The sequence below is a fragment of the Vidua chalybeata genome, chromosome 10 (assembly GCF_026979565.1).
Source record: "Vidua chalybeata isolate OUT-0048 chromosome 10, bVidCha1 merged haplotype, whole genome shotgun sequence".
Classification (NCBI taxonomy): domain Eukaryota; kingdom Metazoa; phylum Chordata; class Aves; order Passeriformes; family Viduidae; genus Vidua; species Vidua chalybeata.
This window is the reverse complement of record NC_071539.1, coordinates 18,783,248-18,844,195: the sequence shown is the minus strand read 5'-3', so window position 1 is coordinate 18,844,195 and position 60,948 is coordinate 18,783,248. Positions and strand designations below refer to the sequence as shown.

Genomic DNA, 60,948 nt, shown 5'->3' with positions numbered 1-60,948 from the left:
AGTGAGCGGCAGTAGCCACCTCGCCCAGCTGCGGGACGTGGTCATGCCGCACCTCCGGGGAACTGACAGCCATCCTCTCCAACGCTGCAAGCTAAAAGCAGCGGGAAGTTGAAAACCAGCGCTGGGGCATGGGGAACGGAACTCGGGCTGGGTGCCCGCTGTTGGCCCCGGAGCCTCTCGCTGCTCTCCGCAGCTGTGGCTGTGAAAGAAGGCGACTTCAGAGGGCTGACACTTCCCGGCTCCTTGGCGGGCGAGCCGCGTATGCGGAGGGCGGCAGCGGGCGGCCCGTCCCTCCTTGGCTGCGGGACCCGTCCCGTCCCGACCCGTCCCGTCCCGTCCCGTCCCGACCCGTCCCGTCCCGTCCCGTCCCGTCCCGGCCGTGCCGCGCGGAGCTGCCCGGGCGCTGGCGGGGCGGCGGCGGCGGCCGGCAGGGGGCGCGGGCGGGCGGCGTGGCCGGGGGGGCGGCGCTAGGGTGGGCCGGGCGCTCGGCGGGCGCGGGGCCGCGGCCGTGGCGTGGCGGCTCCGGCGGCTCCAGCTCCGGGCCCGGGAGGAGGTGTCGAGCGCGGAGAGGCAGGTAAGGAGCGGCTGGGACAGCGCCTGGGGCGCGACGCCGGGGAGCGCTGTGCCTGGTGCCCCGGTACGCCGCTGCCGTGTCCGCGGTGCTCCGCTCCCCCTGTAGGGGCTCGGCGGAGCAGGCGGGCGGTCGCTGCCGACGCCCGGGGACGGCGGGGATGCGGCCCGCGCTCGGCTCCGAGAGGGGTGGCGGGAGCGCTGTGGGCGCGGGCCCCGGCCTCCGCGGGGCCTCGGGGCGGGTCAGCCCTGCAGCCCGGCCGCCGGTCGGGACCCGGGCTGTGCGAGACCCGCTGGGACCGAGCCGTGTGCGAGCCGCTGTGTGCGAGCCGCTGTGTGCGAGCCGCTGTGTGCCCGCGGCGCAGGGCAGGGGCTGGCAGGGCTCGTCCCCCTGCGAGTCCCCGCGTGCAGAGCCTGGCTCGCGTGTGCCCGCCTCGGCTGGCAGCGAGCGGGGCCGCTCCGGGTGCCGGGACCGCTCCGGGTGCCGGGGCTGCTCCGGGTGCCGGGGCCGCTCCGGGTGCCGGGGCTGCTCCGGGTGCCGGGGCTGCTCCGGGTGCCGGGACTTGCCATCCATTGTTGGCGGATTCACTGTGGCCGGAGTGGAGTAACTTCGTGAATCCACCTGTTTCCTGATGCCTCTTGTCTTTAGCGTATCCCACAGCATCCTTTTCACCGCAACTACTTAAGCTAGATATTTCAAGGGCCTTGAACAGACTTCTTCTTGTATTGCTGTGCTGCAAGTTCCAGAAAAATAACCCTGAACGTTTTGACAAGCGTGGGCTTCTCATTGGAAGTGTGTTCTGAGGTGGACATTGTCTTGGCCTTCGTGCAGAGTGTGGACCTTAAAAAAAACAAGACAAAACTCTGTGAAAGTGTGTTTTAAAATGCCAGGAAGTAAGGAGTAAACAATGCCTTTGTAAACACTGTAACCTGAATTTCTGGACTGATCACTTTACATAAAGTCTTTGAAATTACCGGGTAGGGAAAGCATGTGTAATGACTTTATAAGCCTTTTATTTTGTCTGGCATCATAGTCTCAGATGAGCATCTGAGTACAGAACTTAAATTTTCTCTTCTACAAATTTTACAAAGATATTTTTATGTGATGAAAAAGCCAGTACTGAATAAGTGGCTCTATCTTTGACTAACTGCAAAAGCTGTCACATATAATAAGTTATTGTGCCAGTATTACAATAGTAATGGGATATTAAACCAGCACATTTTGGCAGTAAGTAGCTGTAATGCTTATGCCCTGTTTTGACGTCTCTAGAAGGAGGATTAGCTCAGACAGAATTTGTAGTGGGAGGGTGTGAGTGAGATGAAAAGCAAAAGCTGCTTAATTTTAATCTTCTCAAAAAGGTAACTACAAGTAGTGCACATGGTTAAAACACATATGGTGCTCTCTGTAATGGCTTTTAATTGTAGTATCTTGATTATGTTATGTAAACTCAGTAGTGCTGAAATACTATTTTTATAAGATTTAGTCCATACTGAACAAGCTCCCTGTTCTGGGGCAAAGGAAGCATTGAGGGACAGAGGTGTCATAGGGACGGTCTGACAATAACAGATCTGTAAAATGGCTTTGGTGTAACTGAGGCTCTGTCTGTACCTGTGTGGCAGTGTGCCTCGGGTTAGGCTGCAGCCTTAACTTAAATGGTTTAATTTTCCTGATTGGGAACTTCATTTTCTCTAACAGCTTTCTTTTGCTTTTGTCTTCTGAGCCTTTTTTTTTTTTTTTTTTTTTTTTTTTTTTTTTTTTTTTTTCTGTCTAGTTTTACAGGTGGGCATCTTGGAGTGAAGAAACACAAAAAGCAATGCTTCACATTGTGAAAAATCACTGTCCCCCATGAAGTGTGCTTCCTCCAGTGGTTTTACAGGGGAGTGTGTATTTTTTACACACTTCCCATAACCTCCTTAGACAAAAGAAACCTAAAGTGTCCTGTGAGGTTTCTTATGTATTTTTTTATTTTCACAGTCTCTTTGAAACTAGACTTTAGTTGAATTTTTTGGATGCTTTTTTCTGAGGAAGTTGCAAATATTAAAAAGAAAAAAAATTCTTCTAGATATAAAGGCTTTGTATCTTAAGTGTGTCTGCATGTTATTGCCCAAGAAATGACTGGTGGAATCATGTGGTTCTAAGTGTGGCTTTTATCTGGATTTATGGTCAGTTCTAGTTGCATATTCTTGTCATCTCCCCACAATTTTATCTTTTGGCCAACAATGGCATGTTGGCAATTAATTAAGTGGAAAACCACTGTGAGATGTATGTTGCTCACAAGCATACATCATGTGAGCATAGGAATGAAATGTTAAGCCACCTACTAACATATGCTTTATGATTTAGATTTTTGGTTTATGATGGATGCTGCAGGGGGGTGGTGGTACTTTAATTGTTCAAGAGGGTGGAGTCTTCAGGCCTGCCTCTACCAAAAGGATGAAGGTGCTCTCTCAAGGAGCTTGGGAGTGTGCACAAAATACACAGCTATTGCTTTGGCTGTTAGGAGAATCATTTGGTGAAGGAGGTATGAGAAGACTAAAGAAGGAGGAGTTTGCTATAGGGAATGCAGGAAGGATTTGGGAGTTACTGGTAGATTGTTACCAAGAATGTGCAGGGAAAGAAATTGTAGCAGCCTGACAGGCACTGGGGCAGCACATACAAACAGCAGCCTCAAGGGTGAGAAAAAGCTGCTTAAAAAGAACCTCTGTGGTCCAAATGTTGGACAAAGAGTGTGGTTTGAGTCACAACTGTCCCAGCAGTGCATCACATCTGGGAAATGTTTGAACATAGCCTTTAATCTTGATTCTCTGGGAGAGGGAGGCAGTAAGTGAGCTTTGATTCACATTCAGAAGGGTATATTAAAAAAAAAAACTCTGTCTTGGGTGGTAAATTATATATATATGTAAAAAAAACACCCTTAAATTTTGCAGCAAAAAGGGAAGAAATATCAAATATTTGGGAGGAGACTTAAATGTAGATTTGATGCAAGATTTTTACTTTCATGGGTTTGAGTGTCATGGTAATTTTAATGTACTTGTATTAAAATACTGCAGTACTGATAAAATATGGTGCTTCAAAATGCACATTTTCTTATTTTCTTTGACATGCTTTTGAAAATGCTTTCCATAACAGGGAATGGAAATGCAGGTCAGTGTATGGCATAAGTTACACAGAAACAGAATTGGAAACCGTTGATTATAAAGCTGTGTAAAGGATGATGATGACTGAAGGTTTCTGGAGCAGTTTTCCAGGACAATACTAGAAATGCTGTACAGACTGTGACATGTTTCATATTCTGTTAAAATCAGGCTGCACTTTGGTGAATCCCAAAGTGAATCCCCTGAAGCAAGCATTTATCTTTGCTCACTATTTGGGGCAGAAGAATTTGGGAAATGTTATTGTCTAAAATACATGAGTCTTAAGTCAATGTAGGAGCACATGGCTTGTTTTGTGCCATTGGGTTTAGGTTAGAATTCAGAATTTATGTTCTTGTTTGTCTTGAAAATATTCGATGTTCTCTGATTACAGCTGGGTGAGGCATTTTCTTGTTCAGTGAAGAAATAGAAGAGTGGGAAGGTGTACTGTGACAAATGGCATTTACAATTCTTTTTGAAAAAACAGATAATGCCTGAATCATCAATGTAATGGTTCATCCTAAACAGCAAGAAAGAGCTTTTTTTTTTTTTTGCATTGTGCAAGCTGATAATAGAAACATTTGCCAGCAGGGCTACAAAGGTAGATGGTAAGTGTGTGATTAGGCACCAAGTGGTTCTGATGACAGGCAGAGGATTCACTGCATGATTGACAGGCTATTTCATATTGATTAGAGAAGTAAACTGGGTTTTGAAAAGCTAGGCAGCTGGCATATTTCTTAAAAGCAACTGATTTTTGGAAGCTGAAATAATTAGGCTTGTTTGTGCCACATGGTGAACACTTCCAGAACGGCTGTCTGGAAATACTTATCAGTGGCTGTTTTTCAACTGATCCATTCATAGTTTCTACAGCCACCCAGAACTTTAGCATAAACCAAGAATGAAGTCAGTTTCTCCCCAGAATTGTCACATTCGTGGTTTCCCTTGTGAAAATAAAAACATAGACACCACAGCTGTGTGCCAGTGTGTGCAATAATAAATGTCCCAGTTACTTGTGTAGTGCAAGGTGCTGTGCTGTGCCTTGCAGATGCTGGCCGTGGCTGATGGGCACCCTGCAGACAGACAGCTGGTACCCTCAGTGGTTAATCATTGTTAAAAGGACAGAGTGATGCTGGCACTGGTTCTTGCACTTTGCCCTGTGTTTCTCATGCTTTATTCTCCTTCCCTGTGTCTGTGGTTGTGGTGTTGGTTTGTCGATTGCTCCTGAGACTGAACACAGCCTTGTGTTTCTCTCTCTGGTACCTTTGGGTGCCTTCATGGGGAGCTTCTGTGGGCTGATAAAATGTAAAACCAGCTAAGCAACAAAACCAAACAACAGAACTGTAGCCAAAGGGCCTTTCCAAGGAAATGCTGGGGCATGATGTTTAATGCCAGTGCTGTTTACCTAAATCAATTTTTATTTTTCTTTTTGAAGCAGTAACTCTCCTGCCTGCACCTGTGTGTTCAGCTGTCTCTCTCTGTAAGATGATGTGTTCCTGGTGGTTAGCTTGTGCTGCTGCCATGAGGATCCAGGGAAGAGCCAGGCATGCCCTTTTGCCAGCAGCGTGGCAGTTTTCCCAGTATGTTGCCTGTGTTATTCCCCATTCAGCTCGCAAGCAGCCAGGCAAGTTGGCAGCTGTGCAGTGTTGTGGGGAGGGAAGGGCAGCAGAAAATGCTGACTGTGTGCTAATGCATCTGTGTAATCACCATTCTGGGGTTAGATTGCAGGAAGTTGACAAAACTGCTGAATAAAGTATGTTTGATCTTTTTTTTCCCTCTCCAGTATGAGTTGCAATGGGTAATAGTAGAATGTGTGGAGAAGCACAAGTTTTCCACTTGGAACAGAAGTATCTGCCCTGTAATTTTGAATCCTTGAGATTTTGTGGAAGTGGTTGGATATGGAAGTTTTGGGTGACCTGACATATAAAACCAGGATGGAACAGATCTCATGCAGGGCTATAGGCAGAAGAAAAATCTTTTGGGATGAGGGTCAAAATACAGCTTGAACACAAGGATAGGATAGAGTAGAAATGTGATGGGTAAAAATCAATGTCATCCCGTCCATCCCTCTTGCAACACTTACCAGGTTGTTGCACTGCCGTTTTTCACATCTATAATTAAGCTAATTAGGTAAAATGGTGTTTTACTACCTGGAAGGCTCTCTGTAGTGGCCAAATCACCAGATGTAAAATGGTGCATTTTAGGGTGAGCTGACAGCTGTGGGGGAATGGCTGGGGCCCTGGGTTCAAATTCTGGCAGTTTTCCAGAGGGTGAGGGATGAAGGATCAGATGAAGATGGGACACAAGACATGATGGAGAGTGGGCTGAAGAGATCAAGGCTCCCCAGATCCATTCAGTTTGGATACTGTGAGCAAATCAACCTGTGTGAGCCCCTGAGGACCAGGGGTATGTAACTTCACCCAGGAGAATATGTATGTGTGAGCTAGGGTATAAACTGACCCAGTAAAGGTCATTTGGAATTAAAAGAAGTACAGATTTGGGAACTCAGATCACATTCTGAAATCCAAATCTAACCTGAGTGGAAGAGCTGACAAGCAGTGAAAAATACTGTCCTTAATACTAATATCATCTAGAACATTACATGGGATAAATAAAGTGTGGGAAAATAAGCATTTTTCTGTGTTTATGAGCTTTCTTCACTGATCTGTTTATTCAGCTTGTCTTCCCTGGTTGATCACAACTAGCTTTGAGTGCATCCCTGCAATGTTTACTTTCAAAGTTGGTGCCAGAAGAAGGTATTTGCCTCAGGACACAACCCCTGACACTGGGGCAGAGGGAGGCAGATTCCTGCTCAGAGGAAACATTCACAGGGGAGTGTTATAGCAGGAGATTGACTTGTTCAAACAATTAAAACTGTAAAAAGTAAAACCTGAACTTAAAAACAAACCCCAGAAATCATCTAATGATTCAGGCACATTAACTGCTTTGCCTTCGTGTGCTTTTTGGAGCTGTGATGTTATCAGATCAGCCACTGCCTTTGATCTGGGGGTGATTAGGATCTATGCTTATAGTTATGAGCATATGGTATATGGTTTTAAAATTGTAAGTTTAAAATAATTACATTCTGGTGCTGTTTTTAAAGAATTATTTAATTATCTCTATGTTCTAGAATGGTTTTGCTGCCAGTTAATATTCAGTTCTGGCCTAGAGCCATCAAAATCATAAGGTTTCCTTCAAGTTTCATAATACTGTTAAAATAGAGTTGCTCAGTTTCCTTTAAGGAAGTAAAAGAACTTCCTTTGGTTTTGTTTTTACTTTCTCTGCAGTTCAGAGGCTTGTATGGCTTCTTATTGCATAGGAAAAGGAGTAGGAATATGGGGACATTCCTGAGGTGGATAATAGAGAGTTGGGCTTGTGACAGATTTTCCTGGGTATTAAAATTTGGTTCAAACAGAGCCTCCAAAGTGATGTGCTGGACTGATGGGTTGGTATTGACTTCAAGTTTTTTAAGATTTCTACACAGTAGTGTAGAACACTGATCTTGCTTCCAACCAAAAAGGGGTAATCAAAGCCAGATGAAAACACTTACTGAAAAGTTTGTCTGAACTGAAGAATCTCTTAGGCTAAGGGTTTACATGGACCAAAAGAAACCAGAGTTAAGGACAGCTACTCATGGAAATATTTCACGATCTCATACATTTGCTGTTCAAATGAGAAAACCATGTGAGACCTATAAAGTCATAGCTGGAAAACCAAAGGCCAAAGCATGGGGACTTTCAATAGTTCATAAAAGGAATATGAAAATAAGAGGAGAGGTTTTAAGCTAGCAAAGGAACTGCAGTGGTCTCTTCAATACTTAAGATTTGGGTATGCCATGAAGTCTGACTTTTTAAACAGGGGAATGGCTTGTGATCCATCGTTATTTGAACTCTGTTGGAAGCTTTGTAATTTGACAGATTTTATTATAGATTGGATTTTATTGGTAGATTGTAACACAGCAGTGAAGCTTCTCTGTGGTTTGAGGGAAGCAGTCCATGCTGTGTCTTGTTCTGTCTAAAATGCAGCTTCAGATTCAAACCCACATCCATCTTCAGGGTTTGTGCTGCACTCGGAGCCCTTAGAGCAGTGCTGGCTGTGCCAAACAGGTATCTCTGCTGAAGGAGTTCACAGGTTCCTGTGGGTGCTGTGTGGAGCTTTCCTGTGTGTTTTCCATGCTGTGGAACAGAGCTCAGGCATGGAGGTTCTTACCTAGAGTTCCCCAGAGTGAAGTGATACGCAGCATCAGTGACTAAAAGTTTGAATCAAAAGGGAGAGGATGTGTGAGCTGACAAGCATGAATTTTGCTGCTGACCACTGGTTTGTCCTCTGGTCTAAACAGATGTCTAAATCTGTGAGAAAGGAGAACAGAAAGGGGTCTGCAGACAGCTTGGAATAAACATTCCATAATTGTTTCTATGTGCAGCCCTGAAACATTCCATAATTGTTTCTATGTGCAGCCCTGAAACATTCCATAATTGTTTCTATGTGCAGCCCTGCTTTTTCCCTTTGTTTACTGTCAGAGCTGATTTAGACTTTTGTCAAGTTCCTCCAGGCAGGGGCATGTCACCCCTGTGTCCTGGCTGATGGGAGCACTGGATATTCTGTGTAAATAGGCCAGTGAAGCTGGTAGGAGCAAAAATGCCTTTGCTGTCAGGGTGCTGCCAGAGCCTGGGCACGAAGGCAGCAAGCTGTCTCCAAGCTGAGCCTCTAAAGGGAAAGTGTTCTGGGAGAAAAGGAGACTGAATTTATAGTGGTTTTATTTATTTCTTTTTAATGGAAGGATGTGCAGGATGTGGAAATAGTATTTGAATTGCAACTGTTGAGAACTTCTCTCACATATACTGACAATTCTAGGAATAGCAGAGAGTATGGAGTAGGAAAAGAGTGTTTTAGGGCAATGACTTCATCCCCAAAGAATCAGATTTATAGTGCCTTATATTTTGAAACAATGGTTTTAATCTCTAAATTAGTTCATGTATTTACTTATATTTTTCTTATTAATAGTTCTAGGAACCATTGATTATGTAGAAACTACAGTAATGACCCCATTTAGTGACTTTATGTCAGAAATTATTGTCCTTGGTCTTAAAAACCCCTGTGTTGCTATTCAAGTGTTTATGAGGGTATTTACAACTCATAATTGTGGTATATCTTCCTAAAGTACCTGCTGGAGTTTTCAGAAGCATTTGGGTTTAGAAGTGTTTCTTTGCAAGATGATTAGTGGTCAGAGTACAGGGAGGTAAGATGCCACAACTAAATGGTTTGCTGTGCAAGGGTGAAAAAAACCGATTAAAATCCAACACTTAATGATCTTTGCATGTTTTTTTAACAGTTCCCTTGTTTTTTTTTTGGTTTTTTTTTTTTTTTTTTACTGAGTTATGTTTGTTCAAGATAACGTGGGCATAATTTCATCAGAAAATTGATGTCAGTATAAGAAAATTCCAGAAACTGAGAGATTTCTGGCTGCAGAACAAGTCAACTTCCAATGCTGTGAAACTCATAAAGAATAGTTGTAGTGTTCTAATGTTACACTGCATTAATGATAATATTAATGCACAAAACTTTAACATAGGTGTCTCTGTGTGACTGTGTTTATTGGCCAGTTTCAGGAGATTCACAGACTGGTAGGTTCTAAGTTCAATAAAATAAATACATTCTAAAGGACTTAGACTGGCAAAATCAAATGCAAACCCAAACTGTGCAAACACTTGTTCTGCTCACGTCTCATTGAGAGAAGGCAGCTCCTAATGGTGACTGAGTAGGACAGAACTGGAAAGAAGGAAACAGCCTTCTGGAGGATGTAAGCTGAAGGTGGCTTTTCCAGCATTTCCAGTGTAAAACTTTACTAGAGAGTCCTGCTCAAACTTGAAAGCTGCTTAGGAAAAAAAGGTGTTTCAAATGTTCACCAGTTCATCTGCTTGTGCACCTTGAGGTTTAAAAGCTCAGATTTTGGAGTCAAGAGAACCTTGTATTTTGAGAGCAGTGGTTTATCTTTGAGGTGCGTCGAAGTTCAGCCTGGCTGGTGGTCCCTTCATCACTTCTATGTGCTCAGCACTCAGCAGGCTTACTAAATTCAGGGTAAATCTGCTGCACAGGAAAGGTGAGTGCTGTACAGAGGGGCAGAATTGTTCAAGTGAGATCTGTTTGGTCCCTTGGCTTGTGTGAAGTGGGAGCTCATGCTGCTCACTTGAAAGACTGGGCAGTACTGCTGGGCCACTGCAATAACTTTGCACTTTGCAGGACCAGCTGTGCCAGTATGGGGATTTTAGAACTGCCTAGGTAAGAAAGAAACTTGCTAACAGAAGACAATAAAAACTTGGATGTGGACATTTCAATGTGCTAAAATGAATATTAAACTTCAGCATCTTAGCTGTTTTTCTTTTAAAATCAGATACTTGTTGGCAAAATATTAAGTAATTAAAAATTTATCTTCTAAGTAACTATTAGGTTTTGCATATTAACATGTAGCCATGCTCTATTGGACAGGCACTACTTCTTGCTGTTCCCATGCTTTACTTGTGGAGTGGTACAAATTGCCTTTTTTATCAGGGCTTACTTTATCTTCACTTAGGTGTTGGAGTTTTTTTGTATGTGTGTTTTTTTGTTTGTTTTTGTTTCATGAGGCTGCTGACCTGTTTGTACTTTCAGTTGAGTTTTACATGTCCTGTGGTTACTGACTTCCAGTTTAACTCATGGGCTGGGTTAGCTAACACGAATAACACTGCTGAGCAGGTTTTACTTAACATTGTCAATGATGAGCCAGTGTTACTCTTTTTAGAAATGCATTTATTTGCACCAAGTGTTGTGACCTATTTTTCTTAAATGCTATTAAAAAAAAAAGTATGTTTCTTGTTTTCTTTTCCAATGGGAAAATGGAGAATTGTGCTGAACAGTATCACAGATGCTGTGTTACTTTGTGATGCTGTGCAAAATGCACCCTCAGTGTTGCAGGGATCATATGTCCAATTTAAATTGCTGCTGCTACAGTGACTGCAGGGGTTTTGTGAGGGTTTCCTCACCGTGACAATTACAAGCATCAGTAACCAAGCAGGTCATGCTGACCAGGGAATTGGTTCTGCTGCCTGTTCCCATTTCCACTCTGTTCTGGTTCTTGCCACGGATCATTATAGCACTGGTCCGTTTGGTCATGACCAGAAGATCCCAGCCAGTATTTTGCATTCCTGCAGGAAAAAAATGCAAATCGCTTGGAGTGCCAAAGAAAAGGTCTGACTTGTGCCATTTGCTGACACAACTATTTTTTGTAGTTGCTAATTCAAGAGTATGAGCTCACTGTCTGAAGTTGTCTGGGGGCTGGACTTGTGAGTAGATGAAAAATGTGCCTGGTAGGCTGCTGCTGCCCAGTGGCTGGGGAGTGATTGGTGGAGCATCATGAGTTAGAGTGAAAGTCAAGGCAGAACTTTTTATTTAATTGTATCAGGAGCTGTCACCTTCAGTTCAGATGCCATCAAAACAGGCTTTGTCAAAAAATAAGCCTACAGATGAAAAGCAAAAGAGATGAAAAGCAAAAGATATATAAAAAAGGAATGATAGTTAAAATCTCTTATGCAGTGTAGAGATACCAGACTAATGGGTGAGTCTCTGTTATTCTGTGACCTTTTCTAAAACTATCTATGAATGTTACTCAAAATCTACCTTATGTTGTCTGTGGGCTTTTTGTTCTCCCTCCTACACTCTGTAAGCTTGCTCCAAAATACACTTTTCTCTGTCTTTGGCACATAGTTATGTACAGACTGAGCACCACCTTCCTTTTGGGGCAAAGTCTCCATTTGTCTTTGCTGTTTTTTTCATTGTGACCACTTTTGCTCTCTTATGTTTCAGTAGACAATGTCATTTTGATGCAGCACACCAGATAAATACAGTTATTTTATTGAAGCAGACTTTGAGGAGTACTATTGATTATTTATGGAGACATGCTGTTTTAATCAAGTAAATTCATTTAAGCTGTCATGGTGAGTCAGTATAATTCTGTGCTTATGCTTCATGCTGGAGAGCAGGTTTGTATTATAGATGATGCTGGTGATTTAGAGGTTGTAACAGCATCAGTCAATTGGCACAGGAGTTTGGCAGTGCTGGTTTACTGTCTCATATAATCTCACAAGTGCTTTGAAAGCATTGATGTAAAGTTATTTTCAGGGCCTGGCTTAAACAAAAGAAGTGTAGCCAGTGAAGAATCCCTTGTCTCTGGTTTGCTGAGTCGCTGTGCTGCCGTGGGGGCGGTCTGTGTGAGCAGAATGTGGCTTAGAGCTGCCAGCTGCTCTGCTCCAGCTGCGTGCCTCGCCTGGGCTCCAGGCTGGCTGCCTCCCTCCCAGCATTTCTAGGTAGTTACTAATTTTCACTGACTCCCTGGCCTGGCCTTCAGTCATAAGGCTGTTTTTACCTTTGTGTGAGCATGCAGTAACACCTGACACCAGAACTTGTGTGAGATTAGGTAGATACCGAGGGTGCTCTAAATGCTGGGGGTCATTCTGGCATGTCTCGATGAGTTGAGATTTTGGATTGTGTTACATTTTTGGATAGGTACACTGCAGAAGGTGTCTGAGAAGTACCTTTTACTTACCTGCATTTCAATGTAGGATGCTTTATTAATGACTATCCTTATGATTTTCTAAACCGTTTAAGTGTGTTACATTTAAAATTAGTGTCACTGAAATGTTTAGAGTTGTAAAGGCCATCTTTATCAAGTACTGCATTCATAGAAACAGAATTGTGGCATTGTTTAGGGTGGAAAAGGTCAAGTCCAACAGTTTCCCCAGCACTGTCAAAGCCATGACCAAGCCCTGTCCCTGAGCACCACATCCACAGGTCTGTTAAATCCCTCCAGGATGGTGCCTCCACCGCTGCCCTGGGCAGCCTGTGAAGAAATTTTTCCTAATATCCCATCTAAACGCAGAGATGGGCACCAATCACTGCATTTTGGGCACATGTCAGAAGCTGCTGTGAGTTCCACCTCGCTGTGGTGCTCACTGCCCTCTAAAAGCAGTGAGGGCTTCCTTGGCTCCAAACCACGTTCCTGCAGCCAGCGAGGTGCTGCTGTCACCTGCTGGTGGGATTGCCCTTTGCTGTTCATGGAGTCATCCCTTCCTGGTGTGGAGATGTGGAGGCTGGGCCAGGAGCTGCACTCTGTCTGGGCAAACAGATCGAGATCAGCAGTGCCCGAATGTCAGGTTAGCAGGGGATGCTCTGCAGCGCTCCTGCTCTGTGACAGTTTGTGCTGGACACCCCAGATGTGTTCTGCTCTGTGGTTTGTTGTTTTGTTTCATCTGCATGTGAGAATAGTTCCAGGGGAAGATAAGGTTGGTTTGCCTTTATTTCTCCCCCCTCCAGGCTTTGTTTTATCTTTTTTAGCTTACCGGTGCTCACTTCAGTGAGTGCTCACAATGCTTACTGTTCTGCCAAGCGAGCCCTGCCCTGGGAGCTCCTCGTGTGCCAGCCTGGAGGAGCAGAGGCTCCAGGACTCAGTCTCATGTACCTTCACCTGCTTCCCTGCAGCTTCTTGCCAAGGAGGAGCTGGCGGCAAATTGTGTTGACAGGCTTTTAATTAACAGCTTCTCAGCAGGAGCTGTTCCGATGCCTCATAAGTCACAACAGAGCAACGTTTAATTTGCTAGCAAGCCAAAGTGTATTCAAAAGAAAAATCTTTCCACTTTGTAATTTCTTGAATGATGCCTTTCGCACTCAATGTTTTAAAGCTTCTGATTTGCAATTAAGGCTTAAAGCTCATTAAGCTTACTCACGAAAACATTTTGCTTATATGAAGTGTGTAAGATCTCCTATTTTTCAGTCTTTAAATTTTTTCTTTTTTGTGGCAGCTTTATTTTGTGCAACAACAATATTAATCTGTGTAGACTGTGCACAAGACCTCTTGTTCCTGAGAGCTTTTAAAATATTTTACCTTCTCCTTCCTGCCAAGTCTATTTTTTGCTTTTTCCTGTGGTTCCTTCTGTTGTCCCATCTGTTTGGTTGCACTGCTTTATTCTCTCCTGGTGTTTGACATATACTAATCCTTTTACCTTCTATCCTTCACAGCTTTATTGAATTGCAGTGTGTAGTTCAGTTTTGCTTCTGCCTGCCCTTCACTAGGATGTTCCAGGATGAGCTATGATTTTTTGAAATTCAGAACTGTTAAAAATTGTTCCTTCCAACTTTCCCCCTCCCTCTCTTTTTACTTTATTTTTATTACTGCTTGCACATGCCATTTATGGTGCTGTGAGCCTTTGGGAAAAATACTGTAATGACTCTGGTTTCTTGCTTCTCAGAATCTCCAGATCTTTCCATTCTTCCACAGTTTCCAAAAGCTGTAAAGGTTTTGGAAAAAAAGTTGTCCAAGTAAAATGAGATGGAAAGACCTCAGTCCTGCAAAATGTATGTGTATAATGGATTTCACTTACTGCAATCACACAACTCTTTTCAAGACCAGCCCCAGTGGATAAAATAAGTTCAATGATTCCTGAGACCTTTTCAAATACTAGTAATGAAATTAATTGGGGGGGGGGGGGGGGGGAACAGTGTAGAAAATATCCGAATTTTGAGGCTGTGGTTTTATCAGCACTCAGAGATTAAAATCTTGCGAAGGTGGTTAGTTTTTGGAGTCCAGAAGAGTTTTGGTAAGCAAATATGTGTTAGTTACATGTGTAAATAAGAACTGTCATTCTCAAAAGCAGGAAAAATAAAGAGAGGCCTCTTTCTGTGAGGAAATAAGTTTGGGGGCAAAAAGAGATGGTGGAGGGGAAAAAAGTTACTTTCTGTCAACAGGTTTGAATGTTCTGTCATAAATAGAACTCAGTTCAAAGGATCTGGGAATCTCAGAAGATTTCTTTCAAGACTAACCAATTTCCTGCAACACACTGTCAGTGCTAGGAGGAGGCATCTCTTGCACATAAGAGCAGCTGGTTGTTTAAAAAAGAAAAAAAGGCATGTAAGGTGGGAGAGCAACCCCCTCTCATCACTTATATAGAGCAGTTTTCCACAGGAGAGTGTACATCTGTGAAAACAAGGCACTTGGACAAATTCTGTACTCTTCAGAAATAAATTTTGCAAGGAAAAGTATATTTGGATGTTTTCAGGAGAGGGCTTGGGTTTTTTGTATTTTTATTTTTGCAATGAGTAACAACTGCCGAGGCTTTATTACTTTTTAGTTTACTGTGTAGTGGTATTGACAGCTTTTCTTACTCTTTATTATCTTAAGAATTGTGAATGTGAGTATTAACCCTGTGTTAGCAGGAGCAAGCTTAATTTAATGGAAAATATAAATCTTTTTCATTTACCTGAAAGTTTTGTTGTGGAAATACAGTTAATCCTATTGTTAGGGTGAAGGCAACTTCTCCATTTTGTTGTTGCCAATTTGAATTGCCTTGTGTTCTTGCCTTTATAGAATAACTGATGCTTCCACATCTGAAATATATATTTGCCACTATTTTGTTGTTTGCAGGAACCACAGATATCTGAAGATGAAACCATGAAGAGCAAGCAGAGTGAATAATAATGCTTTTCCGCAACCGTTTTCTGTTCTTGCTGGCCTTGGCAGCCTTATTAGCCTTTTTGAGCCTCAGTCTACAATTCTGTAAGTGTCCTCATGCTTTGTTTTCCACATATGGTGGTTTACAGGTGTGTTTAAAAATGGCCATAATTGCAGGTTGTTTAAGCATTCTTTCTTTATTGAAATATTTGGCGTTTATTTTGGGGGATTTTGTTTGTTTGTAAGGATTTTTGTTTGTTTGTTTTCCAAAAAGGTAAGAAACAGTTTTGTGTAGAAATCTATACAATCTAGAGAGTTCAAATCAGGCTATTTTGTTAAAAAAAAAAAAACCTGCATTTTGTAGTGCAGTTAAGTAATTGAGTGTGATTAAATCCTTCCATGAAAGTAGACAAAGGACATTGGAGTGACAACTGCTGCAATTCCTATTTTATATTGCATCAGACCAGATGGCATTTAGGTAACTGCTGTGAGAAGTTTGAGTGCTGGAACTTCTCCTGATTTGTACCCTCCCATCAGGAAAGTTCACGCAGTTGGATTGGTTCATCAGAAGTGGTTGGTTTGTTCAAGAGCAGATAAATTGTGTTGTGCTTCAGATGGGTCAGTGCAGAGGGCCCTGGCATCCTGGTGGCTGAGCAGGAGGTGGAGCTGGAGGCAGGGCAGTGCAGGTGACACATGAGCACTGTGCCCTGTGCCTGGTTCTCACCTCCTGCAGCAGAGAGAGCATTTCCTAGCTAAAGCCACATTTTGTGATAACGTGGTCTGTGCCAATGCACAGCAATGTAGTGAGGTGCTGTTAGAAGGCAAGTAAAAGCACAGTCCATAGGATAGGATAAGATTCTTTGTTGTTATTGTCCTCTTTCATTGTGTTTTGCTGAGCACAGTCCTTCTGGGCTGTGCTTTTTTCTGCGTAGTGTAAAAACCCTCAAAACCCAAAAGATTGCATTAGAACTAGAATGTGTCTTTTGCACATGACAGACAACTTAAAAAAAGGGAGGGAGAGAAAACGAAAGAAACTTTGTGGTTTTCTACTGTTATTTTAGTGTGCTTAAACTCATCTTTGTGTAGTAAAGGGATCTGTGGCTCTGAATTGCTTTTTCAGCCTCCTCTGGGCACAAGCCAGGGGTGTGATTGCAGCTTGTTTTGCCCTTTAGGCTCGTTATTGCTCTACCCTTGATGTTGGTTATGAATTGTGCATGGGGTGAAGGTCCTAGAGGAGCTGCAGCTGAAACATGAAACTGAATTGTTAACTAAATGAGTTTTATTTAGAGAGGAGGAGGCAGGCATTTAGGAGAGTGAATCACATTTCATCTAAAGATAAAATGATTTTCTGCTTAATTAGAACATAACATTTCTGCTAGAGATAAGGATGTTCGAGAAGTGCTTTAAAAAGCACGGAAGCTGCAGCAGGCAGCCAAGGTGAAGCTCAGTGCCAATAGCAGCACTGATACAGAGACCTTTACATCATGAGAACTGCAGTACAGTCCACTGGGAGCCAAGACATTCAGGTAGCCTGATACTTTAACTTCTACTAGCTTCAGGATGTAGACCAATTAGTCCAAACTTGGAGCAAAGTCCATCTCCACAGCAAAACCAAAACCCTCTTGGATCACCTTGTGCTTCTAGGTGAGCTGGTTCAGCTGGGCAGCCTGCAGCTCAGCAGCTTCAGGTGAGTTACCAGGGCTATCACTCGTTGCTTTCTTTGTCACAGCCTCATCAGTGCCTGTTTCTGTCAGGAGACACTGCTTTTTCACATCATCAGAATGCTGAACTTTGGGATAGGTGGGTCCGGCTTGTCGCAGCATTCTTCAACACCAAAATTAGCATGAACCCCTCCTTCTCCATCCAGCACTTAAAACTTCTTGGCAAAAAGGGTAAAATTTGAGCTGTGTTACCCCCACTTAGGCAGAGCATCCTGCTACAGGCCCCTCATGAAAAGACAGACTCTGAGGTCTGGAGCAGTTCCTCAGTGGAGCTGGTGCAGGGTCTGGAGCACAAGTCTGATGAGGAGTGGCTGAGGGAGCTGGGAGTGTTTAACCTGGAGAAAAGGGGGCTCAAGGGGATTTTATCACTCTCTACAACTACCCAAAAGGAGGTTGTGCAAGGTGGAGATCAGTCTCTTCTCCCAGGTAACAAGTGATAGGACAAGAGGAAATAGTCTCCAATTGTGCCAGGGGAGGTTTATATTGGGTATTCTTCACCAGAAGGGTGGTTTGGCATTGAGCAGGCTGCTCAGGGCAGTGGTGCAGCCACCATCCCTGGTGGCATTTCAAAGACATGTAGATGTGGCACTTGGGGTCATGGCTTAGTGGTGAACACGGTGTGCTGGGTTAATGGTTGGTGTTGATCTTAGAGGTCTTTTCCAACCTAAGTGATTGATAATATGGTTTATGCTCATGGTGTGAAAATGAATGTTTATACATTTAAACCCATGAAAATGCCCAAGCCACTGATTTATTTTGTTTTGTTAGAAGGGAGGTACCTTGTGAAGCATTTGGAGTGGAAATGAATGTTTTATGCTGTTGTGAGATTGTGAATCTCTGTTAGCAAGCAGTGCACAGCTTTGTGGAGGAGGGCTGGTAATTTTAAAATATGCTTCTGCTTTTCTAAGCATGAAATGTTGAAAATGTCTCTTCCTTTCTGTGATACATTTGTTTATAAAAGCAAAACAGTAACACTAAATGTATACTTATACAAGTGGTACATATCTTCTATTTTCAAACTAATGCTTTAGAGCAGAGCATAACTCCTGTAAGTGCTTGATATTTTATCCTTCTTATCCACACGTGGAACTGTGGCATTTGAAGCCAGACTTGTGAATTGTAGCTGACTCTGAAGCAAAGCGGGTAATAAAGGCCAAGCTCAGCTATTTTTCTGTAGGTTCTGACTCAATATTACAAACAGCCCACACTGGGATGGCTGACAAGGTCACAGTCTGGCTCATGCTTCAGCTGTGAGGGTTCAGGAATTGCTTGCAGCAGTTTGCCACCCAGTCAAACAGAAGAGGATGCTGGTTTAGTTGAATGTGCTGTGCTGGGAAGGAGCTGGAACTGCTTTATGAGCAGTGATTTCCTCAGCCATGATGAGGTGGAGGTGATGGGTGGTCGTGTGAGCAGTCCTAGTAACTCTGTCCTTGCTTGTAAGACAGACTCCTGAGGCAATTGTTTCAGAGCTCATAGTTGTCACATCTCGAGTTCAGACACAAGGAGAAAAATGCTGGGGAAAACAACCAGGATAGGACCTCAGAATCTTCAGTGTTGGTAGGGTGGGGATGAACCCAGGATTGACAGAAAACTCTGTCCCCTGTTGTGATGTTTGGTTCTTCTTGGTCCCTTTCTCTTCTCTTGTGCTTTCTGAGTTCTGTAGGCTGCTCTCCTGTGCTGTGTTCGCCGCAAGGCTGGTGCCTTATGTGGACAGTAACAGCTCACCTCACAGGGTAAATCACGGAGAAAGTTCCCCCCAAAGTCTCTCTCAACAGCTCTGAGAGCCAGAAGTGTTCTCTCCCACCAGCAGTTTCAGTGGATGGACATGGAGCAGCTGGCCAGGATCCAGGTCAGAAGCTGCCCTCAGCTCTGTCCCAGGGGTAGGGCAGGCAGCTCTTGGAGCAGTTGGTTTATGTTTGTCCATGTGTGTGCTGGCTTGGCTGGCTGCATCCAATGCCAGCTGCATCTTCTTCATCTCCTTATCCTGAGTATGAGATATGTAAGCAGATTGCTGCACAGCTGGAGACTCTTCTTAAACTGTAACAGTCATTCTTCAAGGTGACATGATGCTTGGGTCCTGTGAAACACACTCCTTCCTGCCAGGGTCCTCTGTCCTGTACATTTTGGGCAATGGGGCACTTGACTGGTTCTGCTCTCTACATCCTTGAACAGGAGCAAAAGGCCCAGGGTCTGTGTTGGGCTTTGTCTGCCCATGGGGCTCGCTGCTTTCCTGGGAATTTCACAAGGAGCAATAGGGTAGGGGAACTTGCTTCAGGAACTCCTACTGTTTTCAAGCTCTGTGTATTTATTGAGATAAATAATGCCACAGTTTTGGGTTTTTTTTTTTGGTTTTGTTTTTTTTTTAACATTCCTGGTGGATGATGGGTGAAATGCATTTGAGACACATGTGAAAATTTACTAGGATATTTTAATACCTGTTCATAGTTTTGTCAGGTTTGGTTACCATTTCTAGTAGGCACATAGAAGACTTTTAACAGGGAGTTTATACTTGCTGAAAACATGCAAGCCTTAATAGTTCTAGGCATCTTTAATGTAATTGTGTAGCCTGGACTTTGAAGCAAAAGGCTGGGGCCAGATGTGCCCTCAAGTTCAGTTTTGCTATTAATGCATTGTACAGAGTTAAACCTAGAGCAGTCAGCAATAGAGGGAACCTCTCTTGAATGGCAAATGCCACTGGATTTTGTACATGTTTGAATTTTTAAATAGTGTAGGAAAATGACAGTTTTAAAAGTTAACACAAAGAAAATGTTCCACTGCTGGCTAGAAGAATGCTCTGATGTCTCTAATGGATAATTATATCAATGGAACATTTTTGTTTGGAAAGCCCATTGGACTGGAAACTGGTTGACTTCCAAACCAAATATGACTAGCAGATTAAAGTTTTATAAGGAATTGTCATTGTTTCTCTCCTGTTTTACATTTGGGGCCAGATCTACAGAAACGAGTGGAGAAGTATTTTTCTTATAGTGTTTATTAGTCCACATATGTTTTTATTTTTCTCCTCTTTGTTTATGTAAATGGTCATGGTTGTAAAACAATTTAAAACTTCAGCATTAGAGACAAAAGGAGAGCTGGTTTTGATAGACTTGTCAGTTAGGGCTGTTCTAAATTGTAATAATGTTGTTTTTATCTAAAGTTTTCAGTGTTTCGCTTTGGCAGAAAAACTGCAGAATGGAAAAACGACCTGTGCTAGACTGTGTATTTTTGTCTCTGTAAATATTACCTGTAATGCTGTTGACTAAAAATGGGCAGGTTCATTCTGTACAAACATAGAGAATATATGTAGGGATGCTTCATTCTTTTTTTGCCAGAAGAAGGGGTTGCAGTGGCCGAGGTCTTTCTTCCTGCTCTGACTGCCTAGAGCAGTGCAAAGGGAAGGTAAATGCAGTGGCTGGGGGCAATTCTTGCAGCTCAGGGACACAGGATGGCAGTGCACCTGCATCCAAAGGATGTGCCAGAATCCAGCTGTGGTCCTGCAGCCTCAAACTAAGGAGATAAGACAGAATTTTGGACCCTGTCAATGTTAATTGCATTGGTTAGCTCAGGAGCAGGAGTTTACAAGTAGGCCTAAAGAGCAGCTTTCTTTTTCCTCCAAAGACTGGTACCTGAGAACCCAATTACTGGGCAAGCACAGGCCTTTCATTACATTAGAAACATCTGTGACTGGCAGCAGAAGCCTCAAGGTGGGTCTCCTCAGGATGTTTCAAAAATTTATCCATGAGTTTCCTTGAATAAACCAAATGGAAAGGCAATTTAAAAGCTGTCTGTTAGGATGCCACGTGTACACTCTGTAAAATTTGCTTGACAATGATTTTTTTTTTTACTCTGTAATCAAAGGCATGTAAATTAATTTTTCCATGAAGTAAATACTTTTGGTTTTTAGGGGTTTTTTTCCCCTATCTACTGAAAGCCTAAGGAAAAAAGTAACAGTCAAGAGAAGAGGACTAAAATGGTAGTGGGAAAACATCCCTTTTTACAGGGTTGCTTTTTATAACCTTGTGGCTGACATCAATTCCAGACTGTCCTTCTGAGGGCTCTGGCTCTCGGGCAGCTCTTGCCTATGGAGCTTCTCTTCTGGTTTAGAGTTTGTTTTCCTACATACTTGGATACTTTGATCAGTGGCTTAGGCTTTCCTTTTGATAAAAAAGAATTTTGGTGACTGCCACTGCTTTTTAGGATGTTGGCCACTGCCCCAGCAGGGTGCTGGTTCCCATGTAAAGTGTGGAGAGCTGTTTTATGGGTTTTTTGGATTTTTTTAAAAATACTCTCTCTGGCTCGATGGGTCATGCTTGGGTGTTGGTATATCAGCATGACTGGAAGTGACATTTTGCTGTTCCAGTAATAATTTCCCTCTACTTTCTGTCATTTGATTTCGCACTGGAGGTTTTGGTTTCAAAGATGAGTCACAGGAAACAGAAATTGGGATTTTCCACACAGAAAAGCAGAAGAGTTTTATTTTGTTGGCTTGAGCTTTGCCAGCAGCTCTCACTTGATGAGGACAGTGTGGGCATCATGTGCAGCACTGAGGTGTTTGGGGTTTAGCCTGAGATCCTCACCAAGGATCCTGCAGCCCCTGCTGGGAGCCAGAGCCCTGGGCCAGTGGCTGCTAAGGTGGGTATTGCATTTTGCTGGTGTATACAAGTAACTATATTTAAAAAGCCACAGCTTTAGAATTCTTGATGTAGAGAACTGGTTTTTGTCATGTGTTACCAGCATATGAAATTAAAAGGAGAACAGATATCTCCCTTCATGAATTTTGCCTTCGAGCTCATAAGCATGGCAAATTTTTCACTCATGAGAAATCTCTCTGGATTTTGTTTTTTAGAAGTGCTAATTTAATCTGAATTTAAGATTAAAGGGAAAAACGACCCACAAATAATAAATCCAAGGCTCTGTATATTTTAGCAGCCAATGAAGAGAACTAACTGTAAATACAGAAATTTTTGTTAAGGATCCTTTTCATGTTTGTTACTGGAGTTTTAAATAACTGTTTTGTGATTTTTCAAAAGTGATGCTATAATGCATCAGTCCACAAAATGAACCCCTGAAGGGAAAAGAGCATGATGAATGCTTGAGAATGATACTATGGGGCAGTCTTACTTTCTCATTAAAAAATAGAGCAATCATTTCAAAGTAGCTTTAAATATAGGTCAGGTTAAATTGCTTGAGACAGGACTTGACCAACAGAAGTTACTTGTCAGGCTGCAGTACTTCATAATTCTTATTTAAATCTGTATTCTGACTTCATCCATGGTGGTTAGTTGGACTGTATTTTAGCAGAATTAATATGAAGTGTTAAAGCACATTTGAAGGCTACTGTACAGTTGATTCTGTAGATCAGGTGATTTATTTATTTAGATATTAGCAAATTCTGTTTTGTCATTAAACCAGTTCTCTGCCTTTCCTTTTTCACAGCTCTTGAAAGGTGAGTCAGGCTGCCTTACAGGTCACTGCAGGCATGTTTTAGAATGGCATATCTGTCTTTTAAATCCTATAAAATTATTCCTAGGATTTTTCAATATGTTACTTGTATACTGGGCTAAATTGTGTTTTAACAACTGGAACATTGTTTTTAAATTTGGATGTTCACCTTATTTTGTTTGTTGAAATAGCAAAAAGAGAATATTGTTTCTAATGTGCAGCTGTTCCATTCTGTATAAATGGTGAGTCAGGGTTAACTCACACTGGTGAAATGTGCACGGTGTAAAGCCTCAGTTCTCACAAGTGCATGGCTCCCTGTGTGGGGTTTGCATTCTGGCTCTTATTAGGGGTTTTCAGGATAGCTGATGGCAGTGTGGGGTTTGCATTCTGGCTCGTTTGGGGTTTTCAGGATAGCTGATGGCAGTGTGGGGCCCTGTCCCCAGCCCTGACTGCCAGGGCTCTCTGGGAGGTGGGCTCTGGGCTTTGCTCACCTGTGGGTGAGGCAGCCAAGGCAGAGCTCGCCTGTGTTTGGTTCTGCCCTCCCTGCTGGGTGTTGCTCTTGGGGCTGGCTGGGCACTGGGCAGTGATTCTTATCCCTGAAGTCTGCTCTTTCCATGAGCAATTTCTCTGCTGCTCATCCCCTTGCTCCAGGGTTGCCTACCCTTGTACTTCTGTTTTTCTCATGTTACAGAGACGATGGCATCAGAACAAAACCTGGATGTCTTAAGCTGAGAAGGCAAACACAGCCTTGTCACTCTGCTTTGTTTTAGTAGGAGCCTTTTGTTAATCTTTTGCTGACCACTCTTATTCTTGCAGAGTTTTCTGAGAATTCACAATCATTCACACTTTATTAGCTTTATCTCTCTTTACTTTTACCAGAGCATTTAGGACAATGTTATCTATTAATTGCAAATGAGCTCATCATACTTTAATAACTTGCTGCCCTTTGTTTGAGATTTGGGTTCTGCGTCTTCATCAGAGAATGTTCTGACCCAAATTTCCCTTTTCTCCTTGTTCAGTGAGCAGAGTTTCAACAGGACAGTGCCAGGAAAACTACCTTAATGTCAATGTTGCTTATTTCTAGGCCATGTGCAGTCTTCTGAAAAGCATGGAGGGCTACTTAAACTTCATGTTTGATGATAGCTTTGTTTCTCTGAGCTGTGCTTTGTGCTTGCCTTAATCCCCACTGTGCTGCTGCAAATTGAGTTGAAAACCATTGGGGTTTGTGGATGTGCTGGTTCCACTGTGTGTATCTGAAAGAGAGATGCTTAATATGCTTCATACAGTTGTTCATGTTTCTCCTTAGTCCTTTTAATTTTTCTCTTGTGAGTTGTCTTTCAGGCAGTTTTGTTCTTTTATCTGTGCTTTTGCAGGGATCTCATTGAAATGATACAGTGACTGACTTAATCCAAAGTATCTTGTCACTTGACTGTAAAGGTTTTTGAAAAATTTATTGTGTGTTCTTGGGCATGTGGAGTTTCTGTGATTAATAAAGTCTCTCAAACTGTACTGATTTTGAAGATTTTAATGCCTATAGGCAGTTTTTTTATTGCCTTTTGATTTTTCTAATAAGAGTAATCTCTGTTCCCAAAATGAGTTCCCTTCTGGCTTTTCAAAGCTCACTCTTTGAGAGAAAAGCAGTGCTTGTACATACTAAATGGCATTGTGGTTTATTTTAAATGAGGTGGGGTCTAAGTAGTTTGTATTTAAAAGACTGGGGCTTTTGTGGACTTGCTGCAGTGAAATATGAAGTCATGTAAAATGGAAGTGATCTCCCTTTGTTACTTTTATGAGATGGTTTGAATTAAAAGAGCTGGAAACATATGTGGTATAATTTTGGGTTTACCAACTGTGCACATTAATGCTGAATGAAGACAAGAAATAAGATTCACTGTCTTCCCCTAAGCTGTTTTATGGCAAGAGTCCCAAAGATACCAATAATTCTCTGATTCAGAGAGCACTGTTCTGAATTCCTGAGATTAATGACTGTCAAGGAAGGCTTCCCCAGCACAAAAATCTGTCATTTCTACTGTATTAAATATGTTTTGAGGTTTGCTGCTGGCAAATCCATGGCAGCTTTCTGTGCCTTGCCCTGGTGTTGACAAGGACAAACAAGTGAGCTGGCTTGGCTTGGGTAAGCAGTGGCATATGGTGTTGAGATCACTTCCCTGAGCAGGTCAGTTTGTGGACAGAAAGCAGTTGGGATTAGATGTGAAACAGAAAAGTGCTAATTCAATGCAGTAATGAAAATATTGATTTGAATTTGTAAGGCTTTTTATCTTGGAAGGACACTGCTGTAGAGAGGTGCCAGATGTCTGTGGGCTCTGTCTGGCTGCTGCCATTAACATATGAGGCACTTGGTGCCCCGTGCCTTGGGCTGGCAGTGCTTTGATCTCTGCCTGCAGCCAGGTGTGAGGCTCAGGTGCTGCAGGGAGGGCAGGGACCAGTGAGCTGATGTAGTTTGTTGCAGCCCAAAAGCTGCTGCCTTGGTGTTTTGACACCAGGGGAGCAGTACTTGTGAAGATGTGCTGGGCAGAGCTAAGGTGTGGCTTTAAGTCTCTTTATTTCTTTGTTTTCCCTGTGTATTTTGGGATTCCTATTTTAACAGCTGGATATTCTAGTACACATCCTAATGACAGTTGACTTGAATGTCAAAGACATTGTGAGTAGTTTGGGATGAGTTTGAGGAGTCTGAGTCTCCCCATTCTGAGTTTGGGGAGAACCCTAAGGAAAGGAGGCATCCAGGATGATAACAAAGACAAGTGCATACTTCCCCTGTGTGCAGGGAGCACTCACAGGGCTTCAGCTATAGAGAGCTCATGTCAGCAACAGAGTGCTGGGTAACAGAACAGGAGCAACTCTTGAACTTATCTTGAACTCTCCTTTATGGGGCATATTTGTGTATCATGCCCAGCTGCTGTAGATGAAAGGATCACTGAAGCCTGAGGATTTATAGCCCGTGTTCCTGAGAAAATACGTTTTGCTATGTGTTCTTCTGCTGTGCTGAGTCTTCTTGGCTGCTATGTTGGTGTTCAGTTCATGTGTGAAATCTGCCAAGCATCTTTTTGTCAGTCATGTTGCAATCACTGCTGCACAGCTCCCCACTCCAGTATTTGTGGGAATCATACAGGATAAAAGGAAAGAAAAAACCAAAACCAAACAAACCTCAATCTAAAAGCAAAGGTCCCCACCCCCTGGAAAAGGATGGCAGAGGCACTCAGTGCAGCGTATATCAGTGTAGAGCAGTTGATCTTTATTTTGGGACAATGCTATGGAAATGGGAAGAGTTGCCAGCTGTTTCTGAACACAGCTGATAAAAGCTGTTTTGAAAATCTGTTCCAGGACAATTCAGTTGGATTAGTTCATTTAGCTGGTACTGAGTTCTGCAGACAGAAGCAGGACAGTGCTTTAAAACCTTACTGCAGTGCTCATGAATCTTGTTGGATAAGCAGCAGTGGCTGGATCTACTGTATTTATAAAAATCGTGCTCAGGCCATAATTCCCCCCTGTTTAGTCTTTGTGTATTTAAGCCTTGCTTGGTGGCCCTCAGGACACTGATTTGGTACAGCTGAAGTCTTCTCACAGCATGATGAGACGTGGCAGCTCCCAGCAAGAGGAGGGACTTCTCCAGAGCGTGGTGGTTTATGGTGTTTGCTGCCCTTCTCATTTGGGAGTCCCAGCGAGGCTGTGGTGGGCCAGGACCAGCACAACTGTGTCAGTGAAAGCACTGCTGGGCTCCTTTTGCATCTTGTCACTGAACAACCTGGAGAAGGAGCAAGATGTGACTTGAGCAATGTGTTTATAGAGCAGCAAATCCATCTGCTTGTCTGGGTGTGTTGTAGGAACCTCCCCCACTCCCCCCAGACCGAGTGCAGAGCCAAGCAATGGGGTAATTAGTGACATGCTGGAAAAGAAATCTTTAGCATGCATGTGTATTTCTTTTAAAGAAATTAGTATATTAAATTGATGAAAATAGAAATCTATTTGGTGGTGAACATTGTAGAGTTTCAGTGTAGAAGGAAAATAGGATAAAATACAGCAAGTAATTTTTCACGTTGGGAGAAGAAGTGGAAAATGATTGTCATCTCCAGAGCTTGAAGAGGCTCAGATTTGCAGTCAGCATTGCTGTGTTATTGCTGTCAGGCTGAAAATCCTGGAATCTGTTTAAGCAGTGCCATATGCCCTTCTGAATTGTCCAGTGAAAAACAATGGGGGGCAGGGGGAAATCCCTAAAATTATAAAGCTCTTTTCAGAGCTGCATCTGGACTTAATAAATGCAAGCACACATTGTGTAATTTAATGTATCTGCTTAAATTAGATCTCAAACACAAGAGTACAAGGCCTGCCATGTTGTGTTTGGTGCAAAAAGGATTTTCTTAACATATTTCTTTTCCTCATGTAAGTCAGATTGTGACCTTGTAAAAAAATCTGCTCGCCATGCAGCTACTGCAGCTGGAAATAAGAAACCTGTTCTCAGCAATACTGGTGTTTAAAGCTGGTAAGCATGGTGGTTGTGTGTAGTTGTTCTATTTTACCTTTGAATGTGATCACACAAGTACTGAAATCTGGTTTTTTGCTCTGATATAGAATAAGGCCCTAGGTCAGTACCTGTGAGCTATGGCTCCATGGGCAAGGACTGCTTTTGGCACCTGCCCCAAAATGAGAAAAACCTTTAAAGAAAGTTGGCAGCTTGTGAGCCAGAAAATAGGCTGACAAGCAGGCTTTGCCCCACTCCTGGAAAGGGGTAGGAGGGTTGGCTATTTCTGTCCAACTCTGTGAAAAACAGCTGAGGAGAGCAGCCTATTTATAGCAGTTCTCAGTTGTCCATTTGCATCTCCAGTAGAAAACTTTAGGGATCTAAAAACTAAGAAGGCTGAAAACTCAGGTGGCATTAAGCTGAAGAAAAAGCTTTTGGTTGCATTTCATGTAGGAAAATGACACCAGGATTGATTAGAAAAACTAAGATGCACTTACAGGTTATAGCTGCAATTATATTTTTGTTCTGGGGTGAAAGCAGGCAGTGTGGTGAGAAAACTCATACTGGGGTGTGTGTGTAGAGTTCCATTTTGTTTGTGTGTGGCAGAAGAGCAGTGTTAAGTCTTGTTAAGTTTTTTTCCTTATGTCCTAATGTCTGTGATTTTCTTCAAAACACGCACATTAAATATCTGAATACTCTAGAGCTCACACTTGTTCCTCCTTCATCAGATCTGACTTCCACTGGGTTAGCTGAGCTACATCTGCAGTCTCCTGGATTCCCTGAGCTCCCATTTTCTGTCAGTGAACCTATGATACACAGGATGCATCAGAAAACTTACATTTCCTACACTTTAAACAGAGAAACAGCATTTTAATTTCAAATTTCCCCTGGGTATTTTTCCAGTTGGAGGAGAGTGGTTCCTCGTGTTGGCTGCCCTGCTCCCATCTCCAGCGTGTTTCGGATGCAGAGTGGCTGTAGCTGAGTTCTCCGGGTGGAGAAGGGCAGGAAGGGACCTGATGCTTCAGGCTCTGTGGTGACTGAGTCTGCAAGGCTAAAAGAAAAGGGAAGTCCACCTCTCTTCTTGATTAAATCACAAGAAGTAATTGGGGGAGGAAATGGGACTGTTACTTCTGTATTGTCACTATGAAACTGAAGATGTAGTTTGAGGAACTGCATGAGGAAATACAAACATAGCACTTAACAGAATTTTAAAAGCAGCATTTTTCTGATATTGACTCAAGTAATGCAGAAACTTATCCAACAAAGATGAGTGCACCAAAATGGACACACACCCTCCTCATGCACCCAACTCCCCAGCTGTGTGAATTGAATCAATTTCTCATGACAGGTTAAAATTTCTCTGTGAGGATTTGAAATATGATGTTGTGTTTCACTAGTCTGCTGCAGCATTCCTCATGGTCTTCCAAAGTAATTGGTTTTTTTTGCTGTAGGAAGAGAGATGCCCATGTTTATTTGATGGGATCGATAGAACTGTTCTAGTAGATTTTAATTTCTGGTGTCAAAATATGCTGTGCTGAAGGCCACAGCTGAAGTGTGGCTCTGCAGTGTGCAGTGCAGGTGTTCAAGGCTGCTGTAGCCAGCATTTTTCAGCACTTTTGATTAGAAACACTGCCATGAAAGGAATATTTATTTATTCATTACTTGTTTGCTACACCTAAATACTCTTTGTGAATATTTTTTAAAGTTTGTCCTAGAACATGACATGTAGGCTGCTGGCAATAAGATTGTGCTGTAAGACTGCTTGAAAAGTCTCTAAATTACTATGATTTCTTTTAGAGAAGGAAAAACAGCAGCAGCAGTAACAAAATTGAGTGGGTTAAATAGGTGTATGTGTCTGAATGTGTCAGCCCATAACTCACCACTGGTGCTGAGTGTTTGCAAACTGTTGGAAACTCAGAGGGGATCTGTAGTCTCTGTTTGCTCCCATTTGCCTGCTTAGTCAATCCCATGAGCTTGGAAGTTCCTGCCCTGTTCTCTGCTAGGGCTGGTGAATCTCTGTTGAATCAGGCATTTTCAGAATTTGGGCAGGTAACATTTCAGGTGTGTGAGGAGGGAAGGGCTTCCCTCTGCTGCCCTGCCACAGCTGCACTCTGAAGGTTGTACCTGTGTCACCTTGGAATGCACACAATTGTTAGGTTGAAATATTGTGGAGAATTTGCACTCCAAGGAGCCTTTATCTTCTCAGGGGTTTGTTAAGGCAGAGCATTTCGTTGTTGCTATTCCAGGTTAAATTTAAGTGTGTGCCCTCCTCCATTCCCCACTGTTTTTCTCTCTGTTACCCACCTCCCCCATAGCTCCCTTCACTCATTTTTTTTTTTCCTCCTTCCTAATTGTGCTCAGGGAATTTAGCAGCACTGTGGGAAGAAAACCTTGAAGCTTGGAGCCTGTTCTGTTGTCCAAGGAGGGCTCTGGCTGCCCATGAGCACATCTGTGCTTGAGGGACCCCTTCTCCCCTTGCTCTTCAACAGGCAGGACACACAGCAAGAGTGGAGGAAACGGAAGGGCAAGTGCTTGGGGAAGCAGAGTTGTGGTGAAAAAAGTAGTTAAGGGATTGAGACTGAAAAGACACTGAGGATTGTCACTTTGTAGGTTCAGTGTGCATAGATCTTACGTTAAAAAATTCCTCTTCAGGTTCTTTAGGGCAAAAGGTTTGATTTAAAGTAAAAATCACTGTGGTTTTTTTTTTTTCTTACTTAAGCTACACATTCTAATAAATTAAAAGCCAGTGAAAATTTAAGACTGTAAAAGTTTAGTGGCTCCATTTATATTTTATATAAATACTAAATCTAAAGTTAGAAACTTGTGTTCACAGGCTTAGAAAGCCTTTCAAAAGACTTTTATGGTTATCTTTTTGAATAGTACTTGATAGTTTGACCACTGTGAGGTTAAGAAGCCTTTTTTTGTTTGGGTGATTACTCACCATTCAAATACAGCACATTAGTGATGGTGGCCTCATGTATTATGGATGAAGGCCCTTGCTGTTAATACAGATCTTACCTTTGAGCCAGTCAAAGCCTTTATTTAGCAATGCAAAAGCAGAAAATGAGAAAGGTGGGTTGTGTGTCACACAGGCGCATGTGAACTTCATTAATACCCAAATGTGCATTTGCAGTCCAAGGCAGAGCTCTAGAACTGATTTTGGGGGGTGCTGCTTGGGGATGAGGGTGGGGTTTTCTGGGACCACACCTAGGGGTTTGCAGGGATCAGACCTGGGACTTGCAGGGTCATTCCCAGGGTCACAGGATGTCAGAGCTCTGTGCTCAGGTTGCTTCATTTCTCCACTGGCAGTGTACCTTCAGTGTTGCACCATGTGCTCTTCAGCCCGTGTGTGCCTTAGCTGTCTTTTCCAGATTGTTTTTCAGATTTTTTCCAGATTGTTTCTTCACCTTTTTCCCCCACCTTAGTTGTTTTCAAGAATTCCTGCCTCTTTTGGGTTGTTCTGTACAGTACATCTACTCTAGCTTCCCCTTTTTTCAGGGAGAGAGCAGCTAGAAGAGCTGGGAGCTGGGGTGTTTAATCTGGACAAAAGGAGGCTCAGAGGGACCTTCTCTCTCTCTACAACCTAAAGGAGGTTGAAACCAGGTGCCAATCAGCCTCTTCTTCCAGTCCCATCAAGCAACAGGACAAGAGGAAATTGAATTTGTGCCAGGGGAGCTCTAGTCTGGATATGAGGGAAAATGTGTGGATGTGGCATTTGGGGCCAGGTTTTAGTGGTGAATACGGTGGTGCTGGGTTAACAATTGGACTCAATGATCTCAGAAGCCTTTTCCAGCCTTAATGATTCTATGGATCTGTGAACTCCACATTCATCACCAGACTTTCAGAAGCCTGAGTGTTCTGCTCTTTGCTAGGCAGCCTTGTTACTGCCCTGGTAGGAGCAAAAGGGGTGGGGGGGGGAAGGTGGGAGTGGATAAATAACTTTTTGTGCTCTCTAACATGCGCGTTCGCTTTTCTTTACCCTTCAGCATAAGGTTGCTCACAGTGGGCTTGCTGTTCTTCATTTCTGCTGTGTGCCTGCATTTCTGTTTGACTGTTTTAAATAGTATGTTTGCATGGGGCTGAAAGAACCTTCTGTATTATAAAAGATGAAAACTTCAGCTCTCTGTTAAGTCAGAAAATTGAGACCAACATGGCTACTTGTGCTGCTGCTTCTCAGGCTGTTTGGAGCTACAAGGGAAAACAGCAATGGAAACTGGTTTTATTGCCTGTCTTTCTGATTTTAGGTAAATATTCTTAATTCTTTTTCATGGATAAATGTTTCTTCTTGGTAAACAGTGTTGCTACCTTTTGTATCTCAAGCTGAAAATAGGACTGCGGAGGGAGAGAAATTGATAATGAAGTGATTTAGTGTTTTATTTGGTGTTCTTTCTACATGAATTGCACTTTGTGTGTTTGGTTTTCTGCTATACTGAATTCTGTCAAATTCATGTCAGTTTTGTAGCCAGAATGCATATCTGGCTCCCTGCTTGGGCTTCTGAGCACAATGGCTGATTTGGTAAACTTGACATTTTTCCAAAGGGGATTAGTTGCTGTGTAGGAATTGTTATGATCATTTCACTGAAAGCACTTCTGAGTCTCTTTTGCTTATCTGATATTTAGGGGTTTATATATTTGGGCATTCAGGAACTTGGTGGGGGGGAGGGAGTATGGAAGTCAGACAATTAACTTTTTGCTCTTTAAATAGGTCCTAATTAATGTACACTGGAAATAAAACCGTACTCACAGTGTTTAAGATGCCACTGGATTTGTTCTTAAACACATTTCTTAGTCAAGCTATTGAGTTCATTTTAGAATGTGGTCTTCAGGTTCTATGGTATGATTTAAAATAGAGGCTCCTGGGGGTTCTTTTAAAATTAAGCTTAGTATCAGAATTTGGATTTTATTTCTTTTGAATCTTGTTGCCTTAAAAAAATAATCTGAGTTTGGAGCTGCAAGAATTCTTGAAGGAGTGATTCTACAGCAGTATTTAGGTGCAGTCCTGTGTGACCAGAGCCTCTCTGTCTCACAAGGCAGCAGCTGCTGTTTGACTTCCATCAGGTCTCACTTCTGCCTGATGCCAGCCCATGTATTCAATTGTACTTCATGTTTCAAACAACTTTACCCTGCTGGGAACCTGGGAAGGGTTGCATTGAGCTCTTTCCTTTTATGATTTTTGTAACTTACTACTTTTTTTCCTCACTATTCAAAATTATTGTTTCAAAGTAGTTTTTATGTAGCTTCTTTAGTTACAAAAGTAAGTTTATGAATATTGGGAAATAAAATGTGTTCTCTTCCCCTTTCTGTTGTCAAGCTTCCTCTGTAATAATATGTCCATATTCTTTATAGTTTCAGTGCTGGCAAAGCTTCCAGTTAGATGATGAAATATGTTTCAGATCTATTTTATTAACTGCTCTGGCCGTGCTAAATGCACATCAAAATCATCTGTTACATTTCTGGTTTACATTGTTGTATTCCTGTCCTAGTGAAACATGAGCTTTGAAAGGCACAGCAGTGGAAAAATCCTGCTCGAAACCTCTCTTAATCATAGATTTAAGTATGACTGTGTGCATACTGGCAGACTTCTGTTTTGGGCAAGTGCATGTTACTGTGAACTAATAGAGAAATTCACATAAAATACTGCTAAGCTGTAAAAAGCAATGTGAAAACTGTGTAGCAGTATTCTGACCTTGTAATGATTTACAGCTGGAAGAGCAGAGCTGAGTATGGAAAAAAAGAACAAACTTCAGCTTCATGCAAAGGGCTTTTTAAAGTTTATTTTTATTTATTTTTCCCTTTGCTCTCTGAGCTGTAGCAGTTCAATACTCTTTGTAGTTTTGCCTCTTACAAATGGACCAGAAATCCCACGTGGGAGACAGAGGTGGCATTGACACTGCAGGGGAGGACTTTCAGCAGGGAAATACTTGGATACAGAGAGACAGTCAGCTCTTCTTCAAAGAGCTTTAGAGAACTGCTCTGTGTGGTACAGGGAGTACAAAAATGAAGGACCAAATTGAGCCTTATGTGCCAAGGGAGCTGGAGAGGATGAGTGTGTGAAGCAGGACTGGAGAGCTGGGAAGTGGGTAAATGAGCACAGCAAGGGAGCATGAAGGCCAAGTACTTGAAATGAGAAGGGAGGGAGAAAGGAGAGAACATCGTAAATACATGAGGCATTAATAATGTCCAGGGAATGGTAGGAGATGAGGAAATAATTGAGAAGCAACTAAGAGCATGAAATATACCTCTGTTGTTTCAACAGCCAGAAATACAAAGGGAGGATGTATTACTTGGGATCCTCATCCCAAAGCTCTGAAACTGCAGGAATGTTCCAGCTTCTGAGGAGCTTTAACAAGGGCTGAGGAGGACCAGTGTGGCTGGGTGGGATCTTCAGGGTGACTGTGCTGAGCTATGGGAAGGCAGCTCCAGCTGGGATTCATCTCTCCTTGGTCTTGTGTTGTCATTCTTCCCTGTTGACCCCCTCATCCCACCTATCCCCATTCCCCCAACTCTGAAATACTTGTTATTTTCATGTATATGCACCTGGTGGAGATTTTTAGGAGACTGCAGAGACTGGTGCCCAGTTAATGTAATTTATTTTTCTATTTAGCTACATTAAATAGACGACTCGTCTGTTTGAGTAGGTAATTTGATTGATTGCCATTATTTTCATCCAATATGTGTTATTTCCAGTGTGTTAAAAGCAAATACTGCTTATCATGTGTCTTTTCTTCTTCCTTGTATAAGCCAAGCATATTCATTGTACAATAAGGACAAGTTTTACCAGCTATGACATGAACTATTGATATTTCTAATCTCTAAATTCATTTCTAGTCCACAAAATAGTCTTTAAGTTGTACCCATAGCTGCTGTACTGACTTAAGAGTCTCCTTTAAAAGTGTTCTTTCAGTTGCTTTTTAAATTGCAAACATGTATTCTGGCAGTCCTGTAGGTGTTATTTTTAATATTTGAGTTTATTCTTAGTGTTCAATGTTATTCTCAGTATTCAATACTATTCTTAATATTCAGTTTTGTTTTTAATATTTTAAAGCGAGTAGATGCTTTTCTGTAAGATTTAGTGCTTTTCCTTATTCTTAAATTTGTCTGGCAGTGTTATGGTATTTATTCAACTAGCTTGAATAAATGAAATGAGACTTGATTTCTGCAAACAAGGTATTTGGCCTCAAGAGTCATAGGTACTTGATTTTAAAAGCTGCTGTATGCATCTGTTACTTTCTGCCCTTAATAGTCTCAGTACAAAAAAGGGATCTGTTCAGGGTTTTTGTGGTTAAAACTGCTTTAGATGAAAAAATTGAGGACCTTTATTTTGCTTTGAAATCTCCCAACCAGAATTTAGGATCAGAGTTAACTTGGGGTTTTTGCTATGGGGGTATGGTCTCCCCTGTCTGCTGAAACACCCCTTAGACATGCAAAAATGTCTATGCTGACTTGAGCTGTAAGACCTCTTGGGTACTTCAGCCAGCTCTGTGTCTGTGACATTAGGGAGCAGTGGTGTGGTGTTTATGGGTTGCTCTAGAGAGAATAGTTGCAGAAAGCTGGGAGTTGTTGCTGTAACCTTTTCTGGCTTGGAAACTTGGCCAATAGAATGTACCTGTAATTTGCCATTTGTGCTGTGGACAGCTGCTGTCTGTGGTGCTGTTTGTTTGCAGAGTGCAGTCACTGTTGTATGACATTCTTGGGTTTGAGATTTATACTCCAAGTACAAATGTACTGCAAAGCCCAGAGGTACCAACCTCTGGTAGATACTGCCAAGGCTCTGTGTTACTGCCAGTGTCTTAGGCAAGGGTTGGCAATGTGAGTCTAAGCAAGGAGATAAAAATTGAATCTGGCAGATAAAGGCTGAAATGGCAGCTGAGCTCCACAATTCAAGTGTCCAAAGTCAAAATTACAGTTTAATATTCTCACCAAACACAGCTGAAAGCAAAATCTGAAACAGCTTAGTGGAAAGTTTCAAGTCACTGCACTTGGCAGGTATTGGCCTTGTCAACAGCATTAGCAAGGCTGTGGAAAATGCTTGGGTTCTGGTTTTGGCAGACAAAGAGTAACCACATAAAAATATTTGAAGTGTAATGTATTGTAGTGTAAGAAGGAAGAGCCTGTGTTTATTACTGCCTATGTGTTTGTAAAATCTGTGTGTGTTTTGCTTTGCTGTCTTCATTGGTTTTCCTGGTCTGTACAACTATTTACTGTGGAACACATTCACCTCTGAAATTGGAACTGGGAGTTAAGATGGAACCGAGGAACTGACACAGAATTAGTACGGTTTTGCTTTGAAATTTGTTGTCTTATCCTTCCTTTTGTATTTTTTTTTCCTCTTAAGATAGAAGACTAAGGGGCTAAAAATATGAACACTTTTCCTCCTCTTTTTCACCTCTAAAGCTTCTGATTAAAATTCCAGAAAACAGAATAGAATAGAGGCATTTGTTATAACAAGTGTAGTCTGGTAAGATTCATAAATTAGCTGATGCTCTCACATTAGGACAGGGTCATTACAACTCTGGCATTACATTTAGATATGCTTCAACTTTCATCTGCATGTCAGAAGACTTAGTGGTGGTGCTTCTGTTAGTTTCTTCTCTGTGTGAGTTTACTGTGTTTCTTTGTGTTTCATATTTTTTGGGTAGTCTCAGTTTCATTCAAATAAATATATTTGTTGCCTTTTTTTTTTTTTTTTTTTGATAAGCCAGGCTGTTTAAGGTTGGCACAGTGGCAATGTAAGGGCAGGGATTAGTGAGGAAAATGATGAATAATCCAGTCCTTCAATCTTGACTACTTTGTTTTCCCAGTGGTTTGTACCACCCTCATCATAACTGTGCTGTGTCTTTTGCTGATGTTCTTCAATGTCAGTTTTTAAGTTAAAATTATAAGGGACAGCCAGACCTGTTGTGGCATTTTTTCTGTGATTCATGCTGAGAGACTGATAGAAAAAACAGCTTCAAGAAGAGTGCAAAACCCAGAGTTGTTCCACATCTGGTCTGTTCCTGAAGTCTTAGTCAAGCTCTTCTGGGCTATGTAAATCAGGAACAAAAAATCACAATGAAGTTGTGGCATACTGTTGAGAGACATCCTTTCATGAAACTGTATTCTTTGTGCATAATTACTTAGAAATAATGATAAAAAAGTCATGATCCTCTATGTTCCTGAAGTCTCCAGAAGGTGCATGGTGTATGTTTTGTATCTTTCAGTGCATTTAATCCCAGTAAACCCTGTCAGGGAGGATGGGTTGAATCCTAAGAGCCGGAAGAGAATAATGCCTGATTTGCTGACGGAGCCTCCTGCCCTCGACCCCGTCTATGAAGCTCACGTGTACTGCAATATTCCCACCATCGCTGAGCGCAGCATGGAAGGTAAGCTTTGGCAGGGCAGAGCTCAGGGTAGCTGCTTGTTTCTTTGTGGTGTTATTGGAAATGTTAACTCTCTGCACTGTCAGTTCATTGCTGCTTGGAGAAGGTGGAGCAAATGCCAGCTAGTCACTGAATTATGTTAAATCATTCAAAACATGCTGCTGCTCTTCCCTTCCCTTTGTATCCTCTTCGTTGTCTTGATTTTTGGAAATTGTTCTGTGTCCAGCCAATAGTCAGCTACAGGTCTAAAACTGAAAGGGTTGGGAGGGGTATAGATATTTAATATTTGAATTGTAATTCTTGTTACATGTCAGCAGCATTTCAAACAGTTGACTTGGAATTCAGGAAGAAAAACCCCACAGAAGTAATTAATTTTGGAATTACAAGCCATTAGACATGGTCAGCTAGAAGGCATATTTGTATTCTTTACTCCACAGCAGCTGCAGCAAGTTTGAATGAAGTCTTTCATTAGCATATCCTACTAATAGTTATCAAATAAATCACAAACTAGTATATCAGAAAGATCCAGATTAGACATGCTGCAAAATCCATCATTATGATGGGGATCTGAAGAGAGGTATTATGAAAGTGGAATAACCTTATTGTGTTGACAGAGTTCAGTGCTTGAGTAGTGTTTTGTGTGGTTGGTGGCCTTCAGATGTACTGTGGAGATATGCTCAGTCTTGTATAACTTGTCTTGCAATGTGAAGTGAAATCTTTCTTGGGTTGCTAAATTGTAATTTCCTAGGGGTGTTTTCTTTCATTGCAATACCAAAGCTATCAAGCTAATGATACCTACTTTTTTTTTTTTTATTAAAAAAAGTGGATACAGGTAATTTTTTTTTTTCTTGTTTTCCCTTTCTTCACTTTAGGTCATGCTCCTCATTATTTTAAGCTGGTGTCAGTTCAAGTGCTGATTCGACACGGTGATAGGTACCCTTTGTATGCCATTCCCAAGACAAAGAGACCTGACATCGACTGCATGTTGGTGCCCAGCAGGTAAAATCCTTGAAGTTTGTCTGTACTAAGCTCTTTTTCTGCTTGAGAATAATTTTTTTCCTCTTCAGGAAACAATTTGTGCAGCCTGAATACCACTGTGTATTGCCATGGTTTAAAAAGCCAACCCCTGGATCCATGGTGCACAGTATTTTCTTTGAAACAAGAGCTATTACATGTTACCAGTTCAGACCAGAGTAAGATCTTCATATTTCTTTAAAAAGCAAAAGCTATTTAGTTGGATATTTAAGTTGCCATTCCTCTTAGATAAGTTTCTACATTTTGAAAATGTAAGTGCATTGTTTGAGATGATCTCATCCATTTCAGCTCAGCATGCTTCCCTTCATCTGAGTGCAAAAAGCTCTCAGGCAGTTCAGCACTACCATAAGAAAATTGATATTTGTATTTTATATTATTTTTTTCTTTTACTTTTCAGAAATATAGGCTATCAGAATTTTCCCTTATGATTTGTGTCAAAATTCAGGAAATAATGGGAGTTGTGCATTTAACTATTAAAATACAAGTTAACAGAAAGTGCTACTGTTTGCTACTTGACAACTACCCCTTTCCTGTAGTTACCTCTCTCTGTTTAGATCTGTCACAAGTCAGTCATTTGTGTCTAACTGCCACTGAAACATCATTTTCCTTTCTGTTTCAGTATAGTGCTTTTGTCTAACATCATGTCATTGTAGGTTGCTGAAAACTTTTCACACCTGAATCACTTTGAGCTGCAGATATGATCTGAATTGCTTCTTTGTGGCAGAACCTTCCTTTTTTGTTTAGATTCTACTCACTGATACAGATGCATTATAGTGAAGAGCAGTAGAAAAACCCACTGATGATGTAATTTCCCAACCTCTGCCATGGCTTGTTTGATTAGATGTAAATACTTTTAAGTAGGATGATGATGATGATTTTTCATCAGAGGACTTACCAGTGAACCTACTGAATACTTAAAAGAAAAATACCAAGATGTGTTAGCAAAACCTCAGGCAAATCTATCCCTTCATGGTGCTGTCCCCTCAGCAGTGTCAGCTCTGAGATTTCAGTGGCTGAGGGCTGTCTGTGTTCCTGCATACATTACTCAGGAAAAGAGGCACAGTAGGTGCACAAAGCAGTGTAGATGGACCATAAATACCTTTTTCCAGAATGGCATGGTATCTCCTCTGTCTTTAATTCCACACCAGAAAAGCCAGAACATTATTTCTTGACTCACAAATGGCTTTACTCTGTTGTGCTGGAGGTGTTAATGCCACACTGAAAGTACATTTCACCTTAGTGCCTGGGAGGATCTTGGAGCAGATCTTCATGGAAGAAATTTTTAGGCAAGTGCAAGACAAAGAGATGATCCAGGACAGCCAGCACAGCTCAGGGCAAATATGCCTGGCCAGTCTGGTGGCCTTGTGTGATGGGGTGACTGAGACAGTGGTCAAGGGAAGACTGACCAGTGTCATCTACCTGGAATTCTGTAAGGCTTTCAGGGTGGTCCCTCATGGCATCCTTAACTCCCTTAATCTCCAGCTGGAGAGATGTGGATTGGAAGGGTGGACTGCTCAGTGGGTGAGGAATTGGCTGAATGGATGCAGAGGTGATCAGAGCTCTGTGTCCATGGAAGCCCGTGGTGAGTGGTGTCCCTCAGGGCTCTGGGACCAGTGCTCTTCAATCCCTTCATTCCTGACATGGACAGTGGAGTTGAGTGCACGCTCAGCAAGTTTGCACTGACAAGAAATTTGTGTCCAGCTTGAGAAATGGATCCATGAGAAACTCAACAGGATCAAGAAGTTCAAGAGGTTCACCTGGCTCAGGGTAATCGCAGCCATGGGTGCAGACTGGGAGGAATCACTGAGAATAGCCCTGCAGAGGACTTGGGGGTTCTGGTGGCACGAGCCAGCAGTGTGCACTGGCAGCCCAAGAGGCCAGACATTGGCTGCTCCTTTTCTGTGTTCACACTTCAGCTTCCAGCAAAATGCCTGTTTTGTCAAGAGGTGTCATCCAGGGGTCTGGTCCAACCTCCTTCAGGAGAAGTTGCATTTCCTTGAGAGCTACCTAACTCCAGAAGCACTCTGTGCCTACTGCAAACTGAATAGCTTCCTGAAATTAGATGTGCTTTCCTGAGACTGCTGTGAGGAGACCAAACTTCAGTTATCTCTACCACAGAGTGGAGTGGGAGTTCTTTTAATAAAAAATGAATTTTTCTAAGAGGATGGAAAATGAATTGTTTGCTAATAGCTATGATAACATTTTTAATGACCTGCCTGTAAGGGGTGAGATTATTTCCAGCATGAAATGCTAAGTAGAGAAATATGATCCAGATTCCTATTGGAGTTCCTAAAGGCTCTGATCTGATCTTTCTTAATATCTGTCATGTTAGAATGTATGTGAGAAAGCTTTATTGAAAAGATGCTAACTGCAAGTGACAGTGTTAGATGAGTAGCTGTGTTTCTCAATATTAATGTGCCACATGGGACCTCAGTTTTGTATTTGTCAGAAAAGCTTTTATAGCTGTTTCCAATTCAGTTTCAGGCAAGGAGTACAACATGAAGGCCCTGAAGTCAGAAAAACTACCCATAAAAGGCAAGGAAGTAGTGTGGCTTTGACACAGAATGACCAAGTGGAGCAGTTGAGAGGGCACAGTCAAGCTCTGGGGAGGCCAGAGGGGGAACACTTATGGCTCTCACTGATTTGTGAAGCATTAGAGCATCACTGTGTAAATGACACATCCCTTACCACTCACAGCCACTGAAAGACCTCCTCTCCTCAAGTACAAAATCTGTGTAAAAGAGCATCTCCTCTCCTAATTTTGGGCAGCAGAAAGATTAAAGGAGTTGGCTCTGCACCATTCTGTCCAGATGTGTTAAAGCTGACCTTACTAAATAAAGCTAGAATTAAGCCATTGTATTGAATGGAACATTCATTACTTCAGCATCAGGAAGTTATTTGCTGTGTTTGGCTGTAAGGCTTATATGCCTTTGTGATGTAAATTCGGAGCTTGATTGTAAATGTATTTATATAGGGAGTGTGACAGGGTCTGTAATCACTGCCTTTGAACTGAGGCTTTCTTGCTGCTTTACAGTTGAGCTGAGATGTCTGATGGAAAGTCTGGCTTGTTTAAGCTTTCTGGACTTAGAACATCAGATAAGCAAGCTGCTCATATGCAGGCTGCTCTTTATTTGACTTGGCATTCAGCTGATGGAATTCATTAATTAAGCAGATTATGCCACAGCCCCGTGGACTTCTAATGGATATGCAAAGTAGCCTTGAGGTCACGCTTGGGTTTTGTGAATTATGGATTGTGACATATAAGTGTGGAATGAATATAAGCAAATGGATTAAATGCTTTGGAGATTTCTTCCATCTAAAACTTCAATTAATGTTATTGTTATCATTTATATTGTTCCGGATGCAAACTTCCAAAGGGAACCAAATAACACATACTTATTTCCTCAAGAAAATGACTTGAATGATGTTATGAAAATCTGTTCATTGTAGTATTTGCTTATGGGGGAAAGCAATTAATCCCACACATTTTTTTCCTTATGTAGCTTACATTTATAGTGTCAAAAGTAAAAAATATGCAGTGTTTCTTCGCTGTGTTTGTATGTGAGAGAGAAGAAATGCTTTTTGGAAGATGCTAAAATGATTTCAGAAGACTGCTATAATTTATAGTTAGCTGGGTTAATTAGCATATACTTGAAGACATTTTGAGAGGTGTTGATGGTAATCATAAGAAGCTTAGTAACAAATACTGAAATTTTAGGTTCAATATGCACATGTTTTGAAACTGCCACAAAAATGAGCTGAGAGCTGGGAGATGAGACAAGTATCATACTGTGAGCTGAAGGGGGTGTGGATCTGACTTGGAGTGAGGTCAAAGTAGGATCCAGACCAGAGTCAGGTGAAGAAAGGTCCTTGAGGCCTCTGCTGACTTTAAATAGAGCCAGACAGTGGTGGAGGAGATGGAATCACAGAGCCATGGAACGGTTTGGCCTGGAAGGGACCTCACAGATCCTCTCATTCCAAGCCCCTGCCAGGGGAGCAGTGTGGAGTTTGTTATAAAAATGTACAAGCTGTGAGACCTTTATGAATAAGTAATCCCCAACTGTACTACTACTGCCTTAGGATCGCTTCTGTAGACTACACTGATCTATTGTTGGGTTTAGTGCCATTTTCCTTTCATTTGTTTTCTAAAAAGCACACAGTGTAGTAGTCCTTTGATCTCACACTTCTTTTTTTTGCCTACTTGAACTTCACAGAAAATACATGTTACTTTTGCTTGAAGTTACTTAAAATGCAAAAAATCATTTTAGAAAGAGAAAGGGACTTGCTCTTGGGATAGTTTGCAGGCAGAATCTTGTATTGTATGATTACAGAAAAGTCATGTTTGTGTGTCTGAAGCCTGGTGGGGTCACATTTGCTCACCGAGTGATGCACTGAGGGCTCTGCAACTCCTTGTGAGAAGCCTGGTCCTCTCAGCTTTTGCCATGCGTTTTTGTATTAACTCCTTAAGGAAAAAGGAAATTTTGTTGAAGGATGCCAGCTCTGTTCCTGGCAGAAATACGTAATATAGTTCAAATAGTTGTGCAATATTTCTTTCCACGTACACTGGTTATAATGTAGCAATAAAAGGTGATACTAAAGCATTTTAAGACCTTTGCAAATATGATATTTAAATGTTGATTAGGGATTTAAATGTTGGTCCATTTTAATGCTAGTGCGTGAAAACCAGAGTATTCAATCTGGGATCTGTTATCCCAGTACTTAGGTTGTAAATAACAAAAAGATCAGCTGAATTAATTATTTGAGGGAAAGGAAGCATCATCAGTTTTGTTACAGATAAAATTTATTCTATTGTACACAAAATCACTAAAAGACAAATTAGCAGGTTTTAAATAAGGGAACCAAATGTTAAAATTGGGAAGTGTGGCTGTTGTTAGTGGATTTAAATGAAAAGCTGTTCCATTTTCTGACAAAAATTGAAATAGTTTTTATATTTTGACCTTTTGCAAATGTGGTAGCTTACCATTGTAAGGCCAGGAAAATTACAGAAGGATATCTCTTTAGTTCATTTTTATTTTCTGATTACTCTTATGGAAATAAAATTTTAAGGATAATTCAGTCTTTACAACTGTACAACTGAGCAATTTCCTTTGCTTCCTGCTCCAGCAGCCCCAGCAGCCTCAGCCGTGTTGCCTGGATACTCCATCTCCTGCAGCATCTGTAAATTGGCCAATTCAACAGGAGGATTCATATTCTAAATAAAAGCCAAGTCTTGGGGTGGGAGGGGGAATGCTTTGTCAGCTGGGAGCCTGAGTGCTGCTGCAAGTCTTGCTGCTGAGAAAAATAGGTGTTTGTTTGCCCAGTTGTACAGGGATATCTATTTAACAAGAAGTAAGCTTTGAATTTCTATTCAGAAAGATGTCCAAGAGTCTATTCCATAATGCACTTCTGCAGGCATGTGCTTATCTTGTGCTCACTTTAAATATAGGGTAATCCAAAGTTAAGTAAATTGCATCTCTGTGTCTAATATTATTAATACTCTGTATTAATACACTGGAATATAAAATAATCAATTATCATCCCTTTTGAAATTTTATCTTAAAAGTTAATTTATTTTGCCTACCATTTTTTTCTGAAAAATCCTTTTGCAAAGTACAGATAAATACTTCTATTTCTTCTTCCCTTTCTTTCTTCCTACAAGTGATTGCTGGCAGTTTTATCAGCACAGATTTGATTCCATTAGAATTCTTTCAGGCTTTTGTAAGCAAAGCAGCAAAAGAAGCAGAATGGATAATGCAGTTATTTTAGTTTTCTTTCACGTGTATTTCCAGAACTTATTAATTAAATGAACAGAGTTTAAGGAAAACTTTGATTGTCAGTTTATTCATGTGTAGTGTTTTATGACGTTCAAAATTTAGAAAATTGGTGGTTCAACCTGCTACCTCTGTAATAAGCTTAAAAAGCCATTTCCTAATGGGTGTAATTTAATTTTCTCAACTTAATTCTTCCATTTTTAGATTTCACTGCTGGGCTGTGAAAATACTGCAATGTATAAAATGTTCTGTTGGAAATTTTCATCTGGAGCTGGAGTAAGCTTCTAATGTATGATTGTACCACAGGAAGCATCCACTGCTTGAGAAACATAAACCAGGCTTTGTTCCTTTCTCTGCTTTGCAAATACTAATCTTCAGTTGCCTTGTTAAAATTACAATATACAGAAGAAGCTGTGGATTTAGAATATCATTAATTGGCTGGTTTTCCTTTAATCTGAAGTAAAATGAAAAAACTAGTCTGATTTTTAATCTCATTCTGCTTTTTATCTCATTTTGCATTTTTTTCTTACTGGCAGTTCTGGCATAATTGTAACATTTTCCTGCCAGGATTGTTTTTTTTCCTGAAGAGAAATTAGATATTGGAAAATTCAAGTTTTATAAAATGGTATGAGTTACCTTTCTGTTGACAGACACTGATTCTTATGAGCCCTCCTGTATATGCAGGCTGTAAGCAGAGCTCTGCAAGAGGTCCTCTCGTGTGAGTTTCTAAGTGAGCATGGATGTCTTTGTCCTAGCAAACTTCCATTCCAGACTCTCATTCCTGCTTTAGTGGTGTTATTGCTCCCTCTGGTGTGTCCTGCAAATCAGGCTTCTTTTTAAGACCTGAGATTTTTATATCAAAAATAGTTTATCCTTCTAACAAATGTAAATATGAGCAGTAAACACAAATCCCAGAGTTCTGTAAGAGATCCCTGACAACATTTTTTTATACATGTATTTTTTAAGCAACATGAAAATAACTGTATTCAAGCTGAACATCCTATTCAGACAAGAACTATCTGGAGCAGAGTTGGGTTGCCAGGCAGTTTCTGATGTAGTTCTGCACAAAATTAGAGAGGTGACTGTGTAAACTTTGATAACTGTTGACATATAGCAAGGAAATCCCCACTTGTGTAATGCATTTCTACTGTAGGAACGTGACCACAGATTTATTTTTTAAATGTTCAGATTACCTTTGGGTTACATTGTGGGATTTTTTGTACCTGTAGCTTTCTGTGCAGCAGTACCACAGTGAGCTGAATCCATGGTGTATTCGAAATTTCCAGTGCACTGTGGGAGATTTAAGCATTCTTTCACTGACTTGAACTCTGTGAGTTAACTTGGATATTTTAGTGAATATCTCTTCCAGCTGCATTCATTATTTCATGGCAGGGTATCTTACTTGTGTACGTGTCCAGGAGTGTTGGCCTCTTTCTTCCTGGATAAAAGTGCAGTACTCCAAACTGATTCCAGTTTTAATGGGGCCACTGGCTACTGCTTTCCAGTCCCACATAACTGAGACTACACATACTATTTGATTTGAGGCTGAAGGAAGTAGAAATAAAAGCTGAGATTGCGGTCAGCATTGCACATTACAATATCTGAGAATTCCTTCAAGACTGTATTTGAACCCCTTTAGATTATAACTGGCTTTGGCTGTGCTGTTAAAGAGCATTGGTACTTCAGAAAAGAGAGAAGCTTGGAGGTTTTTTAAAGGATTTTTTAATACCTTTTTTCATTTTAGTTCATAACAGTATTACTGACTGAATTCAAAGCAACCCCCAGAAATTGCTTTAAAATACTTAGTGAAAGGTATCATAATTTTAATGTGACAAGACATGTTTCCTTACAGTTCTTTGGTGGATAGTAAGTAGTTAGATTTCTTTTCCATACTTGCAAAAGTCCTGAGTAAAAGCAGATGTTGTCCCAGTGGGAAATAACCTCACATCATGAAATTTCTGAGGTGACATACTTGGAATACTTGACTCTCTCAAGCTGCTTTCCCATATGCTTTTGGAAGTTTTCACATTTTGTTTTTTTTATCTCTCTAGGAAACCTTCTCATCCTCAACTTGAAGCCTTCATTAAGCATATGTCCAAAGGGTCTGCAGCCCAAATGGATGGTTCTTTGAGCAGCCTGCCTCACTTCCCCAGTCATTCACTGTGTGAAATGGGAGAGCTTACGCAGACAGGTGAGTTCCCCTAGCAGCTCTGTCTCATCCTCTGCACTGTTAGACACAGTCTGCTTGAAAAGGGATCTTCTGATGCTCTTTATATTGACATAAATGCTTTTTTGTGGAAGCTTATTACGTTGGTCATATCCTAAGCTATGCTGGGATATGTAACTCAACTGTAAAAGTGGCAACAGTTGTAGAAACCATGTTTTGTCCTATAGCTTGACAATCCTGTTACACACTGGTCAATCTTGGCATTTCTTTTAACTTTGTAGCAAGTCAGAGCAATTTTCCTTCATGTTGCTTCACACCTCAGAACTCCTCTGTTACCCTTGTGACAAACAGCTCAGTCCCTCCTGAGGAAGATCTGGTGCTCTGTTGCTGATAGGGCTGGGATTCAAAGGGACCCTGCGTCCCCTACAAGAGATGCTGATGTAGCAGACAAACCTGGTGCTTGTGTTATGGAAATGCTTTGTACATCTGGTGCCTGTCAAATCCTTGTGTGTTCTGGGATCCCTTTGGAAGGAATCCTTGGCCACTGTCAAGCCTTGCAAAGTGGTATCTGGAGAAAGCAAGGCAGAACACCACCTAAATTTAACAAACACGTGGACTGTGTCACTGAGCTGGCATCTGGAGACTCCTGTGGCATGCAGCAAGGTGTACAGAGGTGTTCTAGTGCATAAAGAGTTCATGCCTATTGCTTTGCTGCTGTGCAAGAGATGTGGATTCTGAGACAGAGGTTTTGGCACTCTCCAGCTGGATAAGGCAGAGGTGTAGCATAAATTAACAAACAATTTAAATGCTCCCTGAAGGAAGATGGAGAAGGAAGCTTGATGGTATTGCTACACCTCACAATTGTTCTGTGAGTTTACACACTAATTTACATTGTGTCCTGACTGCTGGTGGTTTTATTGGCTGCCATAAATTTTCAGGAGCACAGCATTCTCTGCAGGCCTGAAAACCTGACTGAGGTGCAGTCTTCAAAAACTCCTTTTATAGTCATGTTAGACCCCACCACAGTCTGTGTTTTACTCCAAAGAATTAATATTAAACTACTGAGGTTTTAAACAAATCTTATGGAACCAACATATTTTCTGTATTTCAGGCTAGTTCCTAGAATCTGAGAGATACTGAAGAATAGCAAATTTCTCATGTTTCAGACAGTTTTCTTAACAGTCATCATAAGTGAAGTTCAGTTTTGTAAATTTATCAGTAAGGCTACTAGCTGTAATTTTTTTTTTTTTTTTGCATAACTGCAAAGATTCTAATCATGTGTTGTGATTTCTGTCAAAATTCAGGGGTTGTACAACACTTGCGAAATGGACAACTGCTCCGAGAAATTTACATTAACAAGCACAAACTGCTCCCTAGTGACTGGACAGCCAAGCAGCTCTACTTGGAGACCACGGGGAAAAGCCGAACCCTGCAGAGCGCACTGGCCCTGCTCTACACCTTTTTGCCAGATTTTGACTGGAAGAAAATTAACATGAGGCACCAGTGGAGCACCATTTTCTGCTCAGGAAGCTGTGACTGTCCCATGAGAAACCACTACCTGGAAGAGGAGCAGCGCAGGCAGTACAGCTTACGGGTGAAAAACAACAATTTGGAGAAAATATACGTGGATATGGCAAAGATTGTGGGCATTCCCACCAGGCAGCTGAGAGCTTCTAACCCAATAGATTCTCTCTTGTGCTATTTCTGTCATAATGTCTCATTTCCATGTACCAAAGCTGGCTGCATTGGTATGGAACACTTCAAAGTAATCAAGAGACACCAGTTGGAGGATGAGAGGGAAAGACAGGAGAAGAAACTTTACTTCTTGTATGCACTATTGGCTACTCATCCTCTCCTCAACCAGACTGTCAACAGGCTGCAGCGTATTGCAGAAGGCAAGAAGGAGGAAGTGTTTGTCCTCTACTCTGCACATGATGTCACCTTGTCACCTGTTCTTAGTGCCTTGGGCATTACAGAGGCCAGATTTCCCAGATTTGCTGCCAGATTAGTTTTTGAGCTGTGGCAGGATGGGAAGAGACCCAAAGAACACTTTATCCGCATCCTGTACAACGGTGCTGATGTCACATTCCAGACCTCGTTTTGCAAGGATCATTATAAACGTTCCAGCAAGCCAATGTGCCCACTAGAAAAACTTGTCAACTTTGTCAAGAGGGATATGTTCTTAATTTTTAACAGTACAAGCTACTATGATGCATGTCATAGGAGAGCACTGTAGAGAAGGGAGGAGGAAAGGAGGCAGTGTTAACTTATGTCTGATCTGTTTTCTGGCAGAGGCGCAGTTCAGTTTTCTTACTTCTCATATTTTCATGTGTAAGTACAGAAGGGTAATGCTTGAAACATCCTTCAAATAGTTTTATTTTCATTCAGGCTGCAGATGGCCTTCAGAAGAAGAACAAATGCCAAGGGTTATGTGTATGTGTACGCTCACAAATGCTGTTAACTGTTGTGATAAACCATGTGGTGAATGTAACTGGGCCCTTGCTTGATAGAGTGAGAGAGCATAGACTTTGTGTTTCTCTGTTCCAGAGCAATAATTGGATAGCCTAAGTTTAAAGCAAAAACTCCATTTTTTTCTATCACCATCTCACAGTCACTTTAAGCACTTAATGTCAGGGTCATTATGAATTCCAGGTGTCTGCATTAAGGCACTTAAAAGGAATTTTTGAATTTCTTTACTCAGAGGAAGCCTTCTAATATTATGGTCCTTAAAGCAAAATGCATATGTGTGTGTGAATACTTCCCTGAGCATGTACAAATGAGCAAGTACAAAGTGTGCCTTCTGCACCTCACAGACCTAGAAACCCTTGGCTATTGTTGCCAGTGCCAGAGAAGGGTGTACTGGAAAAGGGATACAAAACTCTACTCTCTGATTGCACTTCCAGCACTTTGAATAGTTCAAACACAGTCTAGAAACATGTAAAGGCCTTGTGACGTTAAAATAGATAGCAAACACTAACGGTACCACTAAACCTGAGTGGGAAATTAGGCTTAGAAATCAGTTTTATGGTGAAATGTTGGGCTCTTTCCCATTGTGAACACATTCAAGCTGTTGTGCTATGGTACAAATCAGTATTTTAGGAATTTGCTGTGGTGACTGCTTGAGACAGCTTGACTAAATACTGAGAAAACTTTGTAGTTGAGTTAGTATTTTTCTGGACTAGGAAGCTCTTATTTTGTAAGACCAGACTTGTACATATTGTACTGTGTATATTTATAACACAGTAGATTTTTCTTACTTGTTTAGTTTGTAAAGACTTGTAGAGTCTTGTAAAGACTTGTAAAGACTTTTTAGACATTTTTTCCCTTGATCAGGATGTTTAGACTTAAGAATAAACTGTCTGTTATGGGTAATTTGAACAATCAGTAGACATGAAAACTTCAGACTGCTTTCATCTCTGTAGGAGTAGTAAATTGAGAACCAATTTTTAATAGAATTCCTAGAAATTTTATAATGATGGAGGTTTTTTAACCTCTAGAAATAAACTAGTCTGTGAGTTGTGATTCAATGGTGCTAGTTTGTCAAAGAAAACATAACTCAGCATAAGTTCTCTGACTCTTGGCATTCCACTCTCTCTGTTTTCAATGCTGCATTTGAACATGTTTCTTTAAATAAAATTCTGGGGTCTCTTTGTGTTTTTGTGTGTTAAGTTTGTTGTGACTTCCTTAGCTGTTTGTAGGAACAAGGTGGATATTGTTAAGCTGCTTCTTGCATTTCTAACTTCTGCACCTAATCTGTCCTGGGCCCCAGTCTGGGCAGTAGCAAGTAAACATTTCATGAATACTGAACTAGAAATCCTGATAGAATATTTGGGGCTTTTGTACCATATTGGAATGGTAACCTTTCTGTCTAAGAGACTGGATCTGCTTGTGTGCTGGAGAGCAGACAGGAGGAGGGAATCTGAAAGTTGAGCTGACTGTAGAAATTACATGAAGGGGACCTTTTGGCCAATATTAGTAGCAAAGGCTCATAATTTTTCCTTTATGTTGAGGTAGGACCTCCTGTGATTGTGCTCCCACTGCCTCTTCTCCTGTCACTGGGCAACACTGTGAAGATGTCTCTTACAGTTCCCTTCAGGTATTGATGAGATTTCCTTGAGCCTTCTCTGGGCCAAGCAGACCCAGCTCTACCCTCATGTCAGGTGTTCCAGACCCTTGGTCATCGTGGCTGTCACTGGGGACTCTCCAGCAGCTCCATCTCCCTTGTCGTGGTGTGACAAAGAGCACTGATAGCTGTTTCAGCCAAAAAAGCCTCCACTGTGGTCAGGGCAGTGACAAGAAACTTGGATTGGAGAATTTAAGGAAATCTGGAACTAAATTTCAGTTACAGCTTCAGGTTGTCAGTACCTGCTTACCTGTATGTTTGAGGGTCACTGGGTAGAGAGTGTAATCTTTAATGTAAAAATGATTTTTTAAAAGAGGCAAAAGCTAATTATTCTTCTTTGTATGCACAGTTCATTAAGATATTAATCTCTTTTAAGCCACAAAGAGGATCTGCAGCAATGAAAAACTTGATCCATCTCCAGTGTCACAAGAAGAGCTAAAGGCAGGAGCTGCAGGGCTGAGATCACTCTCACAAACCTTGGACCTGGCTGTGGAGATAAAGTAATAAGCAGATCACATTATTAGAACTGTATTAATCATTACCTTTTGAAGTTTGACCTAATTTATGATTCAATTTGCAGTTTCAAGTGGATTTATATTTGGATTAAGGTAACAAACGTAACTACCTGAACAATGAAAAGAGGAATTGGTGGGAATTTATTTATCCTGGAATTGATAAATAGCCTTTCTGTAGGGGTGCACTGATGAATTAGCTGTACTAACTGGGAAACAGTGGTTTGAGCAGTTGCACAGTTTAATCAAGTGGTAGAGCAGGACTAAAAGCTGCTGCTTTAATGAATGCTGCTTGAGATCTTGCTCTTGGCTTGCAACCGATGTAGGAGTGGGCTGTTTTGTCGTGTGCTAAACACGGTATTCAGAAACTGATGTTTAAACATGTTGGGCACTTGTACTGTGAATGAAATCCGTGCAGTGCTTCCTCACCCGATCCAGCTTACTTTCCAGCGCAGTGCTGATGTCCCGTCTCTGCCCGCCCACTCCTCCCCTCTGTTCGTTCCTTTTCTAGGAAGCCGTAACAGCTTTAGTCCAAACGCTCCTTGCACACTGAGTGCCAAATGGCTTGGCGTGAGCTGCCGTGTGTGTTGTTTGTGCATGAAAAGGGAGGGAAGGGCTCTAAAGGCGAATTCCCGGGGCCGCAGGGATGCGGGAGCAGGATCCCCGGGAGCGCGGCGGGGCAGCGGCGCCCTCGCGTGGCGGCTCCCTGCGCTGCAGCTCGGGGCTGCGGGAATTGCACCGGGAAGCAGGCTCTGGAAAAGGAAGAGTTAAAACCAGGTGAGCTGTAGATGGATTTCATCCCGCAGTCTGAGAAAGAGGCCTCTATCCCCCTGGTTTAAGTAAATAGGTGTCTATGTGAGATGCTCGAACTCTTGTGGGAGGAAGAAGGAGTAACGACAGCTGTGATGGTAATTCTGAAGTGAGTCATTCATGTTGTCGAACACAGGTGTATTCTGCAGGTATTCTACAGCTTTGCTAGCCTGTGTACTAAAATGAGCCCTACACTTTTCAGCAGTTATTTTTGAAGTGAGTAAAGCCTATGGATTTATAAAACAGAGTATTATTTTTTCCTGTTACTTTTCTGGTTTGGTCTCAGTTTGCTTGCCTTACAGTTTTATTCCTTCCCCCTTTTTCACATGAAAGTGGCTATGCTGCATGTGAGTACTATGGCCTTATTCAAGCAGTTGAGATGTGACAGTCTGATCTTTGTAAATTTCCTTCAAACTGAAATCAAACACCATTAAGCTTGTTGTTTCCAAATGTCCTGGAGAGCCATTTTCAAAATTGATTCAGAATTACACTTAAGCTATTCATTTAAGATTCCCCTGACCAAAATAATATTTATTTTCTTCTGTTGAAAGTAAAACTGTGGGGTGAAAGAAAAGTGAGGGCATTTGAAATGTAAAGCAGTCCAGTTTTCATTCTAAAACCAGTCTTTATGGCAGGGTAAAAAAAATCATCTGTTAGCCTGTCTGTCTCAGTTTGAGACAAATTAGGAGGAAATGTCCTGAAATGAATGTGTCCTCCAAAGAAAGGTTGATTTGGGCAGCCCCTCTGCGTGGGTTTGAAAGGAATTTCTTGGAGGAAAGTAAAAAAAAAGCCCTGTTTAACAAGCAGAGTGCATGCAAGCATGGGGAAAAAAAAAAAAAAAAGAAGAATGAATAATGTTAGATAATAAACCTTTTTGTTGTGGAGAAAGCTGGTAGATTCTTAGAGTCCTGCTCGGCTTCTCCCGAGGTCCGGAGCTGGGATGTCCCCGCAGCCTCCCCTGCCGGGCCGCGGTGTGGGGCTCCCAGTGATGGTCTGGCTTTTGGACTGCAGCAGAGTTGAACAGTTCCCGAAGAAGAAGCCACATCCCCAGGAAAACTTCATGCCTCAGCTAACAAACAAGAGCTAGCTAAAAGCAAAGCTCTCCTGGCCTCACAGCAGAGAGAGCCGGGGAGTCTGTGAGATCTGAACACAAACTGCGTGTCATGTTGAAGAATTTCCCCGGCTTCCCCCTCCGAGCCTTAAGTTACAGGACCCGTGTGTGGGCATGAAGCCCACGGTAGGGGCTACACTGTCAGCATCACCCCAGCACACAGTCTTAAAGATTTGTAATGTGTCTTAGAGATGCCATTGTAGAATGGTCATGGGAAGATGTGGGAGGGGAAAGTTTGAGCAGTTGTTGCTGTAGGTCCTTGCAAAACAGGATACATATGATAAAAGATGAGAAATAGATAGCAAATAGAAAATGTGGCTTCTTGCATCCACCTTTCCTGGAACAGGTACAGAGGCAGTGGTTTGAAGCTGTTCCTAACCAGCAGACTGAGGACCAACAGCCACCTACAGGACAGAAGGAATGCCTAGAGGCAGCTGCAGGGGTGCCTGCAGGGTGCATGTGTGAGTGCTGGGCTGTATGCAGCAGTGGCTGAAGTAACTGGAAGGTTATAGGGGCCAGGGCCAGCTCCTGGACACACTGAGTGCTGTCTTACTCACGGTTGGACCTGTGTAGGTACAGCTACAGGTACTGGATGGGCCCAAACAATTTTGTCATCAGAAGCAGAGTGATCTAAGAAGGGATTTTGCAGATTTGGATGACGAGAGGGATGATTGTCATACAGTTTCATCTTTTTAAAAGTCTGTCACCAAAAGTGGTGAGTAGCAGGGATGGAATCAAGTCTGGTTCCAGTGAATCAGTATTGATCCACTGGTTGCTAATTTCATTTTCCTTTTTGAACTGATTGCATACTGAATGTTCTTGTTTAGCAATGCCAGTTATAACAGGCTTTTGACCAATTCAGTGCCTTTAAAAAAAAAAGTTCAACTACCAAACCTTTAAAAGTAACAGGCTGCAGTGCTTTTCTGCTTTCCTCATACATGCATAACTCAGGCATGTCTTGAAGGATGATTAATAGCTACTGTCATTTTTAGCTGTCAAGTGGGCAACAGTAATGGCTTGAGTCCTATCTCAAGCACCAGAGAGGTGTATTTTTGCTTAAATCTCTTCCCAGGGGGATTAAATGATGTCCATGATTATGTAATAGGACTGGTGTAAGATGACATTTGTCAGCAATTAGTGTGCTCTCAGCTGTGTTCCTAACCCTTTAGTTGTGAACCCAGAGTTAAGTAGGTTTAGGGAAAGTTTTACCTGTTAATATTTAACTTGAGTCTGCAATCTGGTAATTGGGGTTTTGGTAAGAAAGAGCACTGCATCTTGTTGAAGAGAGATAAAAATACTTTTGCTTTTAAGAGGGGACTGGAAGCAGGCCATGCTGCTCTGGTGTTTATGAGGAGCAGGCAGCCAGTTTAAACACAGACAGACAGGGGCTCATTAGCTGTAAGGGCTTTTTGTGAATCTTTGCTGCTTCTGATTGGCATAGAATGGAAGGTAATTGTCCCAACAGGACCCATGTGTACCTGTATCCACGTGAAACCACTGGATTTGACTGAATCTCACCTTTTCACAAAGGACTGACTATTTGCCATCCATAATTTTCCTAAAGCACTTTGGTGGGACGCAAACCTTCACTTTGCCTGCTTTGCCAGGAGGAAAACTTCCTGCAAATCCTGGAAGCCAATGTCAGGAGGGAAAGCAGCCTTTCTTTGTCCTCGATAGCTCTTTGTGTGCTCCTTGGGCCCCTGGCTGGAGCCGTGGGGTGCTGCAGTGGTTGCGGCCCTGCGCCTTCCCTGCTGCCCCATCGCCTCCCTGATGCGGGTTAGATCCCGTGGCTTTGCTCCTGCTCTCTAGCTGTTGCCCTTCTCACTGCTGCCATCCCCTGATGTTTGTGGAGCAACGCTGAAAAACGCTGCCTGTGGCCTTGCCAGAAACTCGGTGCACACATAATTTTAATAGCGGCTTGCTGACCTTGGCCGTCATTGATGGTTTCAATTTTAATTAGGGGTCGCAGTGTTCCTTCCTCAACATCAGATGACAACACAAATACTACACCTCATTTTTTAGTCAGAGAAATAAACCCCTTTACTCTCTTCTAGCTCCTTCATGGGATGCAAAAAGTCTAATTTTCTAAGAGCGGGCCAGATTCTCAATCCTGCAATTCCACCTGCAAGGTTCTCTCATAGCTGGGGCTGTGAGGGGCACACGGCGCTGTGAGGGGCACACAGGGCTGTGAGGGGCACACGGGGCTGTGAGGGGCTGTGAGGGGCACACGGGGCTGTGAGGGGCACACGGGGCTGTGAGAGCACACGGGGCTGTGGGGGCACACGGGGCTGTGAGGGGCTGTGAGGGCACACGGGGCTGTGAGGGGCTGTGAGGGCACACGGGGCTGTGAGAGCACACGGGGCTGTGAGGGGCTGTGAGGGGCACACTGGGCTGTGAGAGCACACGGGGCTGTGGGGGCACACGGGGCTGTGAGGGGCTGTGAGGGCACACGGGGCTGTGAGGGGCTGTGAGGGCACACGGGGCTGTGAGAGCACACGGGGCTGTGAGGGGCTGTGAGGGCACACGGGGCTGTGCGGGGCACACGGGGCTGCAGGTGCCGGAGCTGAGGAGGAGGATGGCGGAGGATACTCCGGTGAGCTGGAGCAGCCCCGGGATGCCGGAGGTGGGGGCATTAGGGGCCCGGGACCATGTCCAGCCCGCTCCTGCGGCTCGGTTCGGTACGGACTGCCGGGATGCGGTACCCAAAGCGGGGACCGTGCTGCGAGATCACGACGGAGTGAAACTGCACCTGAGCGACCTCCGGGCCCGCCCTGCCTCTCTGGGGGAGCGTCTGCTGGAGACGGACCGCGCTGCAGGGATCCGCACGGCTTCCCAAAAACGTGACCAGCAGGAAAACTGCGGTCATCCGGGCCTTAAGTAGGAGGTATCGCGATGGCTCTAAAGAGCACATTCCGAAGAGGCTCGTGTGTAAGTTGTGGCGCTGAGGAATGACGGGGTGTGGCTGTGTGAGCGAGGCTGAGCACGCCTTGCTCTCCCCGCAGCCCTGTGTCTGTCTGTCTGTGTGTGTGAGCAGGTCTGAACAGCAGCATAGTCTGATGAAATGTCCAAGCCAGGGCTTTCCCTGGAGATGGGATCTCCTCTCCCTCCATCAAACCCCCACAAAGTATTTCCTCCAAATAACTGGAATGCCACCCTAAGCAGCTTTCTGCTTCATCCAGAAATTCTGGATGCAGGTTGAGTTCATGCCTTGTGCTGATGTTGTACCCCAGCTTCAAATGCTTTTAAAATTTCCTGTATTTATGCTCCCATGAATCTGTGAAGGGAGTAAATCAGCATTGGCATACTTGACAGTCATCAGCTGTTGCACAAATGTTTATTTCCCTATAAATATGGTATAGATTTCATCCACCTTTGGCTGTTGTGAAGATATTTTGGTAGTTATATGTTGGGCTTGGAACCTGTCTGATCAGAGAACATAAATATTAAAAGTATGTGAATGAAAGGAGAAAGTTACAGAATGTCAAATATTAACCACTGGTAACAGCAGGTGCAGGGAACAGTTTGCTTGCAAGCTCAAAACTGAAATATGTTATGAAATCCCTTTGAATATTTCTGGATGTGGCACTGAGAATATGAAGTTGGATTGATGATCCTTCAGCCCAGACTGTTCTATAATCCTTGTGTGGTTAATTTGTGGATGGAAAGATGATAGATTAGTAAATGATTCATTGTGCACACTTCTAACTCTAAACGTACTAGGAGAAATTTACTGATTGCTATGGAATAGGAAATGTAGTATTTGCTTTAGTTTCTTTTTTAAATGGCATTGTTTCATCAGTAGAGAATCCAGGTCATGTTTACTCAATCCTGTGTGCTTTTAAATAATGTATATGGATTGCGTATGAAGCATGTTTCATCCTCATTCTCTTAAGCTTTCAATTTATCACAGAAGCAGTCACAATTCTTTGGCCTCTTGGAGCTCTCGAGCACATTGAAACATATTATTTCACCAGTATGAAATGGTGTTAAAATACCTGGTGCAACCTTTGAAGGTTTCTCTCCTCTATATTTATTAGAAATAACTCTCAGGATAACTCAAAGAATAAGTGCCCTGCAGGCTATACTAATTAAGACAAAATACAACTATTTAGCAACAACATTGACAAGGGAGGAAGGGGGTCTTTCTCAGAGCCTGGATGGGGCTGTGTTCCTGAGGGCTGTGTGAGAGAGAACCAGAGCCAAGTGATGCTGCTGCCTGGGGACTGCAGGAGGGAGATCCCAGGGAGGAAAGGATGGTGCACTAAGGAAGTGCTGTGGCCCAGAGAATGCATGGAGCCATCCTCCCTCTCCCTCAGTGCTGGTGAAGGACCTGCCTCAAGTGCCATATCCTCTTTTGAACATCCAGAACAGTGAGAAAACTCAAAACTATGGTTGAACCACCTGGAGGGAGACTCCAGAGAGAAATCGGGAAGGGGAGAAGGGTTTAATCAAATGCAAATATGGTTACTATTAAAATAAAAAAAAGAAAGATTTGAATCTCTTCTTCCTTGTGGTTTGGGCTAGAAGTAATTATAGTTAAAAATACTCAAGTTGGGCATTTAAGAAAGAAATTGTGGGAGTAAGCCTAGCAGAATGGTGGGATGAACTGGTGAGAGAGGTTTGGAGTCGCAGACTGTCGCTGCAGCCCCCAGCCAGGTAATAATTAGCATTGACTCCATGATTGCAGAAGGCTGATCAATTTCTTTATTATATAATCTTATCCTATATTATACTATACTTATTAAGAAACTCAGTAACCCTTAAAGCCAGTCCGATACAGCTTTGACCTAATTGGTCAATCCATCCAAACACCATCCAGTGTCCAATTAAGAATTCACCCTTTGGTAAACAAATCTCCATAACACATTTGACATGTTCACAACAACAGGTGCAAAAAGTGGAGCTAAGAATTGTTCCTCATTCATTTCTCTGATTTTCTCACAGCCTTCCCCGGGAAAATGCCTGGGAAAGTTGGGCCTGTTTCTCTCTGTGGCCAGAGAGCTGCTGCCACAACAGACCTTCAGTATCTTTAAGAACAGGAGATATAAACACCTCCCTGAGCATTTATTTTGTTTTGTAACTAGGAGATGAAGAGGTGCCATCCAAGTCTCTCTCGTCCTTTATTTTCCTTTGGTTGTATGGAAATACTTCCCCAATGCCCACTACTTCTGGCATGTATAGTGGCAGCTTCCTGGCAAACAACTCATGAATTTGGGTGTTTGGAAGCTGTGCATTTCTCCCAAGTCTTCCTGCCATGTACAGCAAGTTATCTAAAGCCTTTTCATCCATCAAAATGAAGCCACATAGTTTGGCAGGGCTGAGGTTTCTCTCAGTTCCCACTGGAGTGAGCAAATGTAGATTTCATTACTGGCTTCCTGCCAAGAACCTCCTCAGGGAAAAATCTGTATCATCTTAATCTGTTACCTTTCATTACTTCCTTCATACCCATCCCCTCCCCTCACATTTTTCTCTCTTTCTAAAGAAGCGGACATATTTTTCTCTTAAATCAGTGACCACTCAGGCAACTCCAAAATACTGATATGCATGTGTGGGGGTTTCTTTTCCAGACACAGAACTGAAAAGGGCTTACTGCATGTCTGATCCACTCTGTTTAGAAATCTTATAAATTTATGATTTTTAGCTTCTTATTTAATTTTGTTGCAGTTTGGCTTTTTCAGAATCCAAATGGTGACTATGAGTTCATGTGCATTTGTTTGTGTGCCTGCATATAAATACAATATCTTATTGTATTTTGGGTTTCTCATAAAGCTTTTTTCACAAAAAAAGCTTCTTATTTCTGCTCAGATCTCAAATCTGTCAAGTCAGAATTGGGATTGAATAGAACACTTTACTCTGTGTTCACTGTTTTCTTTCCTAAGACCCTCCTAAATGTGAATTTTCAAAAATTCTTTATGTCATTTTCCAGCAAGGTTCCCTGTATGGAATGGAGTATTTTTAATGAGAACGCTTTCCTGTGAGAGATTACAGTCCTGTTAAATATTGATCTAAAATTTAAAGCTTGTTACAGCGTTTATCAATTTAGTTTCTTTCAAACCTTCTGGGATTTGTATAGTTCATCTGCAAAGACTTGGTTGTTGCCTCCTTCTGAAAATGACTTTGCCAGTGGAAGAGAGTGAAGTGTCCTTATCAAAGACTCTCAGCAGATGTCTCCTCTATTGAAGAGTTTTCTCAGGCTGACAGAATGCCAATATCTGCTGTTACCCTGGTGGGCCAGCTCTGTAAATCACTGGTTTGTTGGATGTGTGGGAGAAAAGAGCACAAAGCTTTGGTTCTTTAATCTGGTACTTGACTGAATCTGGTCTGCTGGCAGCACCTTAACACAGGAGAGAAGGGCTTATGTAATCACACCTGGCACTGGTCTGGGGAGAGGTCTCCCCTTGGTAAATTTTGAACCTGGGTGGATTTCAACAACATTTGTCAAGAATGTAGAAGTTACCAAGCTCTACAGATTTTGTGAAAATATATGACCAGCAGAGGAGAGAGATTCTCTAGGGGAAGTTAAAGACTGTTCTGAAGACACTGAAGGTGATCAGAGGTAAGATAAAAATGCAGACACCAGGCTTGTAAAATCCTGAGCCTACTTTTTTCTTTGCTGTTTTCCATCAATAGACACTTGTACATAAATGTTGTGCAGATAAAGCACCATTTCCAGGTTCTGCTTATACTCCCACAGAACTGGCCTGAAGAGAGAGGTTTCTGAGAGGAGAGCAGGAAGATAAGTTCCAAATTATTTTTTTGCCTTGGCACTCTGCTTTCTTGACGTCAAGAGAAGAAGCAATGTCAGATGAATCTGCTGGAAATGTTAGAAAGCTATTTGCATTAAGAAATGATACATCCATCTCCCTGGTGGGTGTTATTAGTAATGAGCATGGCCCCTTCACAGATGTGAGCCAAACTCTGGAAAGGCTCCCCTGCACCCTCATTGAAAATCCTGATCTCATTCCAACATGCAATACCTGTTGGGAAGCTCTACCAGAGCACAATTCCTTTGTGATTTTACTGATCACTGAAATTGAGAGTTGAGTGAAGAAATGTCAATCCAAAATAAGAATGGCTGGAGGAAAACTGTTTTAATAATTTAAGTTTTACAGACTTTCACAAGAAGCAGTGAAAGGAATGTCATCTTTAGGATTCTGATGAAATTCCAGACTCGGTAATTATATTGACTCTGAACTCCACCTGCAGTTTCTATATAAAAACTGCTCTGCTTTCAGCTGCAGCCTGCTGTGCAGTGATGCTGCTCAGTGTCAAACAGGTGCTAGAGCTCATCTGAGAGGTAAATGATAATATAATTTATATAATTTATACTGTGCTTTGTTGCATATTTCAAAGTCTGTTCAAGATTCCTCTGGATAAAATGCACAGCAGAAATGAGATACTATTTGAAGAGATTTTTATGAACCTGGCTGATTATTTAACTTTTTTGGGGTGCTAAATTTTTATGCTTACCTGTGACTTTTGCCAAAACTTAAACCATAAATGCACTAGATTAGTGTATACATACACCACCAGGAAATGCTGAGAATTTTCTTTTTCTTTATAAATTCCAAACTATAATTGAATCTAGAACTGTTTGAAGTGACTGGAAGACTGTGGCTGAATTTAATAAGGGCTTTAATGTATGTTATATAGAATATAAGTCTCACTCCTTCCTAGAAGTAATTAATATTCTGCTAATGCTTGTATGAGAAACCACTGTGTGTGTTGGGGTGGGGAGGGGGAGAGTAAATGATTTGAGGAGAACTCCTGACACTGTGAGATGTGACTCAGTGTGAAATGACAGCCTGAGCCTGCAGGTGATGATTTAGCGTTAAGTAACTTGAGGGAAGGAATATTTTCCAGTTTGCCTTGGGCACTGAGAACCTTTGTGCTTAATGCATCTTAGAAATTTTCTCTGCAGACTTTTTAAGGCTGTGAGGACTTCCTAGGGGCTTCAGGGCCTTATCCTTGCTATTCATTCCTGCCTTGAGGTAAACAGTGCCTGAATGCTCCTGGAGCTGAGAGGAATAATTCCCCTGTGATCAGGCATAGCCTCAGCCATGTGTTGCTGCTGTTCTTCCACTGATTTTTTCTAAATTGGGCTGCAAACTGAAAGAAGTACCTGCAGTTTGATAATTTGTAATTTATTACAAACTTGTCATAGCACAGGAGACCGTGGTTAGAAGCTCTCCAAATGCAAGCAATGTTAGCAATGTCAAATGAAGTTTAAAATTCACATCAGTGACCACACTGACCTGTGATTTTCTCTCTCCTTGCATTCTCTTTTGCATCTAAATAAGATACAGCAGTGTCCAGGTCAAAAGCTGTCCTGCTTTCTGCACACAGCAGAGCTGCCAGCCACCTCAGGGGCGAAATTTAATTCTCCAGGTGTTTGTTCCACCGTGGTGTCTGAGGTATTGCTGCCAAGGTGAATATGCCATGTTGGAATCCAGGCTGCTCATTTGGGAACCCTGTACCTGTAAAGTTCTTTCATTTTTAAAGGCTACAGGCACTTACAGGAACTTAGCACACTGCTACCTGTAGCCTGGTCACTGACACCACAAATCCCTGCTCTATTCACTGCTTTCTTATTCATCCACAGGCAGTAGCATGTTGATTAATATTTTGCCTCTTGAAGGTATTCCTTTGAAAAGTTTCATAGTTTCTTTTATACATTTTGCAAATGACATCCTAAGCAAATATGAGTGGATTAGTGAGAACTGCCATAATCTATAATGACGTGAGATGATGACATCTTAAAGAAGTGAGTGAAGGAAATGTGTAAACTTGGACTTTTAGCCAAGCAAGATGACCCTTTGTTTCCATCTGAGCTATTTGAATTTTTAACTTTAGGAGGTAACCACCTGAATGGTGATATTCTGCCTGGTTCAAAGTGATGTATCTTGTGATGCAGGGAGTCAGTCCACCAATGGGATCCCCCTTGTGGAAGATCTGAATTTGAGTCAAAAATCCAGACTTATTTAATCTAGAGGTTGCTCTCTTTAGGATTCTAATATAGCTGTTTATAATTAAATGTGAATGAGTGATTTTTCTGAAGGGTGCTCTATCTAACAGTGTCATTGTCAGTCCAGAGAAGAATCTTGTGTATATCAAGGGGAACTATTCCTACTTATTGTCATTATATCAAGACTTGTTGTGGTGGTTTGTCTCCAGATCCCAGGAATATCACAAATTTCCTATTCTTTCACTGCTGGAGCAGAGGAAGTGTGTCTCTTTCTCCAGGA

The 60,948-nt window shown here is 42.1% G+C and overlaps 1 protein-coding gene across 3 annotated transcripts; it reads left to right on the top strand.

Moving 5' to 3' along the window:
* Positions 1-493: 493 nt before the first annotated feature.
* PXYLP1 (2-phosphoxylose phosphatase 1) lies at positions 494-48,803 on the top strand. 3 transcript variants are annotated; one of them, XM_053952321.1, is made up of 6 exons: positions 494-574; positions 15,149-15,280; positions 36,016-36,177; positions 37,047-37,173; positions 45,032-45,171; positions 46,452-48,803. In XM_053952321.1, the coding sequence occupies exons 2-6, from the start codon at positions 15,202-15,204 to the stop codon at positions 47,381-47,383; spliced, it is 1,440 nt and encodes a 479-aa protein (XP_053808296.1). In that variant the 5' UTR covers positions 494-574; positions 15,149-15,201; the 3' UTR covers positions 47,384-48,803. The 3 variants fall into 3 exon arrangements, with proteins under 3 accessions (XP_053808296.1, XP_053808297.1, XP_053808295.1); XM_053952322.1 differs by lacking the exon at positions 494-574 and adding an exon at positions 8,284-8,325; XM_053952320.1 differs by lacking the exons at positions 494-574; positions 15,149-15,280 and adding an exon at positions 30,854-31,059.
* Positions 48,804-60,948: the final 12,145 nt, after the last annotated feature.

Coding starts and splice junctions, on each gene's coding strand:
- PXYLP1 (XM_053952320.1), top strand. CDS start 30,966: ATGGCTACTTGTGCTGCTGCTTCTCAGGCTGTTTGGAGCTACAAGGGA. Junction 36,178..37,046: donor CGCTGAGCGCAGCATGGAAG/GTAAGCTTTGGC, acceptor TCTTCACTTTAG/GTCATGCTCCTCATTATTTT. Junction 37,174..45,031: donor TGCATGTTGGTGCCCAGCAG/GTAAAATCCTTG, acceptor TTATCTCTCTAG/GAAACCTTCTCATCCTCAAC.